Source organism: Pinus tabuliformis, chromosome 6 (assembly GCF_031772625.1).
Source record: "Pinus tabuliformis cultivar Carrire ecotype Pingquan chromosome 6, CPIR1, whole genome shotgun sequence".
NCBI classification, from domain to species: Eukaryota; Viridiplantae; Streptophyta; class Pinopsida; order Pinales; family Pinaceae; genus Pinus; species Pinus tabuliformis.
The window spans coordinates 758,504,231-758,576,319 of NC_142292.1; positions in this window are offsets into that span (position 1 = coordinate 758,504,231).

A 72,089-nucleotide genomic window follows, 5' to 3' on the forward strand; every position below is an offset into this window, starting at 1 on the left:
AGGCTCTTAGGAGCGATAATGGTGGTGAATACATCTCGGACGAGTTCAAGGATTTCTGCAAGGCAAAAGGGATTCGTAGAGAGCTCATAGCTCCCCATAACCCACAGCAGAACGGGGTAGCTGAGCGGAAGAACAGAATGATCGTGGGTGTTGCACGAGCAATGTTGCATGATCAGTGCCTACCCCTTCACTTGTGGGCGGAAGCATGCAATACAGCAGTTTATGTGCAGAACCATTGTCCTCATAGGATACTTGGCATGAGTACACCTGAGGAGACTTATTCTGGTAAGAAGCCTGATCTTTCTCATTTGAGGATTTTTGGTGCTAACGTTTACATGCATGTGATGAAGGATGCCAGAAATAAGTTGGAGTCGACCGCAGAGGTTGGGATATTTGTGGGGTACACTGATACGCCCCACAACTATCATGTGTATTTTCCAGACAGTGGTAAAACTATTGTGCGACGGGATATAAAATTTCAGGAGGAGAAAGCCATGAAGTGTTCGCTTGAGAGGGAGCTACACTTGCATGCAGATGAGGAGCTATTAGTTCCTAAGGATGAGCTTCAGGACGTGGATCAGCCACAGGACGAGGTTCATGGAGTGGAAGAGACCACTCATGCAGCGCCAACCATCAGAGGGCGAAAGCGCTTGACAGAAGCTGAGCGACTGGCTCAAGATGCAGAGAAAGTTGTAGGACCACCTACAGCCCAACGTAGGCAGAGACAGTCACCTGATCGGTACACTGGATACATGGCTCTTATGAGCAAGTGTGTTGTGACTGAGCCATCCTCTTTCGAGGAAGCTGTGGAGGATCCCGCATGGGTAGACACCATGGTGGAAGAGTATGATTCTATTGTCAGAAATAGTGCATGGGAGATTGTTCCTAGACCGGAAGGGAAATCAGTGGTGGGTTCGAGATGGATCTACAAAGTTAAGCAGGCAGTTAACGGGAGTGTGGAGAAGTACAAGGCAAGATTTGTTGCCTGAGGCTTTTCACAGATTGAGGGGATCGATTATGAGGAGACCTTTGCACCTGTCGCAAGGTATTCTTCCATACAGACGATTCTTGCTCTCTCAGCGCAGATGAGATGGCACATTCATCAGATGGATGTGAAGACTGCGTTCCTCAACGGAGTCATTGAGGAGGAGGTGTACATTGAGAAACCCGAAGGCTTTGAAGTCTTCAGCAGCGAGTTGCATGTGTGCAGGCTCAAGAGAGCGTTGTATGGGTTGAAGCAAGCACCATGTGCTTGGTACACACGGATAGACAACTATTTCACAGGACTTGGATTCTCCAAGAGCGAGGCGGATCCATACCTATACCAGATTGTGGTGGAGGGTAAGTTGCTTATCATTGTATTGTATGTTGATGATTTGATTCTAATGGTTGACGAGCTGTTGATACTGTCATGCAAGAAGGATCTTGCTACAGAGTTTGAGATGAAGGACTTGGGCCTCCTTCACTATTTCCTAGGATTGGAAATTTGGCAGTGCAGTGGTGGACTGTTTGTTTCTCAGGGCAAGTATGCTCGGGAGATACTGGAGAAGTTCAACATGCATGGCTGCAAGCCTGTTGATACTCCTCTTCCTGGAGGTTGGAGGAAGGAGGATGCCACTGTTTATCGACAGTTGGTGGGGTCGCTGATGTATTTGGTCAATACACGACCTGATATATGCTATGCAGTTAACCAGCTTTCACAAGCTATGGTTAAGCCTACCAAGCTCTTCTGGAAGGCGGGCAAGCATGTATTGCGCTATTTGAGAGGCACATCGGGATATGGTTTGTGGTACAGACAGGAGGATGAGGTGAAGCTATGTGGCTTCACGGATGCAGATTGGGTAGGGAGTCCAACAGACAGAAAGAGCACATCAGGGGGGGTCTTCAGTATGGGATCAACAGCAGTTTCTTGGTACAGCAGGAAACAGAGATCTGTGGCACTCAGTTCAGCGGAGGCCGAGTATATGGCAGCAAGTTTGGCTGCATGCGAGGCTATATGGATGAGGAAGATCTTAGTTGGTTTGTTCGGTTCTCATTTGGATCCTACTGTGATTTACTATGATAACCAGAGTTGCATTAAACTCTCGGCTAATCCTATATTTCATGATAGATCTAAACATATTGACATCAGGTACCATCATATCAGAGATTGTGTGCAGTGGAGGATCATGTTGCTTTCATACATTCCAACGGAGGATCAGGATGCTGATATTCTGACGAAGGCTCTCACGAGGAGCAAATTCGAGTACCACCGAGGCAGGATAGGGGTTGCTGATAATCCATATCTTGTCGAGAGGGAGTGTTGAGATTGCAACAAGATGATGGAGCTTAGTGAAAAGAGTCGCCTTCACTAAGTGGGCCCGCAGGCTATTATTGGCGCAAGTCTATTTTTTAGACTATGCCTATTTTTAGACATATGGATCATGTCTATGGATTACAGGTTGCTATTTATGGATGATTGATCAAGTTGGGAAAAAATATATGGACTTCTATTTTTGATGAAAGTGTGAGTGATCACAGTGTGAGTGATCGAAGTCTATTTTTAGACTGGCTGTCAAAAATAGAAAAGTCAAATATTATTATCTCATAATAATATTTGGACTATAAACTTGATCTTATTCTCTTGGAGCACTTCAGTTTGAGCTACAGAGGTGGCACATGCAGCTGTCAGAAGGAAATACGCTTTTCTTATGAGTCAGTTGAGTTTTTGCATGCATGACTTCAGTTAGAACTCAATCAGTTGAGTTTGGAGGAGTTGATGGAGTTGTGTTCAGTTTAGCTTTGTTAAACTGGTTGTATTTAGTCTAACTGGCAAATAGACTAGAGATGAGTTGGGTGAATTAGTTATTAATTAATTCACAAGTTATTAACTCATAATGCAACTAATGAATACATCAGTTAACTCAGTTGCATGTCAGTGCATGTTCAGTTCAACAGGGATAGGTGGTAGAGAATCAGATTGCTATCAGTTGTGACTATAGTTGTGCACCAGATCTTGCACAATAAAGGGATTGAGTATGCCAATGAGTTTGCTCACGTATTTGCCCACATTATAGCTTGTGCTCACGTCCAACAAAGAGTGAGTGACTATTTTGCAGGTGAAAAACGAGTTTGGTGAGCCATTCTCATCAGTTCTTGAGAAGGTATCGAGCAGTGGAGGCAGGCAAGAAGTGGAAGAGATTTGTAGATCAGATCTGAGTTGTATTGTGTGTAACAGAGGTGGAGATACTTGTGAGAAGTATTATGCTGTGTAATGTTACATGACTCAATCATTAATATACAGATAGTTGGGGTTTTTAGCGAGATTCTTTCCCCGAGATACATACTGTGTTAATATCTGAATGCTCTTGATGTTTTATTGTTATTGATGCTGCTATATTGATGATCAACGTAGAGGAGCTTATGTATTGTGTATGTTTTCCGCAATAGTACATGATCAGGATAATCTCCATTGAATATGTGTTAAATTATTCAAAATTTCTACAATGACGATCCAGACATTGTAAATTTCCTCACTTCTGAAGGATCCTACTCAAATCAAATAATTGACGAAGACCATCATGATCACCAAATACAACAAAATGGCACTGATAATGTTATACCTAAGTCGGTGGTTAAGTTAGAAGACTTATATGATTTGAAAAGTCATTTTAAAAGGTCTACCAATTCTAAACTTTACAGTTCGACTCTGAACTACGATTTAGTAAACCTAGGAACCGATGAGAAACCACAAAACATTAATCTAGGCCACGGCCTAGCCCCTGAAGAAAAATTAGCATTATCCGTCTTTTGAGACAATACAGATATGCTTTTTCCTAGAACTATGATGAGCTGAAGACATACGACACTTCTATCATTCAACACACTATCCCTATGATTGACAATGAAAAACTTGTCCAACAGAAGCTCAGAAAATTCCACCCCAATTTAGAAAATCAGATAAAAACTGAGCTAAATAAGTTATTGAGAACCAGAATAATCTTCCCCGTCAGACATTCCAAATGGGTCTACAATATGGTACCCGTTAGAAAGAAAAACGGAGATATTAGAATTTGTATCGATTTTGGGAATCTCAACAAAGCCTGTCAAAAAGACAATTTTCCCGTCCCACCTATGGAGCAGATATTACAGGCAGTAGCAGGCTCAGAATTAATGTCTTTTTTGGATGGATTTTCAGGATAAAATCAAGTGATGGTACATCTTGATGACCAGTTAAAAACCACATTCCGAACTAAATGGGGCACATACGTATATCAGAAGATGCCATTTGGTTTGATCAATGCCGGCGCTACATTTCAGAGAGCCATGGACATCGCATTCAAAGGTTTAGTCAATAAATCTGTAGTGATTTACTTGGATGATATAACAGTGTACTCCAAGAAGCGAAGAGACCATCTCAAAGACTTGAAACAAATCTTTCAACGATGTTTAAGGTATGGGATTTCACTTAACCCGAAGAAATCTTTTTTCGCATTAAGTGAATGAAAACTTCTAGGATTCATAGTGTCAAAATCTGGTATTCACATTGAACCTGACAGAATCAAAGAAATTTCTGAAATATCCATGCCTCATAACAAAAAAGCCATGCAATCTTTCCTTGGTCAAATCAATTTTGTGAAGAGATTTGTCCCAGATTTCTCACGTATTGTTTCTCCTTTGCAAAATATGATCAAAAAGAATTCAAATTTTAAATGGGGTCAAGATGAGCATGAAGCATTCAACGTGATCAAACAAGCCATCATTAACGCTCCATCTTTAGCGACCCCGAATTTTTTAGAATCTTTTATCTTATACACGTTTGCCTCAGAGAAATCTTATGCCGTGATTCTAACTCAAGCAAATCAAGAGAAAGCGGAAGCTCCAATCGCATTTTTTAGCTCGAATTTACAAGGTGCTGAACTCAACTATTCAGACGTGGAGATACAAGAATATGTTGTTTTCAAAGCGATCAAATATTTCAGAACTTTCTTACTTAAAGCCCATACTAAGGTCATAGTACCGTTTCCAGTGGTAAGAAACCTTCTGATACAGAAGGATGTGGGCGAAAAAGGAGCAAATTGGATCACCGCTTTTACAAGAATACAATCTTGAGATCAAACCAGCAAACATTGTAAGAGGTCAAGGCTTCTGCAAAATGTTGGCTGGAGCATCGCAAATTCCTGAGAATGCATCTGAAGAGGTACATACGTATGAGGTAAGCCTAAACGATGCAGAATCATTATATGCTGACACCATTTATTATCTTAAGAACGGGTATGCTCCATCACACCTGGATCACACCAAGAAAAGAGCCCTGAGGTTGAAAGCTAAATAATACCAGCTCATAAATGATGTTCTGTTTAAAAGGAATTACGATTTTGTGCTTCTTAGGTGTCTTGAGAAAACTGAAGCCGAAAAGGTTTTGCAGGAACTCCACGATGGACCAGCAGGCAGACACTATGCTGGAGATGCTACTGCACATAAAATCTTACGTGCAGGATATTATTGGCCCACGCTGTTCAAAGACTCACACAGTCACATGAGGAAATGCCAAGTCTGCCAGACTGCTGCAGGGAAACAAAAGAAACCGTCCATGCCACTACAGCCGATAAACATCGAGCAACCATTCAGCCAGTGGGGCTTGGACGTAATAGGTGAGATCGTTCCTCACTCTTCTAAGCAGCATAGGTACATCCTCACGGCAACAGATTATTTTACTAAATGGGTAGAAGCAGTTCCTCTCAAGACAGCCAATTCTGAAAACATTATTGAATTCATAGATAAATTTATAATCACTAGGTTTGGATTGCCAACGGCCTTAATGTTTGATAATGCTTCATACTTTTCTGGAAATACAATGACTGAGTTTGCACTTAAAAGAGGTTTCAAACTAAAATATTCGGCCAACTACTATCCACAAGGTAATGGATTGGCTGAATCAACAAACAAAAACCTGATTAGGATTATTAAAAGAACAGTCGACCAAAACCAAAAGAATTGGCACAAAGCATTGGTAAATGCTTTATGGGCAGATAGAATAACGAAGAAAGCTTCAATCAACACTTCTCCCTTTAATTTAGTTTATGGGAAAGAAGTGGTTCTTCCAACTCACTTAGTCATTCCCTCTTTGTCTTTAGTACAACACATCGATGAGGTATCTACCTCCTCCATACAACTAAGACAAATGGAAATAATTAAATTAGAAGAACGACGAGAACAAGCTAAGAAAACCCATGCTCATCACCAAGCGCTGATAAAATCCTCTTTTGACTCAAGCATAATGACCAGAAATTTTTTTCAGATGGGAGATTTAGTTCTGAAATGGGATAAGGCTCATGAAGAAAAGGGCAAACATACGAAATTTCAGAAACTGTGGCTTGGTCCTTTTCAGATTGTAGAAGTCATAGGCCCATCGACGTTTATGTTGCAGGATTTAGCAGGTAGAAGAGATTATTTGCCTGTTAATGGATAGATTCTTAAAATGTATTTTCCATAGAAGATCACTCTTCTATTTTTGTAGGATAGTTTTAGTTTTTATTTGTTTTTCTCTTTCTTATAAATAAAACCAGTTGTAGATGGTCACTAAAAGGGTTCATGAAAAAGACACCGATTATCTATCAGATTTTGAGCTTTTCGCTTGTACAAGTAGCAAAAATTTTCGAAAAATCTGATTTTTATTATTGATATGTAGAGTTAACTTTAGCCTAGACATGATACTAGTTTCAACTTCGAAAATTTGATGAAAACAACCTTTGGTAAAAAATTGTTTTATATCAGCACAATGAAAGGTATCAATAATAAAATAAATATTCTCTGTAAAGTTGTTGTTTTCAAACTCTATTATTGTCGTCCAGAGCTTTCTTAAGGAAAAACAATGACTTCCTCCCTGTTAAAGGAAATCGCAGCGTTCAGAGGAACAATCCGAGAAAACACTATATCTCAAAGAATAAGAGGTCTCATCACGAGCCGGCTTATCATGATCACATATATTATAATTTGCTGACTTTGCCAATACTGTCTACCAAAACAGGGCAACGACTCAAGATTGTTGCAATCAAAAGACAAGGGGTCTCATCACGAGCCAACTTGTTCAGCAAAAGTGTAAATCAAGTGAATGACTGTGTCATAATTTGGCCACCAAACCAAGACATTGTTCTTTAGAGAATAAAAAAGGAAAAAGTGTCAAAAAGTGTTTTTCCTCTGAAAAGTTGTAAATAACCTCAAGCAGGATAAAGGATCATTGTTGGGTAACAGGTAACCCTGTCGAGGCTATGGATGCTTGCGGGCAGCAGAGGCTCTACCTACGACAAATGAGCATATTTTAAAAGCCGGCACGCAGAGAAAACCTTATTTTATCTTTAAAAGACCAAGTAATGTCTGGTGCGAATACAAGAACTAAGCCTGAGGAAACAAACGATTGAAATATGAAAAGGTTGAGACGAAGTATCAGTGCTAGGATAAGGCGTAATATACTCTATCTGTCCATAACAAAATTTAGACATATGAAAATTTTTCTGCTTCGGAAGTTAGAATTCAATAGAAAAACAGAGATAATTGGTTCTTCACAGTGAATCACCATTGTTGTGGTCACCAACAACCCCCCCTCTTTGATTGGTATTAGCAATAACACCAAGCAAATGGGGACCCTTAACAAAAAATCCAAAAAAAAAAAAACATTTTATCAAAATTTTTGTATTTTGACTCCCTAAAGCTATATCGCATCGCGAGAAGAGAGTGAGACATTTTCCTATGTGCGTAATAAGCTGTGAAGAAGCGACGCGAAATTCATCGCATCGCTTATATTGTGAAGCTCTCTTAAAATAAAAAGCTTAAGGAATCGCCGACTGCCGATATGCGACGTCGCATATCGCAACATCGCATAAGCAGCACACAATGATTGGAGGATTAAGTGTGATCTGCGATATTGCGATCTGCAATGAATGCGACCATCAATTCTTGCGATGACACATCTTAAACGACGCAATCCTCGACACTGCGATGCGAGTCAGAGAAATCACTCATCGCAAAATTTCCTCGACACAGTGTTCAAGGAAAGCTATCTGCGGACCAAAATTGGGCGCGCGCCTTAAAAAGAAATTAATGATTGTATGCCAAAGTATCCGAGAAGGATTTTGTTGTGTTTTTCGAAGAGTCAGTTCATTATGAGTGTCATGATTATGCATTCATTAGAGCTTAAAGCTTTCATGTCAATCTTTTCGTCATTACTCTTTTCCTTTTCGTAAACTGTAAGACAACAACTAATATAAATCAATGTGCAGGAAACATCTAAGGAAAAGGGGAACGCGTCAATACTCGGAGAACAGAGAAGAGATGCCTTTGCAAACGGATGCCGCATGCAGCAGGACCGCGGATTCCAGAGTATCACTCAACAGATACTGATGGAAATAGACTATCCAAGACTCAGAGTCAAAGGCGCACAAAAGCAGCATGTTTACAAAAGATCCTGAAGCTTAGACTGGGTAAAGAAAAATGAAAAATGCTAAAGAGGGAAAACGCACCAGAAAAGCCTGGAACAAAGAACGGAAGCAGTTTTCAATACAGAAAATTGTTCAGAGAGAAAAGTCCCTAACTTGTTCAGTCATTCGCAAGGCCAGAAACTGAAATAGCAATAACACAATTAGTTTGAGAGAAATTTGGGTTATTACCAAGTATACACACAGCGAATACACCAAGCCAGAGGAAAATATCTTCCAGTTTGTCAGAAAGCGGTGCCAGCGCTTGTTATTTCTATTTTCGTAACTCAAACGAAAGGAGAAGACAAACAGCCGACTCTTCCCAGGCGAATGTTGCATTGCTTACAGCACTAAGGAGCAAATACAGAAACGGTTAGAAATTAGATTCAATTTTTAGAAATAAATTTGCTTTAGTAGAAGGGTGGTCATTTGAAACCGTGTCCTAAATTTATGTAATTAAGATTAATTAGTTAGCAGTATTTAAACCCTTCTCAGGCATTTGGAGAAGGGTCCGGAAATTTGTCAAAAAACTTGTCCTCAGAACATGCACTTTTGCACCCTCGGAGGGGGTTTTTGGTGAATGGATGGATCGAGATTTGTCAATGTTTGCATTTAATGTCTGCTATTGATGTTGCACTTTTGTACTCTTAGTAGATGTTAGAACAAGTAGAGATAAATCGTTATTGCTTGAAGCTTATGAGTGGAACCATTCATAAATGGTACTTTTATCTCTTGACTAGTTTCTGTTTATATTCTTAAAGTGATATGCAGTTTTCAGTTGTTTATATGTTAATGCATGAATGTGTGGGTTACCATTTGGCACTTCTGTACAATGGAGTCATTTGTTTGTGCTTGATGTATGAATAGCTTATTATGCGATATGATGTTCACAACTGTTTTTCTTAACTTCTTATGCAGAATGGTTTATCTTAACTGATTTCTATTCTTATGATAGCTGAATGATCTTTATTACCAGTTATTGTTCGAAATCTCTTTAGATCGCATAATAGAAGAAATACACCCCGGGTTAGCGTAGATTAGATGTGTTGTTTTTTATTAGATTACAATAGCATAGAGTTAGTTTAGAAGTTTGAATTAAATTAGATTAAAATACTCCTAGATCAGCACCATCCAACTCTACACACACACACACCCCTTAGATTGGGAAACTGGTCCCATTATCCCCAGTCGGACCCGCTATACCAAACAGATAAGGAGCTGCCAACCAAGTTCTGGACCGGGTGGGTATCTCCCTTGTTGTCGACCTGATTTTCGGGGCTACAACACGTCCATATAAGACCTCAAAAGGAATCATCCATAAAGAATCATGATAATTGTTATTGGATGCGAATTCCAAAAGGTGGAGGTATTCATCCCATTTGGTACGTTGTTGCATGGCACACATTCTTAACATATCTTATAACAATTGATTTACTCTTTCTGTTTTCCCATCAGTGTGTGGGTGATAGGTAGTGTTGAATTTCACTTGGGTACCCAATCCTATAAATAAAGCCTTCCAAAAGGTTGAAGTGAGCTTTACATCCCAGTAAGAAATTACTATTTTAGGTATGCCATGCAAGTGAAAATTTTCTATTATAAATATATCAGCAGTTTGGACTACCTTATAATAGATTGCACTGGAATAAAATGTGCACTTTTACTTAATTTATCATCCACAACCATTACTAAATATTTTGTCTTTTTGTTTTGAGTAATAGAGTGATAGTCTCCCATTTCCGCTCAAGGATGGGTAAAACGTGAAGAAAACCTACTAGATGTTGGTGTTATTCTTTCACCTATTGACACTCTAGACACTTGGCCAAGTATTCATTTGTTTCTTTCTTCATACCAAGCCAAAAACAATCTTTTCTTATAGGTGTGATTAATTTCTGGTACTTGGGGTGGGCAACATAAGGGATCTTATGATATTCATCTAAAATCATTTGTTTGATAGATTATTGGTCTGGTATGTAAACTCTATTTTTATAAATAAAAAAACCATCATTATTACTATCATATCATAGCTACCTCTCATTATTATTTTATTGCCTAATTTTATGCGATAAACATTGGTATTCTTGATATTTTGAGGCCGCATCTTTAATCTGATCTGGAATATCTAATTTTGTTTGACTAAATGAAATCTCATAAATAAAGTGCACCTTCCTACTTAACGCATCTGCTACTTGATTTTCTTTTCCTTTCAAATGTTTAATGTTAGAGTCAAATTCACTTAGGAAAGAGGTCCATCGACCTTCTTGGGCATTAAGCGTGGGTTGCTTAAAGAATATTTTCAAGCTATTATGGTCAGTCATCAAAATAAAAAAAATTCCCTAAAAGATAGTGTCACAATACCTTTAAGGCATGAACCACCACGATTAACTTTAGATCATAAGCAGAGTACCTTTGCTCATTCTCCTTTAGTTTTCAAGGCTCATAGGTTGCTACCTATCATTCTTGCATTAGAACACCCCATACTCCTTTATTACTTGCATTTGTACAAAATACAAACTCATTTTCAGGGTCTACAGTTCTTAAAACAAGTGTTGTAGTCAACAAATGCTTCAGATAATTGAAAATTTATTCACATGTTGGGGTCCAATTAAATGATTTCCATTTCTTTTTCAATGATGTAACGAGATAGACTACTTTCAAAAACCCCGCTATAAAGAGATGATAGTAGTCGGCTATAACCATAAAGGATCTAATGTCTGCAACATTCTTGGGAATGGGGCATTCCGCAATTGTTCTTATCTTTTCTAGATCCACAGTTATCCCTTCTTGGGTGATGACATGCCCCAAGTATTGTATTTGGTCCTTAAAAAACTCACACTTACTATATTTTACATACAATTAATTATTCCACATAGTATGCAGTACTATTTGTAGGTGTTGTTTATGATCCTCCAAACTCTTTGAGTAAACTAATATATCATTGATAACGATTAGCACAAACTTATCTAAGTATGGGTGAAATATTTTGGTCATTAAACATGTAAATGTGGTTAGGGCATTAGTAAGCCCAAAAGGAAAGACCACAAATTCATAGTGCCCATAATGCATCCTAAATGCAGTCTTACAAACATATTCTTCTTTAATATGTATTTGATGGTATCCTAACCACAAATCAATTTTTGAGAATATGGTTGTGCCCTTAACCTGAATGAACAAATCATTTATTCGGGGCAATTGATACTTCTTTTTCACTATTAGTCTATTCAGTTTTCAATATTCCATACATAATCTCGAGGTGCCATCTTTCATTATGATGAAAAGCATAGGGGATCCCCATGGTGGTACACAGGGGAAAATATACTTTTTGTCTAATAGTTCTTGCAACTATATTTTCAGCTTACTTAATTCTTGTATACTGATGCCATATGATGCTTTAGATATTTTCCTTTCCCCCGAAACTAGTTCAATTGTAAAATAAATATCTTCTTTAAGGGAATTTCCCATGATATCCTCTTCAAATACATCTACAAAATCTTGACCAACGGGAAAATTTTCCAACGTTGTTGACTTCTCTTTTGCATTAGAATATCCTACTTAGACTGCGAAAATTCGGCATACCTTTATAATGCATTTCTTCAGTTGTGATGCTGAAATCTGCCTCAACACTACAAGTCTTACTATTCCTTGAATATATTTCCCAGCAACTCATTCCATGACATAGTTGATAGTCTTAATTTTTCATTTTATAATGTCACAATGTTCCTTTATTCAATCCATACCAACCAAAATATCATATGAGCCTAATGACAAAACATTCAGGGTTAGTTTTGATCTTTTTCCTGCTAGTTCTACTAGGAATTTCATAATTTTCGTTGTTACTCATCTCTTTACTCTTGTGGCCAATTGTACCAGCCATGGGTGTTTAAATTTATGGACTTGTAATCGACACAATTCCACTAATTTGGGGCTAATATAGCTCAAAATTTCCCCAGGGTTTGTTAAAATTGAAACATCATGATTGCATATTTTACCTTTTAATTCAATCATTTTAGATTGATGCTCGACTTGTCGGTCCTCCATAGCAGCATTTATTGTGGGCATACATCTTGCTACATATTCTACTATAGATGCCTCCTGAATGTTTGCTACCTGCTCTACCTTTTCTCGGTAAGGACAGTCTCTGAGATAATGTGACTCTCCACAACCTCAACACTATATCAGTGGTTTTGTACTTTACTAACATCAAATTTTCCTAATGCTTCTGGTTGTTTGGAGCCATTCTGGGATTTTTGTTGACCCTTACCAGTAATTTTACTTTGTTGTCCTTTTGTAACACTTTTAGATCCAACATTCTTTATATTTTTATTGTTCAAGGGGTACTTCTTCCCCTTCTTCTTTGTCCAAGATTTATTATTGTCTCCTTTCTTTTTTGACTACCGATAGAAAATATGTTCTCTACAGATAGCTTCATCCATAGTCTTAGGATAATAAAACTCTAAATGCTCTTTCATGGACACTGGAAAACTTCTTACAAAGCGTTGTAATTTAGCATTTTCTTCCCTTATATAAGGAACATACCTCAGTAAGGAGGTGAATTTTGCAACCTATTCATCTATCATAAGTTGACCCAATCGAAGGTCATTGAATTCCTTGGCTTTTTTATCATAATATCGTTCAGTAAGATATTTATTACCAAAATGTTGCTGAACTTTTTCCCAGGTTATCTCTTGTTCATTGATCCCATGAATAGCTTTAACTTCTTCCCACCATAACGTCACTTTTCCCTAAAGTTGATAGATTGCTAAATGGGCCTTCAAATTTCTTTCATATTCATAAATCTATAAATACATGTTAATATTCACTATCCACACCTTCACCAATTCCTAAGACTCACCATCGAATGTTGGGGGTTTGATTTTCTTAAATTCACCTTGGAGTTCTATTTTCTATCTTTTTGCTATTTTAGATTATCTTCCTTGATAGATGTTCTCATATTCCTCTTCCTCTATCCCTTTATCATCCTCAAGTTCAGGGGTAATACCTTTTTTGGGAATACTATTCTCCCTTTGCCTATGTGATTCTACTATATTTTCATTATTTGGGGTTGGGGTTCAGGCCCTTTGGTTTTGCCTATCATATAGACTCTTAATGGTTATATCTTTATATCTCATCAATTTTTCATTACCAACCCTAAAATTGGCGACTTGTGCCTTCAATTTTTGCATTGTTTCAAACAGAACGACAAATATGTATCTAGGTTCTTCACCTAGCTACACCCAAATTTTAGGATATGATTTAGGTAAAGGTGCAAAACTTGGTCCTGTAGGTGAGGTTTTCATATTTGAAATTCTTGTCATATTAATAACAGCACAATTTTTTATTAATTTCCCTTAAACACACCATAAAGTTGAACCCTTCAGCTTTAATACCACCTGTAACATCCCTGGAGAAATCATAAATTTATTGATTGAGGAATTTTTCTCCCTATCTGTTGTGGGGGAAAGTATCCAACTCGGAATGACCCTAACCCACTCTAAGGGTGACAGTTCCTTAGCAACACCTGAAAGCAAAGATATCTAAAGTTTCTTCTTTATGACATGCAAGAGATAAAAAGGATAGATCCACTTACCGATGTCTTGCGCAAATGGTCGATCCTATCTCCTTTGTTTGCCGCTTGCTCCCAGCTCCAAGTCTTTTCACAGGCCCAGCTACACGAGATCCTGCAAATAAGACAAGAAAAGGAAACTACAAGAGGCATGCATGCATAAATGATTCAAGGATTAGCATAAATCAAAGACGCAAGTAAGACAATTCATCATTGAAACACATGCGAATAGAAGAACCTCAAATGCTTTATTAATATATGGAAGTAAGGTTCAGGCGGTGATACAACCATGCGAGGTCCAATCCAGCATCACCTTCCCGACGGAGAGAAATCTCTTCTTCACCTCCCTCAAGCAATCACCCAATACTCTCAGCTGCAAACCAACAGCGATTCTTTGCACTGAATTCCGCCCTCCAGATCCCATGGGATGAGATCCTTATATAGAGTTTTGGAGTGAAGGCAAGTCATGTTGATGTGTGACTTGCTGTGCTCTTCAACTCCAGTTGTTCTTCAGTCCTTCACTTGGAGTTTCTACCTTCCACTTGGAGTTCTAGAAGCTCTTAACTCATTATTAGGCGAATCTTTTGATCACATGCCTTTCTGGAAGCTTCCTAGGCACTGGCACTTTGAGAAAAAGATTCCTCCACATGTCCAGTTACGCCCAACGCAGGTAGCCTTTGTCCTACCTGCTTTGCAACGCAGGTAGCCTTTGTTGCACCTGCTATGCAACGTAGGTACCCTTTGGAGCAGCTGCTTTGATCCAAAATTGACCTGTTTTGAGTGTTTTTTCAGTGGAAGACTGATTTGCAGAGCTGTGGTTTGCTGACCTTGTTCCTCTAAGGGTAAGAACAACATGTTTGAGGACTTTGGATCCCTCAGATTATTGACATTTCATGCTCCATGCTGTGAGGCACAAAAATGTCTATAACAGTTGCCCCCTAAAGTATGAGGTCGTTTATCGGGTGAAATGCTTTATTAGGAGGATCCGAAGTTCATTCAATCGTCGGGAGGTGACCTGTAACAAAATACAATACAATACATTATCTTTTCATACTTTCTTTTCATGATCTAGCTGAGGCGGGCATTTCCCATGCTCAGCTTTATAAATACATTTGCCGTACATAAACAGACGATCGTCTGATAAGAGATGGATAATTCTCTGCTTTTAATTATCATCCTTTCAGTAGGATAATCATCTGCTGCACATTTCTATGTTTTTATCTCCTGAATATATATCGCAGCCCAGATGGATGAAACTAGATTCGGGGTCTTCAAACTTCCGATCTTCACACTAAGTACAAGTCGATCCATGTGAGAATTTCTTGAAGTCGAACATGGAAAGACATCGCTTGATTACCAGTCAATAATGTAAATTGTTAACAAGCGCGAGAGGAATCACCGATAATGATGATGACCCTCAAGGTACTGCAGCACAATTCACATGGCGTGAATATAGGATCTGACGTCGAACACCACGCAAAGTCCCCCGGTCGAAGGTCATTAATGTATACCTATCGCCGGAAGTGAGAAACTTGCCATTGAGGCATGCAAGCTTCAAAGTACTGAGGGGGTGTTCCTAGATCAACTTCTTGGATAGTGAGCTGATGTCGACAAGAAGCGATCCGTCGAAGGAGGGCCTTAATGAATCCCACATCAGTGACACGGAACGGAGCTGGTGATGATGGTGAAAACGATCTGTGAAATATGATTCAGGGTGGCGGTCATGGAAGGATGAAAGATGATGTATGGTAGTGGATGGGACCCGGTTGACACTTTCTGAATGACATCTCTTGAACATATAACGACACTGATGAGATGGATCGGTAGCATTACCCCATGTATGGATGGTATGGCGAGACCATGGTGAAGGGACCGGTGAATGATAATAACCCAACCTGATATTTACGGAGGCAAAAGTGTCATGTTCAAGAGCGACTTGCTACCATTAAGCTTTGAGGTTCTTCCCAATTTTTCCCCAGTCATTTCTGACCAGTACCTCTTTATTTTTGACAAGCTTGAGGAGGATAACATATGCTTGATCTATAACCTGCCCTTCGGGCAAGCCCATCGCTATGTTTTTAATGAGCCTAGCGATAGGGAAACTCGTTCTCGTCTATAGACAAGTTTGTCGCTTATCACCCCTTTTTAACGAGCCCAGCGACAAAGACAGCTCGGTCCTTTTCATTTTTAGAGAGTCTGAAAAGGGTACATAAAGTGGACTCCAAAGGTCCTTTTTCGTCATCTAATCCCTTAAGTCCGAAAAAGTATAAAACAATACAGAAGGGATGAATGTTCGATATCTTTATCGAGCCGAACTAGACAAGCGCTCGATCTTTTTGTGCAATAATCCCTCAGGTCCAAAAAGATTAAAATCTAGAGGAGGGATAGCTCTTCCGGTCCTTTTAACGAGCTGGAAGGCCAAAAAACTCGGCAAACTTTTCATATTTTACGAGTCAGTGAAAAGAGCTCAAAGAAGACTCGTCTTTTGAGGAACGAGTGATAAACAGGGATAGCAGCAGATTCCAGGTACAGGTTGGAATTTTCCAATCACGGCAGTGTCACAAGGATGGCTAAGTGAAATCACTCTTCGCAGCTGTTCCTCAAAATGGGTAAACAATCAAGTGGATGTGAATGATCGGCCAAATGACAAGTGGAGGTGATGGTGCACAAACACGACCGAGGCTTTTATGGCTGACGAATTTACGGTCTCAAATGGTTATTTACCGGTTCATTTTTTCTGAATGAGCTTGAACTCTGGGGGAAGCCTGCTCACAAGCTTTGTTTATTTTTTAACGAGCATGAATTTCCGCGTTAAAACTGCTCGGATCTTGCGTTTATTTTTTAACGAGCATGAACTTTGCCAAAACTGCTCGTTTTTACCAGTCATACTGTAGAAAGGTCTCGTGTGAGATCTCTATTTTTTAAGGAGCTTTATCTCACGAAGCTATGCTCCATATCCTCTTTTTGTGCAAGCCAGGTATCGACTTATCTACGGGTTAGTGGGTTAGTTCTACCTAAAACTAAAAGTCACCTATGCTTGCCTTCCAAGAGGTTTGCATGCCCCCAGGTGTAAGTCTAATTTCAAGGTTACCCCTCAATTTGCAGGTAAAACATTTGTTTTACCGGGAGAGGCCTACCTCTTTCTGGTTACCCAAAGATTGTTCTGTTAATTATTTTAAACAGAATCTTTCTTCGGCGATGTCTATCATTAGGTTATCCAAAGATGGTTACAATTTGTTGCAGCAAATAGCATCTCTTTCTTTGGGGGCTGCCCCTACTTATCCTTTAAAACATTTGTTTTAATGGGTGAGGCTGGCCTTTTACCCAAAGACGGTACCTACTTGCTGCCGCAAACGGATCCCCTTCTTTGGTAGAGCCTACCTATCTAGACAAAGGTGAATGACCTTTGTCAAACAAGTAACCTTGACAGAAGAATCCTATTCTAGAACAACCCCACTCCTAACAGCCCCTTCTGAGATTCCCAGTCTCTCTTTGTCTTCTTGTCCTTCTTCTCCACGAAGATGGCTCAGAGGAAGATTCACAAAGATGAAGGAGGGGACGGGGTACGGACTAGTCATATTCTTCCGCGGAAATTCTACTTTACACCCAAGGTTTTTTCTGCCTCCAGAGCAGACCAGGATGCATGCCCCCTGGGTTCCGGCCTTCCTTTCCCGAATCACTCGCCTTCATCAGGAAGAAGAACAAGAGGTAGAGACCTTTCTCGATCAAATTGATCAAATAGACCATTCAGGGTAGGTATGTGACTATTTGCGATGCGTGATCCCGGAAATGAAAGTTGGTCTACGAGCTTGACCATTCTTCCTTCGTATGGAAAACACATTATTCGAAAGAGTGAGGAGACTATTGCTTCCATGCAATATATGTAGTCCCGTCCAAGGAGTAGGTTATAATCCAAGGGTCCTTGGACGACCATCAAGCCCATCTTGACAGCCTTCCCTTTCAAGGTAATAGGCACATTAGGTAGAATCCCTAATGGTCGACTGGTTCCTCTGTCAAAACCCGAGAGATTTCTTGTCTCAGGCAAAAGCGCCGGGCAACCCAGTGCTTTCCAAGCAATAGAGGACAGAATACTCACAGATGCCCCTTCATCAATGATAGTTCCAGCCATCACCATTCGGTATATTTGGACTATAATTCTAAATGGGATACTGGCTGGTAACCGGGGTCTGCCTAGTTGGTTCCAATCAAAGGACACAACTAGGTTGCTTGGTGGTGGGACCGAATATACGGCCGGATATGATCCTGACGACGCTCCTTCCTGCGATAAAGGAGTGGGCACATTGCCCTGGTGTTCATTAGAATCGGTGTTGACGAAGAGGACCTGGACGGTGTCATCCTTACTCTCTTCGGTGAGTGTGTCAACTGAAGATGAATCCTTAGTGACCGTGGTATGTGAAGATGAAACTTCTGAAGGGAGAACCGGGTCAACTGCCGTTTCGACCTTTGGACTTTCGTCCGGTCCGGATTCAGTAGGTTCACTTTCAGTGACTGACACTTCAGCTGGCCCTCTGAGCAAGACAGCTGTATTTTCGACCAACGAAGGACTTGGCGCGAGTTTTTGATATCTAGGAGGAAGTAGCACCGGTGCCACCGGTTGATCTTCCAAAACTCTCTTTGCTTCATCTAAAAAGGGACAACGGCGAAGGGTGTGATTGCCTTCACACAGTTCGCAGGGGGATCTCATTCCCCTCCGTCGTCTAGAACCTTCACTTTCGCTGGTCGACGGTAAGCATTCAACCTGGTTGTCAGAGGTTGACGCTTCCGGACTGTGCAAACGAGGGGACCAGTCCCTTAGTATCCGGGGAATACTGGGACAATCTCTGTGGAAGTGGTTCCCTCTACATATGACACATGGCGATTTGGGCCCGGTCCGTGCTGTGCGTGGGTTTTCGTTAGATACCTTCTGCTTGCCCCCAGGCGCCTTTGGCTCCTTCTGCTTCTTTTCTTTCTTCTTCTTTTCCTTCTTCTTTTCTATGGGAGCTGCACTTTTGGCGGCTTGACCTCTCGAAGAAGAAGGATCGGAGGAAGGCGTATAAGAAGTGGAAGGTTGGAGGGTAGCTCTAGACGGGTCTAACTGTCGACTCGACTGTTCAGGAACCGTGGTGGTCTGAACTACAGCGGTTGAGAATAGCCAAACTGGCAGGCCAATCGTCAGTCCTGGAAGCGACAATGTGGCCATGTGGGGCGCACCAACTTCTCCCCAAGAGGAGAAAGGGCTAGGGTTCCCATCATGTGGAATCCCTTGGTCGGTGCGTTCCATGTTCTCAACCTTAAGATCAACGTAGGAATCAGGGGTGATTATGTTCCGTTTAGAATGAATTTTATTATGACGACGCTTTAGACACAACTTGCTTTTTCACTTTTTAAGAGTCGAGAAAAAGCTAAAGATGACTCTAGTCTCCTTCGATGTATTAACGAGCCCGAAGTGACAAATGCTCAGATGGACTTTTTCAGTTATAGAGTTTGAAAAAGGCCAAAAGAAACTACTCTGGAGTTCTAGGCAAGGGTGTGCCAAACCTTTCGCGAAACCACAGAATACGTTTTACGGTACGAGTGGTCGATCTTCGTGAATGCTGTGTTCACTGCATCGCGATCAGTAGGGCGGCCGACACGGCTTCCTATGGATAAAGGCTTTGTTCCTATAGGGGTCCCCCAATATACGCGACGGTACGCGGGGGCTCAAGTCCGTATTAGTGCTATCGTCCCTCAGGAGGAATCACCCACCTTCGTAGAGATCGACAGTCACTATGTTTAACGACGCCGGTTCACGTCTCTACCTAGACCTCTACTGTGTTTCGTTATGTTTCAAAGCGTTGTTAGATAAATTCAGTTCTTTTTAGGTTGATCTTGCTTAGCAGTTTGCCTTTATGGATCACCACGTGATGTATATACAACTCCTAAATGCAGTCTAAGAATGATAAGCAAGCTTTTTTCAATTCTTTCAACTTATGAAAACCTTAACTACTGAAGGAAAAGAAAGACATCATCTTTTCAAATAGATCATGGAGCACACACTAATGCACTTTTCCCTAAATCGACATGCAAACTGTCAAAATGCACATGCACAATGCAAGTATTTCTTTTCTTCTTCCTTAATGTTGATGATTACAAAAAGAAAGTTGTTGTATAATTTCGAATTCGATTTCAAGCGTAAGCAAACAAGTTTTGTCCAATAATCAAAAGAACACCTTAAGATTCGCTCGTTTCAACACAAGAAATAATGAAATTCGAACCATATAACGAAAGAAAATGCTCAAGCAGCTATGAACAGCAATAAACTAGCTCTTAGAATCGTAACGACTCTTTCTCACAGGTCTAGATCCAAGAGGTCATAGCAAGACTAGTTCGCTTTCGCTATGGGAAACAGTGAATGACAGCAAGAAATACAATAAGAACAATCACGGTTTCAACATACAACTGAGGCGGAATGAAGGCAAAGAGAAGTGGTTTCAGCTGGGTATACAGGTTGACAGCAGGCTGCAAAAACAATATTGAAAACTGGGCAACAGACAGTGGGGAACCCCAGTTGCTCAAGGCAAAACTGGATCAGCGCAGGTACTGCACTGTCAAACAGGGATGCAGCGCAGGTAGCCCCTTCGGGACCTGCGTTGCAGTGCAGGTAGCCTTTGTTGCAGCTGCACTGAACGAGACAACTCTCGTCCTTCCCAGATTCCGGGTCACAGTTTGCTCAAAAATCAACGGTTTTTGCTCAAATCAGAGGCTATCAGTCAAGTATACTCTAGAGGATGATTAAGGAAGATGAACACTATCACAAAGAGCAAAAGAGTCCTTGTGGATCAGCTCTTCAAATCATGAACATGCCCAGCACTGGGCTAGAGTAGTTGCCCTCTACTTTGCATTCGAAGGACTCGCATGCAGTTCGATTCGGCACCCCCTTTGTTCAAGAGATGAACAGCAAGAATACACAAGCTACCAACAAGACACGATCCCTAGCGGAGTCGCCAGTCTGTTGTGGGGGAAAGTATCCAACTCGGAATGACCCTAACCCACTCTAAGGGTGACAGTTCCTTAGCAACAGCTGAAAGCAAAGCTATCTAAAGTTTCTTCTTTATGACATGCAAGAGATAAAAAGGATAGATCCACTTACCGATGTCTTGCGCAAATGGTCGATCCTATCTCCTTTGTTTGCCGCTTGCTCCCAGCTCCAAGTCTTTTCACGGGCCTAGCTACACGAGATCCTGCAAATAAGACAAGAAAAGGAAACTACAAGAGGCATGCATGCATAAATGATTCAAGGAATAGCATAAATCAAAGACGCAAGTAAGACAATTCATCATTGAAACACATGCGAATAGAAGAACCTCAAATGCTTTATTAATATATGGAAGTAAGGTTCAGGCGGTGATACAACCATGCGAGGTCCAATCCAGCATCACCTTCCCGACGGAGAGAAATCTCTTCTTCACCTCCCTCAAGCAATCACCCAATACTCTCAGCTGCAAACCAACAGCGATTCTTTGCACTGAATTCCGCCCTCCAGATCCCATGGGATGAGATCCTTATATGGAGTTTTGGAGTGAAGGCAAGTCATGTTGATGTGTGACTTGCTGTGCTCTTCAACTCCAGTTGTTCTTCAGTCCTTCACTTGGAGTTTCTACCTTCCACTTGGAGTTCTAGAAGCTCTTAACTCATTATTAGGCGAATCTTTTGATCACATGCCTTTCTGGAAGCTTCCTAGGCACTGGCACTTTGAGAAAAAGATTCCTCCACATGTCCAGTTACGCCCAACGCAGGTAGCCTTTGTCCTACCTGCTTTGCAACGCAGGTAGCCTTTGTTGCACCTGCTATGCAACGCAGGTACCCTTTGGAGCAGCTACTTTGATCCAAAATTGACCTGTTTTGAGTGTTTTTTCAGTGGAAGACTGATTTGCAGAGCTGTGGTTTGCTGACCTTGTTCCTCTAAGGGTAAGAACAACATGTTTGAGGACTTTGGATCCCTCAGATTATTGACATTTCATGCTCCATGCTGTGAGGCACAAAAATGTCTATAACACTATCTAACTCTTTTACCATTCAAAGGTAAAGCTCTCATAAACTGCTACTAGTTGATGTTTATGCACAGGGTTCTATAATAATACCCCAACACCCAGTTCACATTTTCCTAGGTTCTTTTAGGGTTTCATGCCCTTTTTAACTTATCTATTTTTCCACTGTCATTCCGCCAGAAGTCTTATTAAGAACTACATGCTTGCAACGAGATTTTTTTTTATTGTCTACCCACATTTGCTCATATATACATTTACTCATACACATATTGGAATATATATGTGTATATAGTTGGAGGAACCTAGCAGGGCCTGTAAATGGGCCCTGTTATCTATCCTTATGGACTTATTTACCTAAGTGTAGGACTATTACCCATGCCCTGTGATAGGATTTAAGTTTGTCCTTGATTACCAAGGTACTAACCTCACTCAACTCTATCCACTGTATTATAATATTTTTAACATAGTATATAGATATTTTCTTTTCCATATCATATTCAAAGCTCATTCCTTAACCCATAATTTTACAATATTACTTTTCATAACATAAACATAAATTTTATTAATATACAATTTACATAAAATCTTTATATTTTATTACTTATTTGTTAACTCAGAATGATCCTTCCACAAAATCACAGCAGACACTGCTCCACCCAACCAACGAGACTAGTTTCTTCAACCCAAATCTCCCTCGAGCCAATTTCACATCAAGGTCAAATTATTAACAGTGCTCACACTAAGTCCAACACAGTATTCCTCTTGGAAATGACATTTCTTTCCTCCAACAACGTCCTATTCTAAGGATTTTTGGGCTTCCCCCAACAGGCTCCAAAATTAATCAGGTTGCTTCTAGCTTTTCTCCTCTCCCTTCATCCAACCCTTTTTCCCAACTAAGATACTCTATATCTAGGGAGAGGAAAACCAGGCAGGTAACTCCTCTTCCCATAACCCTTCTTGGGCTTCTCTAACTATCCTCTAACTTCCTGGATGTGAAATTCTCTTTAGCACCTTTCCCTCCATCATGATTTCATATGGTTGACCCTTTGCAAATTTGTAATTTAATATTAAATCAGAAATGACATATACATCACATGTTCATGTTTGAACCTCAACATGGGTCCCATATTTTGTAAAATTAAATATGACAAAAACACTAAAAAATGGTTACAACTTACTGGGGGTATTACATCTTACCCCCCTCAAACAGAACATTGTCCTCAGTGTTCTTCTTGCCCTTGGAATAGTATGGGATATGCCTCACACATGAAAGTTTCATCTTTCCAAGTGGCCTCTTCCAAGTTGAAATTCTTTTAGTGCACCCTAAACTGGGTGATTACTCGTTTCCATAGCACAGCTTCTCTCTTATCTAATATGTGCAAAGGCTCGACCATGAATTCTCCATCCGGTTCGACCTACATCGACAACCATTATAACAATTATTAGTTTTCTGTTGGTGGTGATTTTGCTTTTAAAAGAAAAAGGAACATCCATAATCAATTAAATTCCATTATCTACCTCAAAATTATGCAAATCAATACTATGCTTAGGATCAGATATGTATTTTTTTAGAAAAGAGACATGAAACACATTGTGTATGCATATATGACTTTGTAAAGCTGGTTGATAGGCCACTAGCCCTATCCTAGCAAGTATTTCGAATGGGTCACATAATCGAGGAGCCAGTTTTGCAGAAGTTCCCCACCGTAGAGTGCTCTTTTTCAATTTGAATCTTATGTAAAAATGATCACCAACTTGAAATTATTTGTAACTTCGCTTCATCTATGCAAATGTTTTCTATCGATATTGGATAGCTTTTAAGTTTCCTCGTACCCTTTTTATAATCTGCTCTATTTCTCTTAACATGTATGGCCCCAACACTAATCTATCCTTAAGATAAATCTAGCTAAGGGGGGTTTCTACATCGTCGCCCATATAATACCTCAAAAGGACTCATCCATAAAGAAGCATGATAATTGTTATTGTATGTGAATTCCACAAGGTGGAGGTATTCATCCCATTTGGTAGGTTGTTGCATGACATACATTCTTAACATATCTTCTAATACTTGATTTACTCTTTCTATTTTCCCATCAGTCTGTGGGTAATAGGTAGTGTTGAGTTTCACTTGGGTACCCAATCCTGTAAAAAAATCCTTCCAAAAGGTTGAAGTGAACTCTACATCTCGATCAGAAATTATTGTTTTAGGTATGCCATGCAAGTGAAAATTTTCTCTCATAAATATTTCAACAATTTGGACTGTCTTATAAGTAAAATTCATTGGAATAAAATGTGCATTTTTACTTAATTTATCAACCACAACCATTACTGAACATTTTGTCTCTTTTGTTTCTGGTAAGAAGGCAATTAAGTATAGAGTGATAACCTCCCATTTCTACTCAGGGGTGGGTAAAGGGTGAAGCAATCATACTGGATGTTAATGTTCTGCTTTCACCTGTTAACACTCCAAACACTTGGCTAAGTATTCAGTTGTTTCTTTCTTCATACCGAGCCAAAAAAAATTATATTCTTACAATCGTGATTAATTTATGGTACTTGGGGTGGGCAACATAAGGCTCTTATGATACTCATCTAAAATCAGTTGTTTGATAGATTGTTGGTCTAGTATGTAAATTCTATTTTTATGAATCAATAAGCCATCATTATTACTATCATATCTTAGCTTCCTCTCATTACTATTTTTTTGCCTAATTTTCTGCAGTCAAAATTGGTATTTACAAAGGATTTTTCGGCGAAGATCACATGAGACATCATTTGTCAACGCGTTTCGAACCAACCAGTTTGGTTCATCGTCAGGATAAGTTGAAGAAACAGATCCAGCTTAGCAGGTTAAATAGACAGAGCAAAGCCTCCAACGGCTAAGCTGGATCTGTTTCTTCAACTTATCCTGACGATGAACCACACTGGTTGGTTCGAAACGCGTCGACAAATGATGTCTCATGTGATCTTCGCCAAAAAATCCTTTGTAAACTTGATGTGGATCACAGAAGCCTAAACTCTACTATACAAAATTGGTATTCTTGATCTTTTGAGGCTGCATTTTAATCTTATCTAAAATATCGAATTTTATGTGACTAAATGAAATCTAATAATTACATTTCACCTTCCTACTTAAGGCATCTACTACTCGATTTTCTTTGCCTTTCAAATGTTTAATGTCCAAGTTAAATTCACTTAGGAAAGAAATCCTTCGAGCTTCTTGGGAATCAAGTGTGGGTTTCTTAAAGAAAATTTTCAAGCTACTATGGTCAGTGATCAGAATAAACTTCTTTCCTAAAATATGGTGCCACTATTCCTTTAAGGCATGAACCACCAATTTTAACTCTAGATCATAAGTAGAGTACCTTTTCTCATGCTCCTTTAGCTTTTGAGACTCATAGATTGTTACCTGTCCTTCTTGCATTAGAACACCCCCTACTCCTTTATTACTTGCATTTGTACAAACTAAAAACTCTTTTTTAGGGTCTGCAATTCTTAAAACAAGGGTTGTAGTCAACAAATGCTTCAGCTAATCGAAACTTTCTTGGTATGCTCGGGTCCAATTAAATGGTTTCCATTTCTTTTGCAATGATGTAATAGGATAGGCTACTTTCAAAAACCCCACTATAAAGTGACGATAGTAGTCGGATAAACCCATAAATTATATAATTTCTACAACATTCTTGGGAATGGATCATTCTGTAATTGTTCTTATCTTTTCCGAGTTCACAATTATCCCTTCCTGGGTGATGACATGCCCCAAGTATTATATTTGGTTCTTAAAGAACTTACACTTACTATATTTCACATACAATTAATGATCCCATAGAGTTTGCGGTACTATTTGTAGGTGTTGTTTATGCTACTCCAAACTCTTTGAGTAAACTAATATATAATTGATAAATATTAGCACAAACTTGTCTAAGTATGGGTGAAATATTTTCTTCATTAAACACATAAATATGGTCAGGGCATTAGTAAGCCCAAAAGGAAAGAACACAAGTTCATAGTGCCCATAACGTGTCTTAAATGCAATCTTGCAAATATATTATTCTTTAATTCGTATTTGATGGTATCCTAAGCGCAAATCAATTTTTGAGAATATGGTTGTGCCCTTAACCTGATTGAACAAATTATCAATTCGGGGTAATGGGTACTTGTTTTTCATTATTAATCTATTCAATTGTTGACATTCCACACATAATCTCAAGGTGCCATCTTTAGTTTTAATGAAAAGTGTAGGGGCTCCCCATGGTGATACATTAGGGCGAATATACTTTTTGTCTAATAGTTCTTGTAACTATATTTTCAGCTTAGTTAATTCTAGTATACTCATACCATATGGTGCTTTAGATACTGGCCTTTCCCCAGAACTAGTTCAATTGTAAAAATCAATATCTTATTTAAGGGGCTTTCCCGTAATCTCCTCTTGAAATATGTCTTCAAAATCTTGAAGAATGGGAAAATTTTCTAAGGCTTTCAACTTCTCTTTGGAATTATAATATCCTACTTAGACTATAAAAATTTGGCATCCCTTTATAATGCATTTCTTCAGCTATGATGCAGAAATCTGCCTTAACACTAAAAGTCTTACTATTCCTTGAATCTATTTCCTAACACCTCATTTCATCACATAGTTGATAGTCTTACTTTTTTAGTTTATAATTTAACAATGCTCCTCTAGTCAATCCATATCGACCATAATGTTGTATGAGACTATAAACAAAACATTCAGGGTTATTTATGGTAGTTATCTCGCTATTTCTACTAGGCATTTCACAACTTTCGTTATTACTCGTCTCTTTGCTCCAGTGGCCAATTGTACTAGCCATGGGTGTTTAAATTTATTGACCTACAATCGACACAATTCTACTAATTTGGGGATAATATAGCTCAAACTTTCCCCAAGGTCTATTAAAATTGAAAGATCATGATCGCATATTTTATGTTCTAATTCAATCATTGTAGATTGATGCTCGACTTGTTGGTCCTCTAGAGCAGCATTTATTGTGGGCATACATCTTACCACATATTCCATTGTAGACGCCTCTTGAATGTTTGCTACCTGCTCTATCTTTCCTCGGTAGAGACAGTCTCTGAGATATTATGATTCTCCATGTTGTACCTCTGAGATAGTAGTAGGTCAGTTACCAATGCCAGAGCATCTAAAATAACTGTTTTGGGGTTTTTGGTTTTAGTTTTGGAAGACCAATGAATGAAGACAGATGTAGAATTGAAATACTTAATCCTTTGGATAATATCAATATCTCAATAAAGGGCTGCTATAAAGATTTACACAGTGATATAGATCAAATAGTGGTGAGAAGAAGATAGAAAATAATATGATTATCATAGTTTCCACACTATAAAACAGAACAATCATAAGTATGAAAAACTTATAAAATACGTTCCAAAGATTCAAGGCAGTATACTTAAGCTTACAAAAGATACTGATGATTTATTGATTAGAGGGGATTAGCTAAACAGATAGTTCATTAATCCATTCTCTTAATAGATGATCACTTCAGGAGTTTATAGGAATAAATTGAGACGCAATTACTCCTACCTAGATATCTCTATAATTCATAAGCATATGAAGAAAGACATAATGATTGATAACTGGAAAAACTTACAGGATAACACAAACTATGTAAAACCAAATTTAGAATCCTCTGCTTTGTATTAAGGTTCCAGAAAGACTGAGTACATCAAGTGTCTAGAAAAGCTTCCTCCAAAGGTGCAACCAGGTTCAAAGTAGAATGAACAGTCACGACTTAACAAGCAATGAACAATGAACAATGAACCTTAAACCCATAACAACTCAAGAAGAGAGTTATTTATACAATAATGAAACTAAGAAAATATCCTAAAACTGATTAAGATTTATTCTAGGAAAGGAAAGATCTTCATGCAAGAAGATAGGGCCAGCTCTTGAACTGCTTCTTGCTATCCCATTTATTCAGGTTGTGCTAGCTTTGTTGTTTGATATTTTTCCCTTTAACCTACTTGATTGTTTGTAACCTTTATCTAGTTGATTCCTTCATTTGATCTTTCATCTAATACTCTTTAAACTCTATGAATATCCTTTGACCCTGCTCAGTAGCCTTTACTGTGTTCTTTTTACCTTTACTGTGCATTTCAGGTTTTTACTGTGTTTTTCAACAGTAAATCATTTTATATTTTATGTTACAAGGTAAAGTGATTTGATATGATCTTCGCATTTGTCTTCTAACTGTATGCAAGATTTTTTCTTTGTAAGCCTGCAAAACACAGAAATTGTTAAGAAAAAAATAGGTGACAGAGAAGGTCGTCAATGGCTTTATTGAGCTCAAAAGGATATTGGAAGGAGTCCAGAGCGTATCGAAAGGTAAAAAAATGGTTTTATTGGTCACAAAGGTTTATGGAGGTTTCACTGTGTAAATGGGCGAAACAGAGCAAAATGGTGATTTTTACATTTAAACGGAAAAACAGTTTACTTTTTGAATCTATGGCGTAAAGTGAACAATGGCCATTTTGTCAATATGTGGGAGGTGGTTTTGGTTTTCATCACACTACTTATGGGGCGTGTGCAGTTTTGGGAGGGGTCACCTGATAGCCTAGAGCCTGACACGTAGCAAGGGGAGGTCGGTCAAATACTACTTTTTCGGGCAGGTAATGCTCGGACAGAGAGCTAACCCAAAATCGCTTAGGGTCATTGGATTTGAATACATTTGATGGATGGTGGTGGAGTGAAAGAGCAACACGAAGGTAAGAGGAAAGAGAAACGGAGGGGCCCAACGATTAATCATGGCAGTATGGGATTTATTATGAGTTAAAAACTGAGATTAGCAAGGTTTTATGGTTAAATAGAGGTTTAGGTTGGTTCCTCGTTTAAATCATAAAAACATTTTAACAAAGAAACCCTTTGCAAAACAAGGTAGGGCAGACTTGAAATAGTATGAATACATGCAGATAAATGACGTTGGGTCTGGGTTCATCGCATATCGCAATCATTGTTTAGCGAAGGAAGGCCCATCGCAAAGGAATGCAATAGGGGCCAGACGTGATGCGGAAATAAATCATGGATAATACTGCAATCGGATTCAAGTTCCCATCACATATCAGAGATCGCAATGGTGGAGGGTGTATATTTCAACCGGGACTTGCAATGAGGGGCAGATGCAAAATGGGCAATGAATTATGATATATATTTGTGTCGAGTCTGGGTCCATCGCACATCACATATCGCAATGCGGATGAGAGTGCATACACGTTGAAAGTGTTGTGATCCGCTGATATGCGATACATAGTTTTATAATAAAACTTATGGTTTCGGGATATTCAGTAAAGGTAGTTAGTAATATATAGAAAAGGGGACTTTTAGGGGTTTAATACTATAAGTTAGCATTAATATGTAACATTAGCGGAAAGGGGAAATACACTAAGTATAATGATTTTTCATGAGTTATTTGCTTTTCACATATATACATCAATACTTAGGCTAAACATCTTTTGTGGGTTTTTTGGGTAAAAAGGGATTTAAGATGGGGTTTTCACTTTTCCTAGGCAAAAAGGATTTTGACCTTAGGAAAAGGGGTTTTTTATTGAAAATGAATGAATATGAACTACATGAAGGTGGGAAGGGGAAATTAGTAAATATAGGGATGAATATGGATGAGGGAAGTTAATTAATTGATCTTGTAGACCTTCATTTGCTTTGTGTAATTGCCTCATGGACATAGACACGTTTGGTAAAACATGATAAATGTACATTTTGTCCAATCAATCATCATACTTCTGCAACCTTTCTTCTACTTACCCTTTGCTTATCCTATCATTTTTTCTTCACTTAATGGGTGCACTTAAGCTAGCAAATCCTTTTCCTTTCTTTTTATTTTTAAAAATCAAACCATATAATTCTAACCTTATAACATCCAAGGGCTCAGATTAAACTGATGAGCACCTTATTATTCTCTACCTATCTACTGATCTGGCAAGATTAAACAGTTTGGCCAAATCTTTATTATCTAATTATAACATCAAATTTAAAGCATGAAGTAGTCAAGATTAAACTATTTGACTGTCATGGGTTGTGGCATTTATGACAAGTTGCACGCAACCATTATTTTGTGGAAAAAATAGTAGTGGCATTTAGACTTGCTCACTCTCAGAGTTTATTTGTTTTCTTTTCTTTCTAACCTAACATTTTCTTTTTGCCTTGATTTTTAGGGCATCTAACCTAACAGTTTCTTTGATATGGACATCATCATCAAGATATTTTCAAAAACATTCTATTCAATATTGTTATGTCCATATCAAACTTAACATTTTTTTTAAATATTTTTTTATATATATTTTTTGACTGATTTATTCTATCTTATCAAAACCAAAAATGCTACAACACTCCATAGACCCAACACTGTATCAGTGGGTTTTCACTTTATTAACATCGAATTTGCCTAATGCTTCTGGTTGTTTGGATCCATTCTAGGATATTTTTTTTACCCTTCCCAGTAATTTTACTCTGTTGTCCTTTGCTGACACTTTTAGATCCAACATTCTTTATATTTTTATTTTTCAGTGAGTACTCTTTCCCCTTCTTCCTTGTCCAAGATTTATTATTTTATGCTTTCTTTTTTTACTATTGATATAAAATTCATGCTTTACATATGGCTTCATCCATAGTCTTAGGATTATAAAAATCTAAACACTCTTTCATGGACACTGGAAAACTGCTTATAAAGTGTTGTACTTTAGTTTTTTCTTCCCTTATATAAGGAACATTCCTTACCAAGGAGGTAAATTTTACAACATATTCATCCATCATCAGCTGACTCAATCAGAGGTCATGGAACTCCTTGGGATTTTTATCATAATATCGTTCAGTAAGATATCTATTTCTAAAATGTTGCTGAAAATTTTCCCAAGTTATCTCTTGCTTATTGCTCCCATGAACATCTTTAACTTCTTCCCACCATAACGTCATGTTTCCCTAAATTTTATAGATCACTAAACGGGCCTTCAAATTTCTTTCATACTCATAAATATGGAAACACTTGTTAATAATCACTATCGATGCCTTCACCATTTCTTAAGACTCACCATCGAATGTTGGGGTTTTGATTTTCTTAAATTCCCCTTGGAGTTCTATTTTATGTCCTTTTGCTATTTTAGATGATCTTCCTTGAGAGATGTTCTTAGATTCCTCTTCCTATATCCCTTTATCATCCTCAAGTTCAAGGGTAATAATTTTTTCAGGAATACTATTGTCCCTCCGCCTATGTGATTTTGCTTTATTTCCATTGCCCAGGGCTGGGGTTGAGGCCCTTTGATTTTTCCTATCAAATAGACTCTTAATGGTTCTATCTTGATCTCTTATCAATTGTTCATTATAAACCCTAAATTTGGTGATTTCAACCCTCAAATTTTGCATTGTTTCAAACAACTTGGCAGATATGGATTGAGGTTCTTCACCCAGGTACACCCACATTTTAGGATTTGATTCAGGTAAAGGTGAAAAACTTGGTCTTGCAGGAGAGGTGGTCATATGTCCAATTATTTTCATATTAATAACAACACAATTTTTTATTAATTTCCCCTAAACAGGTCATAATGTTGAACCCTTCAGTTTTGATACCACCTATAACATCCCTAGAGAATTTACTTTTCCTTTAATTTAACAATAACAATTTTTTTTTCTATACGTAAATATGTAAATAAGGTTATGTTTCCCTTAATGTTATTTATTCTCCACAATGTCCAAAATCATTACCTTAAATTTTAAAAGTAAAGTCTCTCTTTTATGTGCTCATAGATTAGAATATGTAAATAACGCATAGTTATAACCTATATACTAGAATTCATTTTATATACTTCTAAGGGTCATTCCCTACACTATATATATATATATATATATATTTATATATATATATATATATATATATATATATATATATATATATATTTATATATATATATATATATATATATATATATATATATATATATATAACATTGTAATTTGTGACTAGCAGGCCCTAGGTTCAGCATTTATGTTTTGTTTTCCCAATAGCATAGAAGGGTGACTGTGTTGTTTACAACTATGTTTACACAGTGTGTAAAAATTATAATTCATGAAAAGCTCTATAAAGTAGCCAAGGGTTTACTTTAGATATTTAACACGCCCAAGATAGATTGAAGACTCTAGATTGATTCATGGTCACCCAATTCGAGGAGACTTGTCAAAACTATGATCTCCATGTGTCTTGTGGTCAAGGGTGGCTAGATGTAGGGTTCTAGATCAATGATTCTTAGAGCCTGGATGGTTTTATTGGGAAACTACCTGCTCCCTTGCACTCGAATTGGTCCCATTTGCAAGTTTCATTGCTTAGGAGTGAGCTCTGCACTCTTTAGATGGTTTCTATATCCACTTTTCTCAACTATTCTCCTTGGTTCAAGTCTTTACTTCAGCTCCAGTGGAAGCATTCTTGTGTGTCAAAAATGAGGAATTCTACCAACAAGATTCAATTATGTGGCCCAGGATAGGTAATTATCTTTATTTCCTTTACAAATGGACTTTGGTTTCACTTCCAGGTTATTAAGTTTTAATTAATCATTAAATTTGTTTTGCAGGCATTCCCATCTAGATAAATTCATTCCCTCTTTCCAAGTCCACTCAACTCGCTAACCCTTCCCACACAACCAAGATGCAGGAAGTTGGTTGTTTCCAACATTCCAGGTGCATATAGATCTGTTAGGTTTCCACACTCTTGCATCGACCATTGTTTATCTATGCAATCTCACGTTGTTTCATTTCTCTAATTTTTTTTGCTGTCAACTTTGAGAGCGTCCATCAACTTCCTAAACCTCATTGACATGCTCAAGTATGTAGTCCATTTTTTACTACAAATCTATAATTAAATTTTACCTTCGGGCTTATACCCTATTTAATTCATTCATCACACTCTAACTTAGGGTTTTGCACATTGTTTTATGCAAGTTATTTCTCTTTCTCAAGAAAGCATAGCTTTATCGATTGAGGGTTTCTACTCCCTATCTAACCCTTTACCATTCGAATGTCAAGCTCTCATGAAATCATATTAGTTGATGTTTCTATACAGGGTTATATAATAATAGCCCAACACCTAATTCACATTTTCCTGGGTTCTATTAGGGTTTCATGTCATTGTTAACTTATCTATTTTTCCAATGATGTTCTACCAAAAGTCTTGTTAAGAATGTTGTTGTTATTAATTTCTTGACTTTGGCCTGGTGGCCATGAAGACCTGTGTCGAGTACTTTATTCAAATTACTTATATAATGATATCATCAAGGCTACCATGTAATAGGATTTAAATTATTTGCAATATGGTCAATTAATCATACATTAACTTGTATTATTACAATCATATTCTTAGGGTTTTGTTTCTTCTGAACAGAAAACTAGATTATTAATACTGTGCTTTACAATTTTTACAGTTTTGTAATATTTTCTATTTGAATTAATGAATAGAATATGTTCAGTTCCCTCAGGTATTTCCTACTTGTATACTTTGTGATTGGAGCAATATTTTATTATTATTATTATTATTATTATTGTCTACCCACATTTTCTCATATATACATTTACCCATACTCGTATTGGAATATATATGTGTATATAGTTGAAGGAACCTAGTGGGGATTGTAACCGGGCCTTGTTATTTATCCTTCCAGGATTATTTACTCGAGTGCAGGGTTGTTACCCATACCCTGTGATAAGATTTATGTTTTTCCTTTGTTACCTGGGTACTAACCTCACTCAATTTTAGCCACTGTATTACAATATTTTGTACAGATTATAAACATATTTTCTTTTCCATATCATATTCAAATCTCATTCATTAACCCTTTATTTTAAATTATTACTTTCAGAACAGAAACATAAATTTTATTAATACATAGTCTACAAAAATCATTATAGTGTATCACTTATCTATTAATCTAGAACGAGCCTACCATGAAATTATAGTGAGAGAAAAAATGATCCACCCAACCAACGAGACTGGTTTCCTCAACCCACATCTCCCCCAGGGGAAAATTTCACACTCGGGTCATATTCCTGACAATGACCACATGATTTCTAGCACATGATTCATATTAGTAGCATCATGCCTATGCTCCAACAATGTCTTGTTCTGAGTATTTTTGGGCCTCCTCGATTACACTCCAAAATTAACCAGGTTGCTTCCATATTTTCCCCTCTCCCTTCAGCCAACCTTTCTTCCCAACTGAGATACTCTATCTCTAGGGAGAGAAAATATGAGTAGCTAACTCCTCTACCCATTACCCTTCTCAGGCTTCTCTAACTGTCCTCTAACTTCTTGGATGTGAAATTCTCTTTAGCACCTTTTCCTCCATTGTGATTTCATATGGATTACCCATTGCAAATTTTTATTTTAATACTAAAGCGAGAAGGAAATATACACCGCATGTCCATGTTTGACCCTCAACATGGGCCCCATAGTCTGTAAAAGTAAATATGATAAGAACAATAAAAAATGTATTTACAACTTATTTGGGGTATTACAATTTCATTTTTCTGGCAGAAATTAGAAGGTCACGCCCTAACCTAGTAGGAAATCCACACAAAGACCTCGAGGTTGGAGGTAGATCCTCCAGCGACTAAGTGGGAGGACTTTAAAAGTGAGTATTGTGAGTAAGTACCAACCAAGCCCTTTTTAGACCTATGAATATAAAATGGTTGTGAGTACAAAGAACTAAGACATATAGGTTGTGAGCTACTACAGTGCACAAATCATCTCTATGTGTTATCACCCAATCCCTCTTGGCTACTCTGCTTTTCTATGGAACTAGTTCACTTGAAAATAAATGTAACTCCTTTTCCTCATATTGGCCTAGTTATAACACAACTTGATAGATTACTAGTGGTTAGGCTTGACTCCCTCAACTCTTATCCAGAGTTACAATATATACTCTTCTAGAGTATTACTCATCATGATAATGTGGCTAGCCACATTTCCTTGAGTAATGGGAGTTGACATTGTAGGAATTTACAGGGTAAGTTCCTCAGAAAGAATACCAAAAGGACACCGCTCACAACCAGATCTCAAATCAATACACCAGTATTTTTGACGTGGTTAAAACCCTCAGAGTGCAAGGAGGGAAACAGTCCACGGCCTGTCCCAACGTGGGTACAGACAATTTATTAATCAAAGAATGAAAATTTACATAAGCTTCTCTCATGCACGGATTACCCGAACAATGACCCTCCATGCGCTTTAAATAGAACTCATGGACCAATCGGGTGTCAAGCCACGGATCAAGTGTCGATAATACCGAGGTGAGAGTGAACCGTCGGATCACTACATATCGTGACCGTCGGATTGTAAGTTACAATATGTACAACGGTAAAGAAAGACACTTTACCTAACTCTATACCTAACTCTAAACTAGACCAAGTTGATCTTAACTATATCCTATGTGTCGGAATATCCTAACATCCCCCCTTAAGAACAACTTGGGATAGGATTGAAGGATTTACAAATATGACACAATAGGAGAAGGAAGGAGGCACTAGAGCCTATCCCCCCTTAGTGACAACTTCCTGAACTCTAAGCATATATCGAAGTTTAGTGAACTTCGCCTCTGTGAGAGCCTTTGTGAAGATGTCTGCAATCTGATCATCTGTTGGACAATATTGTACTTCAAGAGCATGGTCATGAATGAGTTTTCTGATGAAGTGCATGTGTAGTTCGATGTGTTTGCTGCGCTGATGCTGGACTGGATCTTTGCATAGCTGAATGGCACTTTGATTATCACACCAAAGGGAGGTTGGATGCTGCTGCTCAAAGCCAAACTCTGATAGGATCTGACGAAGCCACAAGGCTTCCTTACTAGCTTCCACGGCACCACGATACTCTGCTTCTGCTGACGAAAGAGAAATGGCAGCCTGTTTCTTACAAGCCCATGTAATAGGTCCTGAACCAAGAGTGAAGACATAACCGGCAGTAGACTTCCGATCATCAGGGTCACCAGCCCAATCAGAATCAGTGAAACCAACTAATAGAGGAGCTGCTTTGGCACTGTAATGAATCCCAAACTGTACTGTACCTCGAACATAACGAAGTATTCTTTTGGCTGCTTTCCAATGACTTTCACGGGGGTTTTGCATAAAACGAGCAACAAGGCCAACAGCAAAGGAAAGATCAGGACGAGTATGGGTTAAGTACAAGAGTTTTCCTACAAGTTGACGGTATAAGGTAGCATCAACTTCAGGAGAAGAACAAGAGACTGAAAGTTTGACTCCAGACTGAAAGGGAGAAGGGGCTGGCTTACAGTCTTCCATGTGAAAATGACGAAGAATATCACAAGCATACTTGGACTGGGAAAGGGAAATACCCTCCTTGGATTGCAAGACTTGAAGACCGAGAAAATAGTGTAAGTGTCCTAAGTCTGTCATTTCAAATTTCTTTTTAAGGATAGACTTCACATGGTTTATAAGGTTGGAATCACTACCAGTAAGGATAAGATCATCAACATAAAGAACAAGGATGATAAGAGAGTCACCCACTTTCTTGGTGTAGACAGTATTGTCAGAATGACACCTAGAAAAGCCAGATTCTAAAAGAAAGCTATCCATTTTGGCATACCAAGCCCGAGGAGCTTGCTTGAGACCATAAAGGGATTTCTTAAGTCGACACACAAGGCTTGAGTCTGTTTGTATGAAGCCAATGGGTTGTTCCATATAGATTTCTTCCTGCAAGTCCCCATGCAAGAAGGCAGATTTAACATCCATTTGATGGACTTCCCATTTTAAAGAGGCAGCAAGGGAAAGAACAAGGCGGATAGAGTTCATTTTGGCAACAGGGGCGAAGGTTTCAGTGTAGTCAATTCCTTCAACCTGTGAAAAGCCCTTAGCAACAAGACGAGCTTTATGTTTATCAATTTTGCCATCTGGTCCATACTTGGTTCTGTAAACCCATTTACATCTTACAAGTTTTCGTCCCTTTGGTAGAGGAACAAGATCCCATGTATCATTTGTCATCAATGACTGATATTCTTCATTCATAGCTGCTTCCCAATGTGGATGGCCTGAAGCTTCTGCAAAAGTGTCAGGATCATGATTTACTGGAGCTTGAGCCAGTAAAGAAGAGGCTCTTTCAAACTGAGAACGTGTACGTCGCTGATCTGTAGGATCACCGGCAAGATCACCTGCTGCATCTCGAGTAGCACGGACCCATCTTGGAAGTTGAGGATCCTGAGAAGGTGGGGGAGGATTGTCATCCTCACTTTCATCATCTGAAGAAGAAATGTTTTCAAAAGTAGAAGAGATAGGAAGAGGTGGCACATCCGCCGAACTAGGCTCGCAGGCCGATTTATTTTCATCAAATTTTACATCTCTTCTAATGATAACATTTTTGGACTTAAATGGAATAAGTCTATAACCTTTTACATCTTCAGAATATCCAACAAAAGTACATTTCTCACTCTTAGGTTCTAAAGCTTTATGCTTTTCATCTGGAATATGGGCCCATGCTTCACTTCCAAACACACGAAAGTGACTTACATCTGGTTTAATGGAACTCCAAGCTTCTTCTGGAGTGATATTCTCTAGAACCTTAGTAGGAGTGCGATTGATTATATAATTTGCACAATTAATTGCTTCGGCCCAAAAACTAAGACTGAGTCCTTTAGATTGCAGCATACAATTAGCCATTTCCTTTAAGGTGCGATTTTTCCTTTCAGCTACACCATTTTGTTGTGGAGTGTATGGAACAGTATGTTGCATTTGAATTCCATTTTCGGTGCAAAAGTTGATGAATGTGTTTTTAACATATTCTCCACCATTATCAGTTCTTAGCTTAAGAATTTGATGTCCAGATTGTTTTTCAACAAAGGCTTTGAAGGCCAAAAAAGTGTTAAATACTTCGCTCTTGAGTTTTAAGAAGTATACCCAAGTGCGTCTGGAGAAATCATCAATGAAAGTTAAGAAGTACTTGCAACCAGAGAATGAAGCAACAGGAAGAGGACCACATAAATCACTGTGCACAAGCTGTAAAGGGGCTGAGGCGTGCCAAGAGGCACGTTTGTCAAAACTGTCCCGATGATGTTTTCCGAGTACACATCCGGAACAAACACCATCTCTGCAAGATACCATAGGAAGACCTGTCACCATATTTTCTTTACATAGATGCTGAAGGGAGCGATAGTTTAAGTGACCAAATCGCTCATGCCAAAGTTTGCTCACTTCATCATTATGAGCAACAAATACTGAGGGAAGATTTGATGACCCAAAGTTGTGAAACTTATACAACCTTGTGGAATCATCAGCAAGACCAGTAGCTAGAATCTGTTTAGGATCTTTTAGATCCTTGATTACAACATCATGAGGTGAAAATTCAACAATTTTACCTTCACCTGAATGAGTTATCTGATAGACAGATAGAAGGTTGCAGGATAAGGTTGGAACACATAATACATCATTAAACTGACCATTGTCTAGATGAACAGTTCCAGTCCCTACAACATTAAGAGATCTATCATCACCAACATATATATTTTTGGTGTTACAATCATTTAAAGAAGAAAACATGGCTTGGTTTTTGGCCATGTGATAAGAGGCTCCAGAATCAATGAGCCACTCATGAGAATGAGAAGAAGAAGAAGATACATTTAAAGCATAACCAGACTGAGATGATTGACAACGACATGCAGAAAGTGCCATTCCGGAAGTTGAAGTTGAAGTAGGCTCCACATGGATGTTATGTTTCTTCATTGCGGCTTCCAAGGCTTCCATCTTCTTAAAGCATTTAGATTCTAAGTGGCCATCTCGATTACAAAAGTTACAATGTCTGTCAGTCCTCTTCCATTTGTTTTTATTGGTCTTGTCATTTTGCTGAAATGATCTTTCATCTTGAGGCTGAGTTGGTTTAGGACCATTCCTTTGAGGATAAGACTTCTTAGGATTCTTTGAATTTGGTTGCTGCTGGGCGGCTAACGCTTTCGAGGAAGAGTTTCCAAGATTAAGAAGACCAAGGTGTAAGAGTTTTTCTTGTTCTCTTATTAAGGAATCACAAAAGGAGTCAAAGGAAGGGGGTTTGTAGTCTTTGCCTTGACAAATGAAAGCTTCCCTTGTAGAATGGAAAGTGGAAACAAATACAGAGTAGGCTGGTCCCAACTTAGTAAGGATGGAATAAATAAGGTTACCATCTTCTTTCTTAACTTTAACACCTTCCAAGAGATATCTAAGGGTCTTGAATTTGGACAAGAAATCTTCAATGCAAGAAAAATTATTAGGATCCAAAGTAAGCAACTCATTCTCAAGTTGATGGGCTCTAATTTCATTTTTAATCCCAAAAACTTTAGCAAGTTTTTCTAATGCTTCATGAGGAGTTTCAATTTCTGCAATGTGGAATCTAAGATCAGGAGAAACAGACATTCCTATCAAACCACGTGCTTGATCTTGTCTATTTTCCCATTTTTCTGCCTTGTCTTCATCTTTGGGTTTCTTCTCTTGGTCTGTGGCTATTCTGAAGAGACCTTTACTTCTAAGTAAATCTCCCATGTAGGCTACCCATTGGAAGTAGTTAGTGCTGTCAAGAATGACTTGGCATGGACTTTCCATTTTTTGAAAAAAAACCTGAAGCTGAAGATGCTGAAAGTAAGTGGTCCAATGGATAGATCTCGAAAAAATAGGCGGTTTTAAAAAAAACGGCTCTGAAAAAGGCTTCCGGATGAAGAAGTTATGGCTTTTTGAAAAAAAATTGTTGACGTTGCCGGCAAAGTGCGCGAATGTGCGGGAATGAAAAAATCCGCCCCCACAAAATGGAGACTTGAACCCAAGACCTCTACTCTCTTAAAAAGTCTTTGAACCAATTGATCTATACAAAATATTTGAGAGAGAGAGAGAGAGAGAGAGAGGGGGGGGGCCTCGATTTGCGTGCTTGCCTTGGGAAGGCTCTTTTCCCCTACAAAACACAAAACAAAAAACCCAACACGAATATGCAAAGAAAAACGAACCTTACGGCTCGAAGTTAGCTTTAGCCAAAAAACTAGAATTTTAAAAAAAATCTCAAAGTTAGCTTTTAACCGAAAAACTAAATATTTTTCTCAATGTTTCTGATTTTCCAAGATCACACTAAGGTGCAGGGAAAAGAGCATACGCATGAGAAAAATCCTTTCTTTCTGTTTCTGATTTGCCCAGATCGCACAGAGTCGCAGGGCAAAGAGCATACGCAGAAATGAAAGGTATAGATCCGGGAAAAAAAAAGGCTAAATAAACCGAAACCGAAATAAGCAGAGAGAAAATGACAGTAAACTGCAAAAAACACTGTATACCTCCCGATCTGAAAAATGACGCAGCTAGGGCTACCGGAAACCTTTTCGCGTGAAACGAAAGGGGTTCCTCACTGAAACAGATGCTCCGAACGCAACAGAGCAGTCCTCTCGGCCTGAAAGCAGTCAGAAACAGCAGATCTAGGAAACGACAACCGCATGCAGTTCTACCGGCTTCAGATTTGGATCACCAATGGACGCGGCCCTCAAATAGCTCTGATACCATGTAGGAATTTACAGGGTAAGTTCCTCAGAAAGAATACCAAAAGGACACCGCTCACAACCAGATCTCAAATCAATACACCAGTATTTTTGACGTGGTTAAAACCCTCAGAGTGCAAGGAGGGAAACAGTCCACGGCCTGTCCCAACGTGGGTACAGACAATTTATTAATCAAAGAATGAAAATTTACATAAGCTTCTCTCATGCACGGATTACCCGAACAATGACCCTCCATGCGCTTTAAATAGAACTCATGGACCAATCGGGTGTCAAGCCACGGATCAAGTGTCGATAATACCGAGGTGAGAGTGAACCGTTGGATCACTACATATCGTGACCGTCGGATTGTAAGTTACAATATGTACAACGGTAAAGAAAGACACTTTACCTAACTCTATACCTAACTCTAAACTAGACCAAGTTGATCTTAACTATATCCTATGTGTCGGAATATCCTAACAGACATGGCATCTTCTCATATTATGGTGGTGAATATAGGAAGGGAAACTTCCAAGTGGCATAACTTTTGCATATGGACTTTGGTTGAGGTAATTCTTGTGTTGTTGGAAAGGTATATGTGTTTAGAAAATAAAAAAAAAATGTGTGGCATTAAAATGGAAATTTATACCCCCCAAAAAAGTTGTTTAATAATTCAAAATGCTCCAGAAGATTTAAAACCCAAATTTCCAAACTGGGTCTTGTCGGTAAAAATGGTCCTGTGAGATGATTCCTCCATTTTTTCCACTTTGAGATCATTGAGATGGATAATAGATAATATAATGATCCAATCTAGATCACACCTCCCCATTTTGAGGTCCCCAAAAGCTTATACTGAATGAGGTGAGGAAATTTTTCCTCCACCTTCTCTTAGGTTTACCATTTATCCTTGCCTGGAAGTTTTCCTTTCAACCCAATCTTCCAAAGTTCATGCTACCCCTGCCTTGTAGTTTTGTACCTCTTCTGCCAAACTATATCTTTTGTCAAGCCTTCCTAAGAATTTGGTGCCAAATCCTCCACATAAGGTAGGACGTGTTCCTCTTCTTAGTCTAACATAGAAGGCTCATAGAGTTTTAGATTATTTACATTTAAAACTGAGTAAATACACATGTATGGGGGTAGACTGAGTCAATAATTGTTTTCTTCCACCTTTTCTAGTATCTCAAAGTGACCATATTGCAGATCCTTGATTTTCTTTCCAAGACCCTTTACCCTCTCCTTACTCAACTATAATCATACTTTGTCTCCCACCTTGAACAATTTCTATATTTTATGTTGATCATGCTTTTCCTTCTATTTTTCTTATGAATTTTTTAGTGTCTCTTATACCTGTATGTGGAGTTTCCTAATATTTTCTAAAAAAATCAACCCTAAAGGCATCCCCTATGTTATCACTCAGATTTTCCTAGAAGTTGTAAGAAGAGGAAAGGGGTCTGAGGTAACCACAAACCAACTTTTAGATACAGAATCTAGCCAATCTGTATCCAAAGAGGGCTCTCTCTTTAAGGTTTAGCTTTGTTTTGGAAGATATTAGGCTAGTTATGAAAGCTTTGGGGTTTTGATTGGGTTTGGTGGTGAAATTCAATAGTAGAGGGTAGGAACTAAATATTTCAAGCCATTGGGCTAATGGAGTCAAATAAAATGGCTCAATTGGACTTGGTTTCTCAGCAAATGATGGCTTCATAGGGCAAGATAGCTAAAATAGGGAACAAATGATAACTTGATAGGATGGGATGGACTTAAAGGGGATGAAGGGCAATTAAGAATCCTTCAACATGTTTTAAGAGAAGAGAACTTGAATGATCACCAATAAAGAGAAATTAAGAATTCTTTAATAAATGATCAAAATGAGTAAACTAGGAAACAGGAGCAATTAAGAATTCACTGCTTATGCCAGTTTAGAAGAAAACATCAAGAATAAAAACGATTGAAAACAGATTGCACTGAAGCACTTTCTGAATTAAGCTTTTTCGTTTCAATATTCAGATATGAAACATAATTGAAATATTTAAACAAGAGAACAATAACACATGAGTTATAAAATACTTATTTGTCCAATGTATTGCACATGAATCTTGTGAAAATTCCTTTGTATTAATTCTTCATCCAGCCAGCCATGCAAGATTTGTCCAACAACACTTTATTCCAAAATAATTAGTTTTACAGCAATGTCTAAGAATCCACCCTCAATACTCTAAATGAGGGAGTATTTATACAAAAATTTTACAATAAAATATCTCATAACAAAGTGAGATATATTCTAGGATGACTAACCATATGTTACATGAAAATAGAGACAGATGGTCTCGTAGATAACAGATAGAGGCAAATGGATGGTTTGTTGTCCCTATTCTTGAGAGTGTGCTGGAGTTAGGCCCTATGATTTGGCATCTTGCTGTCTTTGATGTAATTTTGTGTTGGCTGCTCTACTTTTATCTTCTTACTGATACACTTTAACCTGCTCTGATACTCTTTACCTGTTTGATCTCTGTTTATCCTCTTTACCATCATTGACTGTAGTAAAAACCAAAATTTACTTTTTACCAAGGACTAGTTACAAAATTTCTAACATTTCTTCCCACCATTTTGGCTGTGGTATTCTAGTTTTTTGAAGTTTTCTGAGGATTTCATTAGTTTCGGTGTACCTGAAAAAGGTAGGCTGAATTGGAAACAAGTTCTTTATCTCATGTTCGACATAGAATAGGTTCTCTAGACTGTCATAGAGAACTCTGCCTGTAGGCAGTGCCTTTGGTGTTGATGCACTTGTTGATGAACTTACCTGGTTGCCTACATATTGATTCAATTTGTCCACACAATCTATATGCCTCATTAATTTCTCATTAATAACTAAAGGACTGGGTAGTCCTTTGTTCTGCAAAATACCAAATTTCTCCATAAAAGCATTAATTTCCTCTTGCATATCCTGGCATCTTCTTTCTAAATTTTGCATCAGAGACCTTTTAGTTAATACCCTTTTGATTTCCAGAATAGTCCCTCTTCTGTCTTCAATGCCCAGTTCTTCAAGATGGTACTTATTCTTATTCTTCAAAAAAATTATGAGCCTAGTAGCTTCCTCAGGCATCTTTCCTAATTCTGCTCTTGTTCTCTGAATCTCTTCTCGGGTTGCTTTTACCAAATCAATTTGCTCAAAAATTATTTGTATTGATGGCCAAACATCATTTATTGACTGAGTGATGTTGGCCCAAAGAATCTTTCTAATATCTGCCAAGGGCTTGTCAAATGTAAGGTCTTTTTCTAATGATTTTACCTTGTTTTCTAATCCTTTAATTTCCCTTGTCTTTTCTGCAACATTTATCTTTGAAAGATCATACCTCTGTTCTAAGGTAACATATTGTTCTTTTACCTTTTGTAACTCTGAAACTTGGAGTTTCATCTCCTCCATTGATCTTATCAGTTCCTCTGTGCTCAAATTTGAATTATTTTCCTGTGGTGTTCCTGTTGTTGCTGTACTTGTGACCACCTCTGATGTGACTAAGGGGAAATTTGGAGCCAAAGTTGTTCCAAGGGTTGAAGGGACTACAGTTGAGACTACTGGTATCACATTGGGAGGCTGAGAGATCGACACTCCCTGCTTGTCCTTCAATGATTTTTCCAATTCTTGCTCTGTCTCATTCAGTCGTTCATTAAGTTTTAAGAGTAAGTCCATCAGCTCTTCTTCATACTTTTGCTTTATGATCTTAGCAATCTGTGGATGTCTTGAAGGAGGCAACTTTAGCTACTTTCTTAAGGCAACTATGCCTTCATCTTTCCTTTTAATTAAGGCTTTTGCAGCCTTCACATCTTGAGGATTATGACCCAACCTAATGATTAATTCTTCTAAATATTTTATTCTGTTGTCTTTAGCCTGTGAGGAGGCTTTCTCCAGCTGTAGTTGGGCAGTTGTATTATTCAAGGAATTTTCCTGTCTATGGGCCATCATGGCCTTACCATTCAATGTAGAATAGATCATCTCCCCTATCTGTTTGTGCAATTCAATTTGGTCCAAAGGATGAATGTCCTTTGCCATGACCAAAAAATTGGCTATGAGGTAATCTGTTGTTGATTGAGTCTATTGCACTTTAGGTTTGAAATAACTCATTATCATTTTACCTTCTTTGATGTCATAAGCTGACAACAATTTGTTTTGGTTAATGGGAGCCATTTTCAGATATTGATTGTAAACCTAGATCCTCAGTGGAGCATTTCTGGATTTATTTCTATAAACTTCTTCTTGATATCTGAAGTATCCTTTCCTGGTGGGCTGAAAGATGATACCTCTGCACTTTGTTGTCTCTCTAGCTCCTGCCTCTGTGAGCTAGTAGATGTTCCACCCACTGGGAAAGTTTGATGACTATCTCCTCCTTCTTTCCTTTGACTATCAGTAGTCTCTTCAATAAATTCCTCCTTTGAAAGAGGATTTAACCTATGCCTTTTAGCACCAGGTTGTTCTGAGGGTCCACTGGCAGGGGTAGCTACTTCCCTGTCTCTCCTTTTATTCTTTTCCTCATTCAGAGGAGTCTGCAGGATTGGGGGTTCTCCCTCATTGCCCTAAGTTGGAGGAGCTTGCATTTGGGCTTGTTCCTTAGAAGTTTCAGGCTGCTTAGACATTATAGATTGTTCTGTGGCTTGAGTGCTGGTCTCTGGTCCCTTTCCCTTGGATGTTCCTGTAACTGGTGTGTTGGTATCCTGTGAATGTTGCTAAGAGGTTTCAGCTATAGAGGCACTAATCCCTGACCTTTGAGAAGACTCAAATCGTACCTGCCCAAAAGAATCTAGGTCAAGTGTTTTCTCAAGATCCCTCATAACATTTTCTATATTGACATGTTCATTATCAGTTTCTACTAGGGTCCCTTCCCTCCATTCATCCATATTGGCAAATTGTTCAATATCTGGGATTCTATGATGTATATATGGTGACAATGTATTCTTCATTATTCTATCACATATGAAGCTATGAGGGTCGTATGGCATCCAACCAAAACTCTTGTGTAACTTAAGGTGATCTTCTAAAATTCTTTCAGCTTCTTTCCATGCTTCCCTAGTGTTGCAGACAAAAGGGCCTAACTAATTTTTTATTCTAAGTTGAGCCTTTTTTTTGGCTTTATGAAAATGGGCCAAGTCTGAATTTATCATTTGTTTGAAATATTCCAATGCAAACAGTCTCATTGGAACGTATTTTGGTAACTTGAAAGGGCAGAGCTCACACCCATATATCCTGATTTATGTATGGTTCTTGTATAGATACTAATCACCTATTCTATACTGCTTGGAGAGCTGCAAGATTCTCGTAATGTCACCACTGATCCTGGGAGGGGAAATCCCTGTCAATAAGGTAGTTGTTGGATGAGAAAACTAATCAATGAACTCATTATAGGTGTAAGGGGAACCAGGGGAATCATGGAAGATGGAACTCCAAAAAATAACAGACCTTGGATTACCTTTGGTGTCAAGTTTCATGACAGGAAAAGGGAAGTTTTCTGACTGATAATACAGCATGAGATGATAAATGAAGGTGGTATACTTGAAAACTCCTTCATTTTCCAGTCTCAAGAACTGGTCATGAATCTTATTAGTAATAAATGAGGCATAATCATACTTAACAGTAGGGGGTTGTCCAGGAGTGAAGATTGACAACAACACTAGGGTTAACTCATCAACAAACTCACTAGTGTTGAATCCCATAATCAAAGATATCATATCAACTATGAGTCTTCCCATATCTGTGAAGAAAGTTTGCAGATAAGGAGGTGGGCCCTTAGGCTGATGTTTAGGCAACATGAAAGTCTGACAGATGTGATTAAGTTCTGATTGGGATAGTTTAGTTGATTTCTCAAGTAAATCTCTAATGGAAATGGGAGTGAGAGCTTGACTGGAGTGAAATTGCAACATCTCATTTATGGATTCAACAGTTATTGGGAAAAGGATTGTTTGGCTGGGAGACATAACTGCTCTACGGTTAGGGTCATAATTGGCATGGCATTGATGAATTATATCAGGGAAAACATGGACTGAGGGGAGAAAGTACATAGGAAGATTGGATTCCCACAATCCCAGAACATCAGAGCCATTCAAATAATTATCTCTACTTTGGCAAAAGACTTTAAGGTGGTTTTTATTAGTGGCAAGGTCTTTTATTTGGAAGTCCTGGTCTGCCAAAGGTAGGTAGTCCAAATATTTATGAGGGGCATTTATAGGTGCAACATTCAAAGCCACCGGGGTTTCCATTTCTGGTTCTTGTGGATTCAGAAAGGGAATTTAGGTTTTCTATGGGAAACATGCAAAAAAGAGGGTCTGGGAACTTATATGACGAAAGAAAGACTGAATTGTAATAAATTTGGGTCCTTTTCTGTCAAATTACAGTGGAAAACAAGAACTTGCAGGGTTTTGTCGGGAATTTGGATAAATACCTGTGTTCGGGGGATGAACAGTGAAATTCAGGTACTGGTAGTGGCTAAAAGGCTCTGGGTTGCGTCGGCTGTGAGTTTTTTGAGCATGTTGGCGGCTGAAAACTTCAAATTGTTGGCCTCGATGTTCTTTTGCATGGGAACGCAGGTTTACAGTACAAAATAGTGAAAATGACTTGTTTGTTTTATTTACAAAGTCAAGGGTTGGCAGGGGTTTTTTGGTTTACGGACAGATGATGTCAGCGGCAAGTGACATGACATTTTTGTCGTATGTGGGAAGGCGGTAAGCGGTTTCATATCGCATCACTTTTAGGGACAGGAAGTAATTAACCTGAAGCCAACGATTCCACCGATCTTTCGACGCGTGGCAGAGGCACTATGAAAAACTGCTTTGTGATCGCATGCTAACGCGCGGTCACAAAGGGTCGCGCGATATTCATAATGGCCGATAGATCTAGAGGATGTGATTGGACAGTTGATGGAAGGTGCGATATGAGGGAGTTTAATAGGGCGGGCCCGATATGATTAAGGGTTAATTAAATCATATCGGGAGTGGCAGGATAGGTCAGGGAAGGTTATTAATTAACCATAAGGGTTAATTAATCCCATATTGATGCATCAGGGGATTTATGGGTTGTTAATTAGTTACAGATTAACTAATTAATTCCAATTAGGACGTATTACGGCTATAATTAACCAAGGACGAGATATATAGAAATTCGGGGTTTTTCATATTTATATAATATGGGAAAGGGTAAACATTATCAGGGATTTATATAATATAAGTTTAAAATTAATATGATGATGAAATGAAAAAGCGCTAAGTGTAAAAACATTTGATTTGTGTATTTAACTTAGGCTTAAGTGAAAAAGGGTTTTTATGAGAAATTATGTAATTTTCCTAAGTAAAATAAGATTTTACTTAGGAAAAGACTTATAAAGGTGAATGAATGATTTATGAATGGTTTTTTAAGTACTTAGGCTTTTAAATTATTGTGCTGAGGGTCTGGTCCCTCCAGAAATCAGAGAAATGCTTTGAGCCCCTCCAATTTAGCAAATACCTTAGTACTTAGGGGGAAATTAGTGAATATTTAGGGAAATAAGAAGGGGAGTTAATTATTTGACTTTGCTTTTCTTGAGATGCTTTAAATGTGCTGTATGCCTTGGCCTTGTGATGAAAGTAAAAGATTAACATACTTAGAGTCATCATTCATCACATATAATTTTGCAACATCATCTACCTACCCTACCTACTTTAACCTAGCATTTTTTCTTCTTTATTAGGGTGCACTTACACTGGAAAACCCTTATCAAATTTTCTTTTCTTTACATGGAAAAGCCTATCTAAGTCTACACTTATTACATCCAAGGGCTCAGATTAAACTGTTGAGCTCCTTTTTTACTCTACCTATCTACTTATCTGCCAAGATTACACTGTTTGGTTAGATATTTATTCTCTATTTCTACAACATGAAATTGAAAAATGAATTAGCCAAGTTTAAATTGTTTGACTATTCATGAATTGTGGCAAAGGTGACAAACTGCACACAATTTTTTATTACACAAAAGTAAAAAGTAGTGGCATTTAGACTTGCACACTTTCCTGGTCTTTTTTTTGTTGGGGTTCATTTTCTTTCATTTTTTGACCATCTTTAATTTCTTTTTACCCTTTGATTTTTATTTTATGGTATACCCTCTTTACATTTTTTAAATTTTTTGATTTTTTGAAAATATGGAAAACCTTTGCAACAAGAAAAGGTATGAAAATATTACATAGATCACCAAGTCAATCATGACATATGACACCTATTGGTATAGGGGCCTAACACCCTGCAAGATCCTCCCTCACTCCTCCCTATTGCCCATATGTAATATCTAAAGACGAAGCCACAAATATCTAAGACAAGTTTCAAATGGAGACTTATCAGTAGAAGTGTGGAATAGTATGTTATGAGAGTGTTGTATATATATTATATTTTCATCCTAACTCATCGAATGTTTCTGATTGTAACCCATCAAAATTTGCATCAAATTATTGTTTACTACCTTTTTCTGCCCATTTCTCTAAGGATGGAATGGTGTAGACCTATTAAACTTCATGTCCATCTTCTCCCACAATGTAGTCCAAAATTCATTGATAAATCTCATATCCCTATCTAAAATGATGCTCCTTGGTATCCCAAAGTGCACCTAGACCTATTCAAGGAATAAGTTTGTTGTTACTTACCTACTGACAGTCTTTTTACAGGGCATCAAAACACACATCTTGTCGAACATGTCAACTACCATGAAAAGGTAGTCATATCCCTTTTTGGTTGTTGGTAAATCTCCCATAAATTCCATGGAAATATTACCTACGGACAAGTGGGTACATGTCAGGGATGATATAGACCCAGTTTCATGTTACTAGGATTGCTAGTACAACAAAGCATGCATCCTCTTATGAACCTAGCTACATGTTCATACATATTGTGCCAATACACATACCTATATATGTTGGCCATTGTTTACGTTACACTAAAACTCCCTACAACCTTGGAGGTGTGAGCCTCTCTGATCAGTTGTAGTCGCTTACTTTTAGGAACACATAATTTATCTAGCCTACGCAGTAATTTGTCTCAGAGATGGTAGTCAACTATGTTGTTACCATCATGCACATTACTCTATCTCTGCAACTTTTGAAACACCTCCTTGAAGTCTACATCCTCTAAATATGCCTCTTTGTATGCATCATGGGTGAATGGCTCCAAATTTTCATTAGAGTTCCCAAAGCTATGATCTTTTGTGTGGGTGGTCTTGAAATCAAGTTGGCAATTTTCATTGTGCTACCCTTCTTATACTTTATCACTAAATAAAATTATTTTTAAAAACCCATATACTTGTAATGTATGGTCTATTGTAGCTTACTCTAGGCCTACAGGTAATGTAGTGGCTGGTGATATGTGTGGATTACTACCTCCTTCCCCATTAGATAGTTATTACACTTCTTCACAACTTATACTAGGGCATAGAGATCCTTGTCATAGGTGGGATAATTAGTAAATGCCCCATGAAATATTTTATAATGGTAGCATACATACCTTTATCCCTGCATTAAGACCACTCCCGTAGCATACCAACTTTCATTTGTCTCCACTTTGAAGGGTTGTTTCTGTTGGGTTGTGTTATATTCTTTCCACGTAGTTAATAGGGGGTTTGAAGGGCACCCGTAACCCCACTTTATGGTTTTTGACCATATGTTAGGTTGGGCGGACCCACCTATGGTTTTGTGCATGATTTTCGCACATGTTTTTTGGACGCGATGGTTTTCGGTCCATGGTATTGGACGCGATGGTTTTTGGTCCATGGTATTGGATGCTTCAGCATGTATAAATATGTATTGTAACATTGAAAGGAACATAATGAAAAGTCAAGTTGGTAGTCCCAGTTTTGGGATCCAGGGAAAAATCTCTGTGCATATGTGTTTTATGGGTTATTCTCTCGCATTGTTTATTTTCTTTGTTTAAGAATTCGTATGCAGGTAATTTCTATACAAGGTTAAAACCTACATTTGGTATCAGAGCTGTTTTGGCTTCAAGGGGACGCCTTTGTTGCTGAGTGGTTTCGCTCGGGCCTGTGGTAGACCCTGTTCAGTGGGAGATCTGCGAGATCGATTCTAGTGGTGAATGAAGATGGCGAGTAGTGGAAAGATAGAGATTGAGAAGTTCAATGGTCATAATTTTGAGTTGTGGAAACTCAAGATGGAGGATCTGTTGGTGGATAAAGATCAGTGGATCGCGGTAGATCCGGGTACTAAACCATCGGGAGTGACCGATGAATAATGGAAGAAGTTGGATCGGAAGACAAAGAGCACAATACGATTGTGTGTCTCGGATTCAGTATTGCTGAATGTATCAGGGGAAGCTACGGCAAAGGCTTTGTGGGTAAAGTTAGGGACTTTGTACCAATCTAAGTCTCTGGTGAATAAACTGTTCCTACGGAAAAAGCTGTATAACTTGAGGATGAAAGATGGAGACTCGGTGACAGAGCATCTAAATGCGTTTAATACTGTGGTAAGTCAGTTATTATCTATTGATATTAAAATTTCATATGAAGATAAGTGCAGCAGTCTGTTGTGTTCTCTACCATATTCTTGGGATAGTCTGATTATTGCAATAGGTAGCAATGCAACTGCTTTGCAGTTTGATGAAATAGTCTCAGCCTTGCTGACGGAGGAGATGAGACGGAAAAATATGGACAACCAGAATGGTGATGCCTTGTCTGTACGAGGACGGTCCCAGAACAGAAACAAAAATAAGTCATCAAGTGGGATATCTAAATCTAGAGGGAGATCTAAATCTCCAGGAAAACCTACAAAGGTGGTGTGATGGAAATGCGGAAAGGAAGGGCACTTCAGAAGGGATTGTAAATCTAAAGCTCCTGATAAAGGAAAGGGATATGATGATGCTCCTTCTGCAGAGGCGAAAACCACCTCAGATGAAGGTGGGGATGTGTACTTGGCTTCTTCAAGTACACATGTAGATCATGAGGCATGGTTGATTGACTCATGTGCATCCTTTCACTTCACTCCCCATAGAGAGTGGTTCTACGAGTATGAGAAATACGATGGTGGTGATGTCTTCTTAGGAGATGATAGGAAGGCTAGAATCATTGGTCGGGGAAAATTAAAGTTGAAGTTGCAAGGTGGAAGGGTTAGAACACTTCCGGGTGTTCTACATATTCCCGCATTGGCCAGAAATCTGATTTCTGTAAGCAAGTTGGATGATGCAGGTGTAAATATGGTGTTCGAGAAAGATACCTGCAAGATGGTTCGAGGAGCACTGATATTAATGCGGGGAGTTCGAATTGGAACTCTGTACAATCTGCAAGGTAGCACTATTGTTGATGGGTGCAATAGTTCTATGGTTCCTGAAAATGGAGTAGAGAATCTAATGGTCTCTGGAGAGAAGACCATGTTGTGGCATCAAAGGCTTGGACATATTGGAGAGAAGGGCCTTCGAATACTTCATGGTAAAGGTATGGTAGAAGGTATGAATAATAGCTCTCTGGATTTTGATTTCTGTGAAAATTGTGTATATGGGAAGCAGAATCGGGTGAGTTTCCCCTCTGGTGGTAAGAGGACGAAACAGATATTAGAGCTTGTGCACTGTGATGTGTTTGGACCTGTGAAGGTTCCATCACTGGGTAAGCCTGTGTACTATGTATCATTCATAGATGAATTCTCAAGGAATACATGGATATATTTTCTTAAGAAGAAATCTGAAGTCTTTGACAGGTTTAAAGAATTTAAGGCTCTGGTGGAAAATCAGACAGAGAAGAAGATAAAGGTGTTGAGGACAGATAATGGTTGAGAATTTTGCAGCAAGGAATTTGAAGAATTTTGTAAGAAGTGTGGTATAGCATGACAGAAGACTACTCCATATACACCTCAGCAAAATGGAGTCGCAGAAAGAATGAACAAGACGTTGATGGAAAGGGCAAGAAGCATGCTCAGTGGTGCCGAGTTAGGACAGGAATTCTGGGCAGAGGCGGTGGGTACTGCATGTTACCTGATCAACAGATCACCTTCATCAACGTTGGAGGATAAGACTCCACAAGAAGTATGGACTGGTAAGAAACCCTCTCTTTCACATCTAAGGGTATTTGGATGTGATGCATATGTACATGTTCCAAAGGAGAAACGAACCAAGTTGGATAGTAAATTTGAAAAGTGCATCTTTATTGGGTATAAGGATGGTTTAAAGGGTTATAAGCTTTGGAACCCAGTCACACGGAAGGTTGTGTACAGCCGAGATGTGTTGTTCAGAGAGGTAAAAGATGTTATTCAACATGAAGTCCAACCAAAGGAACCTGAGAAGATAGAGTTTGAGCCAAAGGAGGAAGAATCAGACTCTGCAGCAAAGGAGGAATTAGAAGATGAAGAGCCACAAACTCCGGCTGTGAGAAGATCAGTTCGAGAAAGAAGGCAGCCAGAAAGGTATAGTCCATCTTCTTTCAGTTCAAATTTTGCTTTGTCTGTTACTGATAATGATCCCAGAACTGTGAAGGAAGCAGTGGATTCAGAGGATGGAAAACTCTGGAAAGAGGCCATGGTCGATGAAATGGAATCTTTGAACAAAAATGAGGCTTGGGATCTAGTGGAGTTGTCGGCTGGAAGGAAACCCATTGGCAGCAAATGGGTGTTCTAGAAGAAGACAAATGCAGAAGGAAAGGTGGAGAAATACAAAGCTCAGTTGGTAGCAAAAGGTTATTCCCAGGTGCCGGGAATTGATTTTGGTGATATTTTTTCTCCTGTTGCCAAGGTAACTTCTATTAGATTACTTTTATATGTTGTTGTTGCCTTTGATTTTGAGGTAGAACATATGGATGTGAAGACAACATTTCTTCACGGGGATTTGGAAGAGGAAATCTACATGAAGAAACCTGAAGGCTTTGTGGTGAAGGGTAAGAAAGAACTGGTATGCAAGTTAAAGAAGTCTCGGTATGGGTTAAAACAGTCACCAAGGATGTGGTATCATAAATTTGATACATTTATACGGGGACTTGGCTTCACCAGAAGCAAAGCAGATCATTGTGTGTATTTTAAATTAATTGGCGACCGTATTATTTATCTGGTCTTGTATGTGGATGATATGTTGCTGGTTGGAAATGACAAAGAAATTATCCAGGATTTGAAGACCCAATTGTCCTCCAAATTCGACATGAAAGATCTTGGTGCTGCAAACTATATTTTGGGCATGGAAATTAAAAGAGATCGGTCAAAGAGGAAGCTCTGGTTAAACCAGAGGAAGTATGTCGAGACAATACTCCAGAGGTTTAATATGTAGGATAGTAAACCGGTGAAGGTTCCTATTCCTGTAGGTGTGAGGTTATCTGCTGAACAGTGTCCCAGGACACAAGAAGAGGAAGAGGACATGTCTCGTGTTCCATATGCAAGTGCAGTGGGTAGCCTGATGTATGCAATGGTCTGTATTAGACCAGACATTGCACATGCAGTGGGAGTATTGAGCAGGTTTATGTCAAAACCTGGGAAGGAGCACTGGACAACAGTGAAGCGGGTTTTCAGGTATTTGCGTGGCACTAGTGATTATGGTTTGTGCTACTAAGGAAGACCAGGATTGGACAGAGTGTTGGATATTCATGGCTTTGTTGATGCAGACTGGGCTGGAGATCTGGATCAGAGAAGATCTACAAGTGGGTATGTGTTTAACCTATTTGGAGGTGCAGTTAGTTAGATGAGTAAGAAACAATCTGTAGTGGCACTATCAACTACAGAGGCAGAATACATGGCAGCCACTCATGCAAGCAAGGAAGCAGTTTAGTTGGAGAGATTGTGTTCAAGTATGGGGTTAGTACAGGGAGCTATAAGAATAGACTGTGACAGCCAAAGTGCAATTTTCTTGGCAAAGAACCCTGCTTATCATTCAAAGACAAAGCACATTGATGTTCAGTATCACTTTGTGAGGGATATGATAGAAGACAGAAAGGTGTTGCTGGTAAAGGTGGACACTTTGAAGAATACTGCAGATGCATTGACAAAATCTGTGAGCTCTGAGAAGTTCTCTTGGTGTAGAGAAGCAATGGGAATCTCAGGGCTGAAAAAATGACTAAGCTCTCCTATGGCCCCTTGTGGAAAGAAAACAACAAGTGGGAGATTGTTGGGTTGTGTTATATTCTTTCCACGTAGTTAATAGGGGGTTTGAAGGGCACCCGTAACCCCACTTTATGGGGTCCGGGGCAACGCCCCGAAAAATTTTGGTTTTTGACCATATGTTAGGTTGGGCGGACCCACCTATGGTTTTGTGCATGATTTTCGCACATGTTTTTTGGACGCGATGGTTTTCGGTCCATGGTATTGGACGCGATGGTTTTCGGTCCATGGTATTGGATGCTTCGGCATGTATAAATATGTATTGTAACATTGAAAGGAACATAATGAAAAATCAAGCTGGTAGTCCCAGTTTTGGGATCCAGGGAAAAATCTCTGTGCATATGTGTTTTATGGGTTATGCTCTCGCATTGTTTATTTTCTTTGTTTAAGAATTTGTATGCAGGTAATTTCTGTACAGGGTTAAAACCTACAGTTTCTAGTTCGGTAACGCTAGAACTGGTGCTTGACTAATCTTTTACTTTAGCTCATCAAAATCCCTTTCTTAACCCTTTCCCTGCTAGAAACTCTTTCACTTGTTTTTATAGTGTGGAGTGATGCTACTACCGCTAAAAATGAGGCTATGAATTTCCTCAAGTATTACGCTTCCCCAAAGAAACTCCTAACCTAAAAATAATAATAGGCACCATCCATTTCATGATGGCCTCTATATTGGTAAGATCTACTTCCGAATATCCTCCACCTATTACATACCCCATATACACCAAATATTGTTGTGTGAACTCAAACTTCTTGAGATTCACTAGTAGTTGGTGCTTCTTTAATGTCTCCAACACCTGAGTCAAATGAGAGGTGTGTTCCTACCAGGTAGCATTGTATACCAGTATATCATCCAAATTTACAATAACAAATGAATTTGTAAAAGGGCCCAATATATCACCCATTAACCTCGTAAACGTAGTTGGTGCATTGCATAAGCTTAATGGTATGACTAACCACTCATACAAACCTTGTCAGGTTTTGAAGGTAGTTTTCTAGGTATCTTCTTCTTTGACTCAAAACTTGTGATATCCATACTTTTAAGTCTAGCTTGGTGAATCATTTCACTTGTTGCAATTGACCTAATAGATAATTTATTCACGGCAAGGGGTACATGTTCCTGTGTGAGATTTTTTTCAACACCATGTTATCAATACAAATATGCCAAATCCCACCCTTTCTTGGCACTATGATGATGGGTGAGCCACAAGATGATGTACTTAATTGAATTACCATGTTCCAGTAGTTTCTACAATTTTTCTTTGCCTCACTTGCTTCTATAACAAATTTCTCGTACAACCCAATGTTTCGCAATGGGGAGTTTGACAATAGTTGGATCTCATGATCTACTTCCCTCTAGGGCAGTAACCCTTTAGGCTCCCAGAACATAATCCCATATGTCTGTAGCAACTCTTCCAGTTGATGTTTCATTTTCTTAGTACACCCCTCTAAGGATTCCTTTTCTATTATTGACTCTTGTACGACCTTATTCTCTCTAAAAATTTGTAAAACAAATTTCTTACTACAATTGATCATTTTCTTGGTTTGGTTGGCACTCACCAATGAAATTTTCAACTTTCCTTTATGTGTATTGTGTTGAAAATTGTAAGTAGGTTCCATCTTCATAATGACATGTGTAATCATGATTTTATGTAATTGATGTAAATAATAAAATAACATTATTTTTGTAATGCTTGAATCATGGGTTTCATGATCCAAGAATTTTATTTTATAGTCAAGGCTCCCATTGTGAGCCTTTAGGGTTGGTCATCATGTCATAAAGTCTAGTGAGTCAATGTCAAGGATTGAATACCCATTTGGGCATGTATTTCATTGTAAAATAAAATTTGTGAACCCTCCAAGACTATGTCACAAGGTCACCTTAAAGTCGTCCTATAGATGTTTCTAGTAGGGTACATGTCGGCCTAGGCACCAATTCAAGTTGACTTATTTTGGATGCATTGACCACTATATATAGGCATCTTAGCCTTTATTTGGAGAGAAGAGAATTTCGTTCAAGCATAAGAACAAAAAAGAAGTGTGAGAATCACTGGAGGAAGAGGTCATCATCAAGCGAAGAAAGGAGGAACCAAATTTGAAGTTGTTTGGGACTGTTTTGGGCTAGTCTCTTCGCACATGTGGCAGAAACTAGGGTTTTTGAAGTAGGGTTACATCATCCCTTGAAAAATTAAAGTAAAGGGTCTCCACAACGTCATTATTTTCACCCAAAATAAAAAGGAATAGCCCTTATGATAAGTGAAGAGGAAGCACACCATGAAGGTCCATAATTCATCCCAAATGTGTGTCTTTGCATAGATTTCAGGTAGTCTAAATTGCATATCTATGGAGGAAGTTTGAAACTTCATAGTAGCTGAGATTAGATGTGCATGAAGGTATTTTGACTTGTTTTGACTTAGGCAAGAGGGAGAAGTGGTGAAGATGGAACTTGTGACTTGGTCTTGGAGAGGTTGTTGTGTCAAGGGTCTTGGTCATTGTCTTGGTATTCGTTAATTGAAGTATCTATAAGAAGAAGAACTTGTTTGGGTTTTCCTCTCAAGTTGGAGGGGTTTTTGCCCTGGCTGATTGCCTATATTATGTGTCTCTTGTCTCTTTATTATTTATGCATTGGTAGCTATTTGATGAAGAAGAACACTATAATAATCTATGTAAAGAGAAGATCATAATCTAAAGAAGTAAAAAGCATTCACAAGTAGTTATCATTATATAGAAATCACCTAATTGTTATGCCCTATATTTCTCAACATGGTATCATATCTAAGGTGACAAAACCATGGAAGGCCATCTTATCAAGGGACACTTAAGCATTCAAGGATCAAATCTTGAAGGACATCAAAGCAAGGTCAAGTTCTAGAAAGAAGTATCAAAACCAGAAGAAGAATTCTACACTAGAAGAAGTCTTGGGATCCTAAAAAGATCACAAATACCCTACTCAAATTGAAGGGACCTACAATCAAAGTTTATTTAAGACTATTCATCCTAGAGAAAAATATCAAGGATGTTTTCATCATCTTCAAAAATGTTCTAAGGAAATATCTCTCTTGTTGAAGCAAGGTACTTAAATTGAAGAACATCATCCAAGAAGTGTCAAGACATCATCAAGAAGTCATTTATCACCATCAAGAAGGACATCACCATCAAAGAATCTAAAGTGATCTCCCTCTTCGTGGAGTCAAGGATCATTATTGAAGAAAACTATCTTCATCAAGAAGAATCTCTTTATTATGTATATCATCATCAAATTCAAGAAAGTAGAAAGTGGAAGAAACATCTTCACAAGTATGTATATTTATGTCTACATCTTAATCTGTCAAAATGTCTTTTTGCAAGGAAAATAAAAAATTGGTTGGGGCTTCAAAATATCTTTCATGGAAGAAGAGGACAGATCTAAATCTCATTGAAAATGGGTCATGGAACATGTCAAAGGCTCAATCACCAAACCATCGAAAGAATATTCTCAGGCACTTGCAAATTTTATGAAAGAGGAAGGGCTCAAAGGATTCGCATAGAATCCATCAAGGATCCCCTCATTCCATATGTATCTAAAATCGAGTCTTAAAAATAAATATATGAAAAATTGGTAGCTTTGTTTTATGTAAGCACTACAAGAGAATTTATCTCTCTAAGGCAAGAACTCTACAAGCTAAATATATAAAAATAATAAGGGATAGCCTCATACTTCATGAGGATATCTGAAATAAAGGATGAAATTCAAGATCTGGGTGAAATAATTTCTAACAAGGAGATGACCACTATAGTACTAAATGCACTACCAGAGGAATGGGGTAACTTTACTTCAAGCATTTATGGGAATAAAGAAGCTACTCCATTAGAGGATCTATGGTCACTATCTAAGATTGAAGAAACCAGGCTTAAGGAAAGTCTGGGAAATTTGGTCCTCAGAAAAAAAAAAAAAAACATGGCTAAGATTCAATGCTATGGATGTCAAGAATATGGTCATTCCAAAAGATATTTTCCTAAGCTCAAGAAGGACAATAACAAAAGAGGTAGAGAAGAAGCCCATATCACCAAAGAAGTGGAGGAAGTTTAAAAGAAGAAGTCCAAGAAAGAGTAAGTAGAATATCTCTACTATGATCGAGATAGTCTTCCTCACCTATTTCTTTTCAAGTTTTTTTGTTGTAAGATATGGCAATCATGAGTCACTAAAGAGCATGATAAGATGCATCATAGAAGCATTGAAAGCAAGATCTTGTGATCATAGATAAACATGAAATATAGTTGAAATAAAAGTTTATGGCAGTATTCTATGGACAATTATAGCTCTTGGTAACATCATTAGAAGCATAAGTGGTGCTTATGGAAAAAGGAAAAATCTATCTAGTACAAATCTCATCATATATCAGTCAAAAGGAAGCATTTACTAGATGAGGATACTTAAGATTCTCTAGTGAAATATTTGTTGAAAGCTTCACCAACTAAAAGGAATCAAGTGTTTCATCAAGAATTCCAACTTGTGGAATTTGTGGGATGATGGTATGATGTTAAAAGAGGTGAATTCGATCAAGGGATTGAAGTTCTTTCAATCAAGGAAGTTCTTGAAGGAAGCCTAGATGACCTAAAGAAAAAAGAGGTATGTATGTTTGTATTCGATATTGTAGAGTCATGTCATATGGTTGCAAGTAACATGGATAAATTCTCTATATCGAGAGAATGATCAAGAGAAAAGTATCTCCTCCATTGAATAGATTCAGGAAGGCATGGGTCACACATTGACTAGATGAAATCAACATAATATGTCCGCATATGAAATATCAGGTGGTTGACAATAATTGGAGGAACTATGATCAGAGTTTCCTGGAAGAAAAATGTGTGTAGAAAGAAGGAAAGAGATCGTGATATATGCAACTATGAAGAAGGAAATCAACATCCAAGGATTGAAATATTTTACTAGGTTATCTCCATGAAAGATATGAAGACTCTAATGAAGTCATAAAAATAAAGATACACTTGATAGTATATATATTTATGAGATGTATCAATGTGTATATAGGATGTTGATGCAAACTTGTAGATGTCATGACGAAATACCATAACAAAGGTAATTTTGACTTAACGATTCATTTATGAATAATACCTGGTGTCAGGCGGAAAGAGTCGATTGTGCGGACACAACCAACCTCCCTAGGAGCCTAAGACTCTCTAGTGACAAACAAGACAAACAAGAGCAATCCTTCTCTAAACATGCATTTACTATACGGGAAATCAAGTGTTTAGATCCTACCTGTAATCCAACGTTGTTGTAGCAGTCCAGCTCCACTGATCTGGATGAGCTCCTCCTTCACTTTGAAACCTGCATACACTAATAATCAAATGATTAAATAGCACTTGATAATCTCATAGAATAAAACATATTTAACACATAGACCAAGGAGTACATGAAACAACTCATAAATAACAAGTTATTGAGAAGAATGGACTCATTTGCATTAATAGGTAACAAAAGGAACAAATACAACCTGAGCCTTGGTGTTATGCAAGTCCCTCCCAGGGTCCATCAAGAGTTCTCCTTTACTTTGACAAAGCTCACCCACTTCCAAATAGAACAAGCAAAGATGGCAATCTCTCCTCACAAGCTTCTAAATGGGAGTCCTAATTCTTGCAGCATTTACCCTTAGAAATGTATAGCTTTCAACCTTCTCTCCTTCTGGCCCAATGCTTGTATTTATAGTGCTCAAGAGGAAGTTAATCAGGTCCACCATCAATGGGATAATCCCCTCTTTGGATGGGATAGCTCCCCTATTGATGGGATAAGTTCCTCTTTGGTAGGAGTGCATGAACCATCTGGAGGCGCTCAATACACGTCGAACAACCTTCTAGAATGCTCTAGAAATGACCACAAGTGACTTTTTAAAGATGAAACTTGCGCATTTTAACCTTTTCAGGGGGACGCACCTGCACCTTTACATACAGAGCGTCCAAAGACGCAGTTTTTGTGAACATTGGGAGCGTCCCCGCAGATAAGGTTGAGAGAACCTGCGTCCCCAGAGATAAATACATTTAGAAAGACTTTCTCTCTTTTTTGGAGTTTGACATGGAGAGCAGAGGCATAAGACTTGCCTAAGAGGGTAGCATGACTGTTGATAGAGTCATCCTAACTGTAAATAGTCATGGTGACATTTTTTAGTGTAACAGATTATCCCCTAAAGTGCGAAGCCTGAAATAGATTAGGGTTTTGTAATATCTAGGAAGGGTGAAGCGCTTTATCATTTCAAGGATTATCTCGTGGAGAGCCTGGTCAGAACCTGCAATTTTCAACACAAAATACATGTATAAGATTATATCATCACTGAGGTAGGCATTCCCATACTCAGATTAAAACTTTAACTAACAGACTAACTACTCTGATACAGGAATGATCTTGTAGTACATCATAATCATAGACTTTTGTAGACACAGTATGGGCCCAGCCATCTGTTTATGATTAGTCTACTTAGATAATGAATTCAAAACTCCTCGCAGCCTGGATGGTGGAAACTAGATCCAGGGTCTTCATTTCTACTTCTCGAATTGGTACGATTCTAGCCATGCGAATAAATGAGTTGATGTCGAACATGGTAGAAACCACTTGATTACCAGTCGATGATGTAAACTGTTAACAAGCGTGAGAGAGACCACCAGTAATGTCAATGGTTCTCAAAGTACCCAGTACAATCCATGAGATGTGAATGAATGAGTTGATGTCGAACATTTCACGGAATCCTTTGATCGAAAGTCAATGATGTAAACTGACGTCAAAGGCGAGAAACCTGCCATTGATGCATGCAGACTTCAAGGTACTGACGATTTCTAAGTCATCTCTCTAGATAATGTGCTGATGTCGATAGAAAGCGACCCGTTGCAGGCAAGCCCGCAACACGAAATCATTGTTCAAGTTGAAGAAATGTTGCTGTAAGGACTGACTCAGGGATGGTCAAATGGATGACAAGTATTTTGCAGATGAAAGTTTTGCTTGCAGACCTCTTGAACACATAACGACACGACAGATGGCTTGGTGCTGAATAACTCAAAGTTAATCCCTGGAACCCGGATGAAGACTTTCAAAGTGGTTTGATCAACTGTGAGGTAAAGGATTTCCCAACCCAGGTGAATGAAAAGTGTCGTGTTCAAGAGTGGTAATAAAGTTTCTTCTGAGACAAAAGGTAACAAATAGGCTCATTCTTCTCTCTTTTCCCCCACCATTTCTGGCAAGTACCTCTTTATTTTTAACAAGCTTGAGGAGGATAACATATGCTTGATTATAAGCTCATCCTTCGGATGAGTCCAACCTAGTTTTGATTCGAACCCTAGGAAGGAGTGGTTCGTTCCTGTTTGTAATTGAACAGGTCCTTTACTGTGAAATGTTTAACGAGCCCAGTATAGGAGAAACTCGGCGTTTTTCAATTTTAGAGAGTCTGAAAAACTTAAGAAGACTCCAAGTTGAACTTTTTCGTAGATTTGTGTCCCTCAAGCCCGAAAAAGTATAAAATAATACCTGGGGGAACCGCTTGATCTTGCGACCAAGGAGTACTTTCATAATTAGTGTCACTGACCTGAAAAGTAAAAAGCGATCAAGGACACGTCGTTTTATTTCCGTATCGAGTTTGAAACGACAAAAACCCGGCAATCTTTTCCTGATTTTACGGTCAGAAAAGAGCTATAAGGGGACCGTCTTTTAATTCCGTTTTAACGAGTGTAAAAGAAACGCTCGGCAATCTTTTCATTTTTTAGGAGTCAGAAAAGGGCTTAAAAGATGACTCTGATATTTTGGTTCGTGAAAAATGACAATTTTCCCTCTAAGTCCCTTTGTCCTGCACAAAAGCAACACATTACTCATACCTGTTTAAGATAGGCAAAAATACATCGAAAAACATCCTTCCATGGTGAAAAATGAACAAATTCATCCAAAAAACCTATAAAAAGACTTTTTACAATATCATTTTTACCATTTTACTGTTGAGGTTGAAAAAAGAGCTTTTGGCAAGAAACTTCCCGTGGTCGCTGCGGAAAATCCGACCGTCAGAATCGAACGCCGTCTCTTCCAGGTATTTTACAACATCCTACCCTTCAATTTCATCCAATTAAAGTTGATTTTTAGGTTTTAGTTTTGTTTTTTGGGGGGGTTTAGGTTTCAAAATGCGCCCCTCGGTGGACACAGGTGCCCTTCGGGTGACCTGCGTCCCCCGACTTTTTCCTATACAGGAAAATGGTCGGGGGACGCAGCCCACCTTCAGGCCAGCTGCGTCCGGACGCCCTGTGTTGTAAACGCGGGGTGCGTCCTCCGTGAAAGGCGGATTTTAAAACCCCAATCTCCACAAATAACCATTCAAATTTCCCCAAATCAGTTCTAATCATTATTTCTTGGTGTGTAGGGAACTCACCATGTTGGATTGGAGAGAAAGAGAGCACGAGGACGTTGATTTAGCTGCAATTGAACATCAACCTTCCATTGATGCCCTAAAAGAATGCGGGCTATATAAATACTGGGCCATACCTGGCATGAGGGCTCAGGTGAGATTCTTAGAATGGCTGGTTGAGAGATGGAACGTTCAAGAGCAATGCTTTTACATAGGAGGGCACCAGCTCGAGATAGAGCCCTCTGATGTATACTTTCTCACTGGCTTGCCAAATAGAGGCGAGCAACTCAATCTAGCCGGGACTAGGCCGGGTGGCCAATCCCTTGTTAGTCTCCGGGAAGATTGGTGCACACCCGGTGCACACCATTCGAAAGGCGTGGAAATCAAACACATCTCTCTTCGTGAACTCAAAGTTATAGCGTTCACGGTTAGCCGCTTTACACATTGCTTCCGGGTCCCAAATGCGGATGGCAATTGACTGTTACCAAGGCACCATTTTCAACTGGTGTGATGCTGTGTCGGCTAATGTGAAGAGCCAACTGACTAAGGCAAAGAACGGACGACTGAAAACTTTTGGATATGGGCCTTTAGTCGTGAGCTTTGCCTTAGAGAGAGTTCCGATGCTGATCCCTCAGCAACTCACTGTTGATATCTTGGGTCCTCGGGAGCCAAAGCTGGTACGATGGGTTGCGGTGATGGCCCGGCATCCTGACGAGGGCGCGGCGGTTGTTCGATTTTCTGATAGTTACTTTCACTGGTTAGAGGACCAGGTTTTCTCGATCCAGGACTTTCCGTATGCCGGAGTAGATTTTCGAGGTGATCCGGACATGGTTCTTCCACAGGGAGAACAATGGGATGACAGAGGTACTTTATTTTTCACAAGTTTTCAAATTATGTATTTTTTTTTTGTTTTTATATATATCGTCTCAAAACTGACAGTAAAATTTTCAAAATGCAGATGTTGGTCCACAGCGCCCAGCCAACCTCCGGCCTTTTGAGAGGAGACATCCAGTTGCACCGGTACCGGCCCCACAGGACGCGGCTGCAGAGGTACTAGCTGAGTTGGAGCATGATCTAGAGCGTCTGACGGCGGATATGCCTGAGACTACTATGGATGATATTCCTATCAGGCTTCAGCGCTATGTAGTCGCAGTCCCTGGACCGTTTAGGAGATTTTTGCGTAAGGTAGCCCGTGCAGTGGTGTCGTATAGGGAGCACCACCAGTGATTGGCTAGTCACTTTGTAGACACATGTGACATTTTTTACTTTTTGTACTTTATCATTTTTGCCGATCATAAGGTGTTTTTCAACCTATGATCGAAGACGATGTATATTTTTGACACACTCCTATCTATATATATATCACTATTACCGGCTTATCTTGTTTAACATATGTGATGAAATGTTTTTAAATTTACTTGCATGATTATCGTAAATGTCTGTCCAACACTCGAGAAGCAATTGCATCTGCTAATGTATTTAAAGACCTTGGAATATGCTGATATTCAATGTAATCAAATTCACGTTCCAAGAGACGCACTCTCAAAAACAACCTTAATAACACAGGATTTCTAATGGCATAAACTCTATTAAGCTGTAATACAACAAGTTCAGAATCTAACCTCACTATCAAACGTCGAATTCCAAATGAAATAGATTCGGATAATAATTCAACCACTGCACTGTATTCTGCAATGTTGTTCGTTGTTTGACCGAGGCTTACCCCATGCATAGAAACTAACTCGTCAGAGGGTGAATAGATAACCCAAGCTGCGGAAGAGATATTCCGTGTACTACGACAAGCACCATCAGCAAATCCAATGTATGTTTGGAGAGGCGTCGACATCTGCAATATCAAGAGTAAAACCAAGATAAGCCAGAATAACGACGAAAAACACACTCGCTAAGCTAAGCACACTGACTAACTAACAAACATACTAGCTAGAAAGAAAACCTAACCTAACTAAAACTTCTCCATACCCACCATTTAAGCATAATACCTCTTTAGGTAAAGTCCATTTCTGGGTTTACCCAAAGAGTCCCCATCAAAATCTACCAGCTCATAAGCCCCTTTTGCTAGCTTTCGCTTTACAATATAGGGTCCATGCCACATAGGAACGAATTTTCCAGCACCTAGCTTATCGTTAGCTTGATCATATAATAGCACTAGGTCTCCCTCCGAAAAACTTCGAGGGGTCACATTTCTATCATACTGAGCTTTCATTCGCTTCGCGTGAGTCTCGATTGCCAATGCAGCGTCACGTCGAGTCTCATCTAATTTAGCTAAGTACAATAAACGTTTCTCCTCTTCGGAAGTAGCTGGGAGTAATTCGACAGCCATTTGAAGTGATGGGATTTCGCATTCAATGGGTAACACAGCTTCCAAGCCATAAACTAGCTGGAAAGGAGTGAACCCTGTTGAAGTTTTCACTGAGGTTCGGTATGCCCATAGCGCTGAAAATAACATGTTGTGCCAATTCGACCGATGAATACCAATGGTTCGTCGGATCATGATAACCAGAACTTTGTTGATAGACTCAACCAAACCGTTGGCTTGCGGATAATAAGGAGTAGAGCTATCGTGGCGCAAACCAAGCTGGCTTGTAAGCTCAGTCATCATGATGTTTCGAAAATGGCTCCCATGGTCAGTAATGATTGCTTGTGGGACACCAAACCTAGTTATAATATGATTGAATACGAAAACTGCAGCTGTTTTGCCGCTTGCGTCGAATGTAGGCATCGCCTCGGCCCATTTAGTGAAATAATCAACCGCGAGGATGATATACGCATGCCCCCCGGCCGAGTGAGGGTTACAAGTAATAAAGTCGATACCCCATTTGGCGAATGGACCAACGGCAATTATAGGGTGGAGAGGAGCAGGTGATGCGCGCATCTTTCGATCAAACACTTGGCAGTTGTGGCACTTCTGGACTGCAATGATACAATCTTTAAACATAGATGGCCAGAAGTAACCAGCGCGCAACACCTTCTGAGCTGTGGCATACCCAGACATATGACCGCCACATGCTCCAGAGTGACAATCATTCAAAACCCTCTCAGCCTCTTCGTGAGTTAAACAACGTCGAAAAACTAAGTCTGCCCCCCGGCGATAAAGTGTATCTCCAATAATTTTGTATTGCTGGGATTGAAACCGAATTTTTCGACGTTCCGCCTTTGAAGCTTCAGGCCGAAAGGTTTGGGTTTGGAGATAGATGATTATATCCCCGTACCACGGATCTAAAGTACTGATAAGAAACAAAGATTCGTCCGCAATGGACTCCTCTGCCACAGTCTCTGTGTCAGTACGCGGGAAATCACACATCAATTCCGCAAAAACTAAGGATTTCTTAGACTTGGACTTCTCGAACTCCAAGTCGAACTCTTGCAGGATAACGATCCATTTAGAGTACTTGCCCCCTAGCAGTTGTTTTGTCAAAATGTAAATCATAGGGTTGCAATCCGAAATAACTGTAGTTTTACGGAGAAGAATGTAGTGACGAAAACGCTGGACAGCTTGAACGGCTGCCAGGGCCAATTTCTCCACATGCGAATATTTTAGCTCAGTGGGATTTAAGGTCCTACTGAGATAATATATCACATGTTCCGCTCCGAATTCATCTTCTTGAACTAACACCATTCCAATGGTGGAATGCGAAGCTGCGAGGTATAAGAAGTAGTCCTGGTTGTAGTTGGGAGGATGCAACAACGGTGCATGGGTCAACGCGTGTTTAAGTGCATCAAAAGATTGTTGGGCAATCTCGTCCCAAAAGAATTGAACGTTCTGTTTCAACAACCGTGTAAAACCTTTAGTGACCTCGGCGTAGTTTGGGATGAATCGGCGTAAAAAGTTCGCTTTCCCTTGCAAACTTTGGAGTTGGCGCAAACTCGAAGGAGGAGGCAATTTGATGATAGCTTCGACTTTCGAGGGATCGACGCGAATGCCGGCTTTTGAAACAACAAATCCCAGCAATCGACCTGTTTCTATACAGAAAACACACTTGTGGGGATTCAACCGAATTCGATAATGCCTACACCTCATAAAGATTGCTCGTAGGTGGACAAGGTGATCAGCTCGATGTAATGAATGAGCAGGCAAATCATCGAGATACGGTTGCACAATGTGCTTGATGTCATGAAATGCGTAAGACATCGCCCGTTGAAAAGTGGCCCCGGCATTCTTAAGCCCAAAAGGTAATTTGCAATAAGCAAATGTCCCCCATGGACAAATGAATGCCGTTTTTGGTTGGTCGGCAGGTAGAATATTGATTTGATTATAGCCCGAAAAACCATCCATGAAGGAAAACATTTCACTTCCGGCACAATCATCAATAATTTGATCGATATAAGGCGTAGGATAGTTGTCTTTTGGACAAGCTCGATTGATATCCCTATAGTCGATACAGATTCTTATTGTTCCTTGTTTCTTGTTGACCGGAACAATATTCGATACCCAATCCGTTAACGGGATCGGATAAATGAAACCTGCTTTCAACAGCTTTTCGACTTCTGCTTTAATCGCAGCCGCTTTTCGAGGGTGAATCTGACGCAACCGTTGCCGGACGGGTTTAGCATCCGGGTAGGTCTTTATTTCATGAACAACAATGGCAGGATCGATTCCCGGCATTTCCTCGTAAGACCAGGCAAACACATCGCGGAATTCTTGGAATAGGGCCTTGTAAGTTTGGATTTCATCTTCTGTACATGCGGCACCTATATGAATGTTCTCCTCAATTCCGGGCTTCACTGAAATATCAATGGGAATAGTACGAGAAATATTCCCTAAATTCAACTCTGAATCAGAATGTTTCGTTGGATCCTGAGCGTCTTTGACATATTCAGCGGTAAAGATAGATGAAAAATCATTTTCAAATGCATCATCCTTAGGTAAAAACGAAGATCTGTGATGGAGATCCTCCCATGGTAGATCGTCTACACTTAGGATTTCGCGAAGTTGTTCGTCAGATGACACGACTTCGGGAAACGCTATCCGTTCTAAGGTTGAGGTGAAAAGTGATTCTTCACTGACCACATTCATTGGGTCGATCTCGGTTGAATGAGAGTCGGTAAAAGACATGACAGCTTCATAAGCAATTTCATATGGACTCAAAGGCATAGCATCACCGAATGAGTCTATCTCAGAGTCAGATGGGACAATCCAAGGATCATCATAAATAATGTTTTCTGATGTAATCATATGAATTGTTGCAAATGAAGGTTCTACGCTGAGTGGAGGGAGAGGAAAAGTTCCCAGTAAACCGGAATCCTTAACTAAACCTACACCAACGTCCCTATAAGGGATTGTCGTCTTACCGACATGCTGGATACTCTCTGAAGAGGCTGGGTCGGATGAAAAGTATGTCAGCTGATCAATAGTCACGATCTTACCGTTATGTGGAAAATTAATTACTCTGAAGACCGATGAAACGACCGCCGTCATAGCATATGACCAACTTCGACCCAAAAGAAGGTTGTAGTCTAGAGGGGCATCAACCACTTCCACATCCAGACTAACGGTTTTACCTTCTACCCCTATAGGCAATTCCTGTAGAATACCAAACGGACGGAACCCACGGCCATCAAAGGCCTTAAGGATGGTGGGGGATTGGTTCAACGAAGGAGAACCAAGGGATCTCCAACATTGAATCGACATAATACACGTAGAAGCTCCCTCATCAATCACAGTCCTATGAATAGGCCTGTTTTTGACTATCACTGGAATTTGGAAAGCCATTTGATGGGGGAGACGTGGTGTACTATTTTCTAGATCGAAGATTATTAGATTCGGGTCCTGAACATCAACAGCTCCTATAGCCGACAAAAGCAATTTTCGTTGTGCTGGGCATGATTGCAGCACTTCTAACGCCGACATTGCTGAGGGTGAAACAGCTAAGTCCTCAACAATGTTGTAATTCTGGGCTGCTCTCGCATGTGGATTGAAAGCAGACCTTCGAAGTACACCCTTGGCGGGCGGTTTAATTACTAAGTCCGGGTTAGGTTTTTCGATCTGTAGTGGATCGGAACCAGGAGCTGAGGTTGATGGGTTAGAGTGAGAAGATTCTGCTTCTTTACCATCAACAGGATTCTTACTACCATAATCTTGCGATCGAGTCGCAATCCTCACATGAGACATCATCAAAATGGGTTCTTCACTGGCATTCGAGGAAGAACCTATCATCTTATTCTCCTGCTCCGGAAATGGATTTTTTAACACAGCAGGAGTGGGAGAACCTTTGACTATTTTCACAACCTCGGCCCGATGAGGGCAATCTCTCGTAAAATGATCCTCTTCACAAATAAGACAAGGATATCGAGGTTTGCGCTTTTCGTCATTGGTTTCCGACTTTTCCGTTTTCTCCTTCGGAGCCTTGTCTGCTTTAGCCTTCTTCTTTCCTTTCTTCTTTCCGCCGTTTTTTGATTTGGCCGTAGATGACTCTACAGCGTGAATATCGGCGGTAAGTTCAGGAGAAGACTCTCCTGTCGGGGAATCGGGCAAAGTGATAATAGGAGTAGTTGAAGCCTTGGAAGACTTCTTCTTGCTCTTTGTATTCACGATACCAATCATACCATCAGCGGCATGAGATCCCGAAGGAGCAGCAGCGATTTGATTCGACTTTGGAAGATCCGGAATCTTCTCGTGTAACGTACCCGACTGAGTGTAAACTAAGTCAAGGTATTGCGCCTGAGCAATGACTTGCTCCTCAGTAACTACTCCGGCCTTAGCTACATCTTCAGTAATCTTCGGTAATAATGATTTGACAAACCATTCAGCTAAGATTTGGTCCGGGATAAAAACTTTCACTAGCCTTCTTCGACGTCTCCACTCATGAATGTGATCAGAAATATACGTGGACGTTGATTGTTTTAGTGAAGTTAATAACTCCGTGCCGTTATCGTATCTGACCGGCAACTGAAAGTGAGTTAAGAACGAGGTAGCTAACTGGCTAAAATTGTAAAAAGAGGCCCGTGGTAACTCAATGTACCACTTGGCCGCGAGACCAATGAGTGTACGCTGGAAAAGACGTAAGCGGATCGAATCATCCGAGATAGAATTTGAAGCACACCAGAGGTGGTAAGTCATCACATGATTGGACGGATCCTCTCCAGACTTACCTTCGAACTTGGGTATATCGTTGGGCAACTTATTTGGCATTGGCGGCCAGAACGGAAGATATTGAATTGGATCGTTCGTTAGGCGCGTCAAGTCTGGTAAATCCAAAGTTGCGATAAACGGTAACTGCCGGTTAGGATCTCTAAAACTCTGGGTCACAATACCGGCCCCAGGAGGAGGATATCCAGGATAACTAGGAACAGGAGTCGCATTTGGGATATTATATCCTCCTGGAAAACCAGGATTAACCGGACCGTACTGGGGTTGTTGAGGTTGTTGATAAGTGTACCCAGGATACGGTTGATACTGGTAAACCGGTTGTTGGACAGCTTGCCCAGGTTGGTACTGTCCCTGGTATGGTTGGTGAACAAATTGAGGTTGAGTAGTAACAATCGTACTTATACCAGGCTGGCCTGCAGGCATCTGGACCGTGGTTTGAATCGTAGATCCAGACAATGGTAAAGATGTCTGAGGAGTGGTTAAAGAGACAGTAGAAACCGGAGCCGTCGATACTCCAGAAGTAAGTATGGTAGATGTGGCGGTAGTTGCAGCAGCCGTTTGAGATGGAGTACTAGGTGCAATTGGCGGCTGAGTAACTACCGAAGTTACAGAAGTTTGAACATTTGACTGGACAGGTTGCGGTTGCTGGGGTGGACCAGAAACTACGGGTTGTCCAGCTTGAGGTACCAACTGTATACTTGGCTGCAACACCTGTTGACCCTGTGACGGATCCCACACTAACATTCCAGGGTATTGACCCGTAACAGGTTGAGGATACTGAGATCCATAGCCGGATTGAGGATAGGATTGATAATTGTAAGGTGCAGTTCCCATACCTTGACCATATGATTGAACTTGAGGTGGTTGATAACCTTGACCTGAGTATTGACCTTGAGGTTGATAACCTTGAGGTAAATACGGATACTGGGGTTGACCTTGACCTTGAGGTTGGTACCCTTGAGGTTGATACCCTTGGGGTTGCCATCCTTGAGGTTGCCATCCTTGAGGTTGATATTGATACTGAGGTTGACCTTGGGGTACATATTGAGGCTGGGGTTGACCTTGAGGTACTGACCTTGAGGTTGCCCCCCAGACACAAATGATGTACCTTGAGGTTGCCCCCCAGGCATTAACTGAGGCTGCCCCCCAGGCGGTAATTGGCCACCTTGAGGTTGGGAAACGGGAACTGAACCTGACATCATGTAAATGTCTCCTACACCCAATGGTAGATTACCACTGTTTCCAACTAATAACCCATGATCAACGGGTTGAGGAGATGCCCCCGCAAAGGTACCAGAAAGAGATTGATACCCAGTGGGAACAGAAGGACCGCCATGTAAGAAAGATTCAGGACTTTGAGTAAACACGGACGACGGACCAGCCATATTGACAGGAGTATGAATACTTCCAGGTGGAAAAGGAGTACGAGGTGTAGAAAAACCTACCCCAAAGTTGTCTAAATAATTGGTTAACGAAAGGTACCAAGTAGTACTTCTAGGAGGACTGTAAAAGATAGATTCACGCTCCCTTAGATCAATAGTAAGTTGATCTTCAAGGTTAGAGACGCCTATTTCTTCCTCTGGAGCAAGTTCTTCAATAGCAATCAAACCAGTAGGAAGATTTTCGGTGATAATTCTTTCTATTCTTGGTGAATCAGGAACACTAGAAGTCGGAGTAACAGGTTCAGATATTTCTAGTTCTTCGCCTGTATCACTAGCAGGAGAAAAACTACCAACAAGCTCAGAAACTGTAACAGCTTCGGGATTATAACCTGTCTCTAAGCCTTGGTAATCTGAATGGACTACCAAGGAAGATTCCCCTTCTTCAGGTGAACCTACTCTACTGCCACTAGGAGGAGTTACAAGGACCTTTAAACCTTCTAGATTACCTGGGTCGTCTCGAGGAGGTGATCCCCTAAGCCTACGGGATCTTCTCAACAATTCGGCCACAGAAACAACTTCAGGAGACTGGCCCCGAAGTCTA